Source organism: Castanea sativa, chromosome 1 (genome assembly GCF_040712315.1).
Source record: "Castanea sativa cultivar Marrone di Chiusa Pesio chromosome 1, ASM4071231v1".
NCBI classification, from domain to species: Eukaryota; Viridiplantae; Streptophyta; class Magnoliopsida; order Fagales; family Fagaceae; genus Castanea; species Castanea sativa.
The window spans coordinates 8,126,682-8,198,770 of record NC_134013.1 but is presented as its reverse complement, the minus strand read 5'-3'; the positions used below and the strand labels follow the sequence as shown (position 1 = coordinate 8,198,770).

At 34.6% G+C, this 72,089-nt stretch overlaps 5 protein-coding genes and 1 pseudogene across 10 annotated transcripts in view; 3 read left to right on the top strand and 3 right to left on the bottom strand.

The window, feature by feature from the left end:
• LOC142621463 (arabinosyltransferase RRA3-like) overlaps positions 1-895 on the top strand; it is a 3,228-nt gene extending 2,333 nt beyond the window's left edge. The window contains exon 2 of the mRNA XM_075794709.1: positions 1-895. This exon is cut by the window's left edge and continues 656 nt beyond it. Within this exon, the coding sequence (XP_075650824.1) occupies positions 1-460 (460 nt within the window). The 3' untranslated portion in view covers positions 461-895.
• Positions 896-2,321: 1,426 nt separating this feature from the next.
• On the top strand, positions 2,322-7,440 carry LOC142621673 (J domain-containing protein required for chloroplast accumulation response 1). 2 transcript variants are annotated; one of them, XM_075795015.1, is made up of 9 exons: positions 2,322-3,025; positions 3,480-4,303; positions 4,380-4,798; positions 4,888-4,999; positions 5,475-5,542; positions 5,957-6,022; positions 6,108-6,185; positions 6,438-6,614; positions 7,176-7,440. In XM_075795015.1, the coding sequence occupies exons 1-9, from the start codon at positions 2,559-2,561 to the stop codon at positions 7,206-7,208; spliced, it is 2,244 nt and encodes a 747-aa protein (XP_075651130.1). In that variant the 5' UTR covers positions 2,322-2,558; the 3' UTR covers positions 7,209-7,440. The 2 variants fall into 2 exon arrangements, with proteins under 2 accessions (XP_075651130.1, XP_075651121.1); XM_075795006.1 differs by lacking the exon at positions 7,176-7,440 and adding an exon at positions 6,697-6,871 and having other exon boundaries at positions 2,329-3,025.
• Positions 7,441-21,612: 14,172 nt separating this feature from the next.
• Positions 21,613-26,538, top strand: LOC142622581 (deSI-like protein At4g17486). 3 transcript variants are annotated; one of them, XM_075796095.1, is made up of 5 exons: positions 21,754-22,027; positions 22,162-22,243; positions 24,153-24,410; positions 25,238-25,525; positions 25,995-26,538. In XM_075796095.1, the coding sequence occupies exons 3-5, from the start codon at positions 24,200-24,202 to the stop codon at positions 26,234-26,236; spliced, it is 741 nt and encodes a 246-aa protein (XP_075652210.1). In that variant the 5' UTR covers positions 21,754-22,027; positions 22,162-22,243; positions 24,153-24,199; the 3' UTR covers positions 26,237-26,538. The 3 variants fall into 3 exon arrangements, with proteins under 3 accessions (XP_075652209.1, XP_075652210.1, XP_075652211.1); XM_075796094.1 differs by lacking the exon at positions 22,162-22,243 and having other exon boundaries at positions 21,613-22,027; XM_075796096.1 differs by lacking the exon at positions 22,162-22,243 and having other exon boundaries at positions 21,758-22,027; positions 26,001-26,538.
• A 1,471-nt stretch (positions 26,539-28,009) lies between these two features.
• On the bottom strand, positions 28,010-37,144 carry LOC142619473 (lysophospholipid acyltransferase LPEAT1). Of its 3 annotated transcripts, none has more exons than XM_075792583.1 (9): positions 36,161-37,144; positions 35,683-35,796; positions 35,507-35,544; positions 34,718-34,782; positions 33,302-33,370; positions 31,667-31,800; positions 30,276-30,416; positions 28,827-28,973; positions 28,010-28,558 (listed from the first exon to the last, which is right to left on the bottom strand). In XM_075792583.1, the coding sequence occupies exons 1-8, from the start codon at positions 36,689-36,691 to the stop codon at positions 28,866-28,868; spliced, it is 1,200 nt and encodes a 399-aa protein (XP_075648698.1). In that variant the 5' UTR covers positions 36,692-37,144; the 3' UTR covers positions 28,010-28,558; positions 28,827-28,865. The 3 variants fall into 3 exon arrangements, with proteins under 3 accessions (XP_075648698.1, XP_075648705.1, XP_075648692.1); XM_075792590.1 differs by having other exon boundaries at positions 28,910-28,973; XM_075792577.1 differs by lacking the exon at positions 28,010-28,558 and having other exon boundaries at positions 28,606-28,973.
• Positions 37,145-41,936: 4,792 nt separating this feature from the next.
• On the bottom strand, positions 41,937-43,197 carry LOC142642053 (peroxisomal membrane protein 11A). Its single transcript, XM_075816410.1, has one exon. It carries the CDS (start codon positions 42,984-42,986, stop codon positions 42,213-42,215), a length of 774 nt encoding a protein of 257 aa, XP_075672525.1. The 5' UTR covers positions 42,987-43,197; the 3' UTR covers positions 41,937-42,212.
• Positions 43,198-48,356: 5,159 nt separating this feature from the next.
• LOC142643353 (uncharacterized) lies at positions 48,357-57,520 on the bottom strand (annotated as a pseudogene).
• Positions 57,521-72,089: the final 14,569 nt, after the last annotated feature.

Here is a 72,089-nt window from a genome sequence, read left to right as displayed (position 1 = left end):
TATGACAGCTTATGGATATAATGATGTCTTCGATGAACCTGCCATGGGTTGGGCTCGATATGCTCATACTATGAGGATATGGGTTTATAACTCTGGTTTCTTTTACATAAGGCCTACACTTGCTTCAATCGAGTTGTTGGATCGTGTGGCTGGTCGGCTTTCTCGGGAGCCAAAATCATGGGACCAAGCAGTCTTTAATGAGGAGCTCTTTTACCCCTCACATCCTGGGTATGATGGGCTTCATGCTGCCAAGAGAACTTTGGATATCTATCTATTTATGAACAGCAAGGTTCTTTTTAAGACAGTTAGGAAAGACGCAAGACTTAAAAAGCTGAAGCCAGTTATTGTTCATGTAAATTACCACCCAGATAAACTTCCAAGGATGAAAGCAGTAGTAGAGTTCTATGTTAATGGCAAGCAAGATGCACTAGAACCTTTCCCAGAGGGTTCTGACTGGTAGAAATAGAACTACAGAATATCTTCATCTTGCGAGTGGATCGTGCAGCTGTTCAATTCTTGGTATAACTCACTGGATACAGATAGATTAGTTTCATTCCACCTTCCAAGAGAGATAGGAAGTATCCTTTGAAATGCTCCCCTTGAATTTTCATTGAAATTCTGTTGTTGAATTGTTATAAGAACTTTTGCTTTAATTTACTTGAGCACTCCCCAGATAGCCACTGTTTTATATCATGTATACCAACAAATCTAGTTGAAAAGTCTGTTGCACACTGTACCACTGCTAGGGGTTTTTTTGTTTTTGAAGATCTGATTATTGTACGCTGTACTGTTCCCAAATAATTGGTTTACCTGGTAAGGGTTTCTCATCTTTAATTGATGTGGAACTTGGAAGGTAAAATGAAGATTATGAAGAATAATTGTTGATGTTTTTTTTATTTTTTGTGGGCATCTTACCCCACCAGTAACAATATTAAACTAGACGCATCCGCTAACAAACATCACATTGAGCAGTAACTTCACATATTTTTAGTATTTCTTATTTTATTTTTCATGTTAGAATCTGATAGAGCCAAATCAAATAGTGTCTATGTTAGATCCGATGGTCGATTTTGTCATGACATATAATAGTACTTTTTTTTTCAATTGTTTTGTCATTTTCTCTTTCACTCATTGGCTTTTGATGGAAAAATACTTGTATGTTTGATCCTAACTAATTTATTGATGATCTATTGTTGACCCCAAAATATTTGTTTCTAAGAGTATGTTTGGGAAGCAATGAAAGTTAAAACTTATTAAAGTTTTTAGCTCATTTTTTTACTACTAATCATGAGTCTCATTATACTTTTTGGTACAATTTATGGGTCTCATTATACTATTAAGTTAGCTTTTAGTTTTTTTCTATAATACTTTTAGCAAAAAGTTTTCAATTTCAACTAAATAAGCTATTCTCAAATAAAGCTTAAGACTAGTTATTTTTGCTGTATGTGTTTTTTTGTGTTTTGGTCATTTTGGATAGACAATAAAAACTACAAAGAACAGTAATTGATTAAATTTGTTAATAACATCACATTATATAATGACTCCACCGAAGGTCTCTTGCTTGATGATGAGCTTAATATATGTATAAGACTATCTGCTTCCTTTAGTCTTACTTTTCAGATTATAGTGCCACCATAGTGTTCTCAATAAATTTGTCTTCCTTTATATATGCTTCATTTATCGCATTTCAGTCTATATTTTCTCACCCACAAACTTCAGGTATGGCCCATTTGCCTGATGGGAGCTGTCCTGAAAACAGAAGGTAATAGCATTTGGAAAATGCTTTCAAAACATGGATTGGAAACCATAGTACTGATCCATCCTTTTTCTTTTTTCAATTTATCCTGTCCAACGACCAGAAAGAAAGGGAACAAAACCAAACGAATGCTTGGGTTTTGTTATCATGATTTCACAAAATGACAGAGCTGTCACTGCTGAGTTTTATGGAGACAAAAAACCTCAAACTGTTTTCATGGCCCAAAAGGAAAGTCCATCCAAGTTGCATCACAAAAATTCCTTGCAATAGCAGTCGCCAAGAGAATTATATTTTAAAAACCTTAAAAAATATAAACTGAAAAAGAAAAGAGGGGAAAATATAGGGCCAAGAGAATTATATTTTAAAAACCTTAAAAAATATAAACTGAAAAAGAAAAGAGAGGAAAATATAGGTCCACCATGCCAGAGGCCATTGCCTAATAGGCTAATACGATATTACTTTGCCTTTGTAGTTTGGAATTTTCTTCTTATCCACAAATTCACAAAGATAGATTTTTCATTACACCTTGTGTGGCTTCAAATTCCACTAAGCTAAACCTAACTCTGTCTTCTTTTGCATTTTCCTTGTCAACATTTTCCTCCTCATATGGCTCATACTTTCAAGACCAAAAGCTTTGGAAACTTTATTAGACATGACAACCTCAAAATCTCTCTTGCAACATATTCAAGAACTCATTCACCTTGATTACCCTCTATAGTTCACAGCTCAACATAGCTGCACTAAGATTTCCCGCCAATTATATATTTGAATTTTCTGCTAATTACATTGCTAGCAACAAAAAATGGAGACATTTTCACAAAGAGGGAGTGTTCTTTTGGGGTATAGTCCTGAAAGAACATTCACAAACTCCAACTCTTCACCCAACAAAAACTCGGACTTAGACTTTAATGATGTATTTGGCGGGCCACCAAGGCGGTCATCAACACAAGAGAAGCGGTATAATTTCAATGAAGCTAAGGATACCTATGGACGTAGTGGGGAAGATGAATCATATTCATGTCGTATTTCATGGCCTTGTCATGGTGAGAAGCCGGTGTTTGGGGAGGAAAATTTGAACAGAAGGCGATACCCGAGTGAGGATTTCTTCAATGACATTTTTCGAGGTGATGAATCTTTGACTTCTACTCCAAGGAAGCGTGACAATGATGTTTTTTCTTCAGCCCCAGGTTCGCGGGTTTTGAGTCCTGCTCGACCCCTGCCACCCAAAGCTGAGCCCTTTGGGAGTTCATCACTCCCTACCGAATTCAGGTTTTGGTTTTACTACTAGGATTCTTTCAGTTATTTTTAGAAAATCTTAGGGATAAGATAGCAAAAAGGCATGAATTATTGTTAAAAATAGATTCTTCTTTTTATCAATTGTAGTTCTTTCAGTCATTCTTCCTAATGACCAAACAAAGGACTTATTAGTTTCATGAAATAGATATTTTGATTATCTGTAAGAGATCATGGAATGGGATCTTTATGTTCTCCCGAAATATTCTTTATTACAGTACTATGATCCACAGTTTGCACGACTTCAATTTCCTCCCACCCAGAATCTATGCTGGTTTTCAATTGATATGTGATATGTCCTTATGATTATGGCTATGTTGAGTTGAGTTTGTTTCTTCAAGTATTGTTATACATTGTATATTTTCATTAATATTCTGATTTTTGTGCATGTTTTCCTGTGTCTTACTACAAACTATTTTTTATTCCATAGCCTTCCTGCCAAATTGACCAAAGGGATGGACTTGCCGGTGTATGGTTCCGCTCCTCTTAGTCCATCTAAATGCAACGATGGTGCATCCAATGGAATTAGCTTTTCTTCTTTTTTTGGTTCGAATCTTTCTAGATTTTCAAGCCAATCAACCCAAAGCCAAGAAGAATTAAAAAATGGTATTCAATCATCTTATCGCCAAAGCCTTTTATCCCAGGAGATCATTCTTAACAGTGAGGAGTCATCAAATTTGATTAAATCTGATAAAAAAGACACACAAGGCGATATGAAAAAGGATTCAAAAATCTCTGAAGCTCCAACCGACAGCAGTCAATTCCATTTCTCAATATACAAATGGGCTTGCAAAGGAGTGCCATTGATGATTCCTTTTAGAGGAGGGAGTAGTTCAAGATTAAAAGAACCTGTGAAAATGAAAAGATCCCTAAGCTTGAATGGACGGATAGAAATTGAGAGTAGGGTGAGGGAATCACCTTTAAAGTCCTATAAGATGGAACGCAAAAAAGAGGAAAATGACTCAGTTCTTGATACAAGCGCTCAAGATGGAGTAGAGCCGTGCCAAAATGTTGCAGAACCAATTCTTCTTACATCTGAATTAGAAACCCTGAGCAGCCTTCATAGTGTTGCTGAAGATGTTAGTGGTGATACCATGATGCGTGATTTAAGAGAAGAAATAAAACATCAATCTCTGTCCAAGATAGAGTTGGGTGACAATGATGTGAAAGAAATTACTATGCTTACAAAAGAAGTTCACAAGCCTGAGTTGAAACCCCTACGTTCTCTACTCTTTGATAACGATTATGAACAAGGTAATTGTGTTCTAGATCGACTGCATTGGTGCAAGTATATTGTCTCTCATACCACGCCCATTTTCTTTTATTGCAGGCAATGAACGAATCACTCAAAGAGGAGAAGGTAAGGAAAGCACAATTAAAAGTGCAAAAAATCCCTTGGCACTTGTTGATAGAAGTAAAAATGTAAAGAAGCAAGATGGAAAAAGAACTACTCTGAATGATGTAGAAGTGGATAAAGCTAGTTTGCAAGATTCACCCGTTTACCCAGGTGGAAATCTTGGGAGGAATAGAGTTAAGGGAAAGGTCAAAGAATTTGTTAAAATGTTCAACCAAGAAGCTCCTTCAAAACCCAATGACAATATAGACTCTCGAAGTCAGAGCTCTAGATGGAAGAAGAAAGGCTCTTACGGTGCAAGGAATGAAGTAAGTGTTAGCAGTACCAAAACTGGATTAGAAGAGAAAATTCCCAGGGCCCATGTGAACAACACAGTCCCAGAAGCTTCTATCATGGTAATTTTAATTTTTACTTGGCCAGGGCATTACAGAAAATTTTGTTGAAAGTGAAACTGAAAATTTTAACATTCTTATCATCTTCTCAGGCAGATGAACATCTGAAAGAATCAAAGAGAGAACATTCTTCCATAAAAACCACCAATAATATATTTAGTGATGCTTCATCGGAACTAAAGTATAACTCATCAGCAAGTACCGGTTAGTTTTCATAATCTTTGTCAATGTAGTAGTGAGGCATAGCTAATACGTCAAACAGGTCCAAGTTGAGAAATTATGAGGTACAAGTATAAGCAATGCTTTCTCCTAACATGGTGAGATGTCAGAGCCACATGTATTATTTGCAATGTCTTTTATCAGTAATTTAAGGCCAAATGGTAAAATGAGTTGGTTTGATGCATTAATCCAATTCCTTTCAAATACGCTGTTTTTTGTGAAAGTCTACTATATCATGCTTCCACATAGGTGTATAGTAAACATGTAAGCAGAACTGGCAGAGCAATGTGCAACATGAACTTTCTGAATTGTTCTCTCCAATATGTATACACTTGGTGTCATTTGTGGTTTCTGTTTTTGAACAGATCCATATTATTGGACTTTTTTTGCATTGATTTAATTTGGGAACTAAGTACCTAATTCAAAAGATATATGTAACACATCCATATATTTTTGTCAGCATCAATTTCTAAAGGCTCAATGGCTACAGTTGAAGGCACAGACGATTCCTTCCCAGGGAACTTTCTCGTATGTGATTTTTCCATTCAAAAGTTTATTCATATCTTTTTAACTTTGTTTAATCTATAATGGTTTCCACATTAAGTATACATTGAATCTGTTCAATCTGTCTCCTTATCAAAAAATAGAGAGAGAGAGAGAGAGAGAGAGAGAGAGAGAGAGAGAGAGACAAAGGGAGAATCTCTTCAATCTATCTAACATAGTAGTTCAATGATACAAACAATTTGATTAAAATTATGTGAATTCCCATGTCGATAACAGTCCACATATGCATCTTACCAATTAATATGGTAAAAATTTAATATTCAAGCATGCATATCACAGGAAACAAGGAAAAAGCATAGCATATATTTTCTATTGGCACAAGCTAATTTTTTTTTATTACATTTGCTGAGGAGCTAGTTTACTTGGGCTTGTTGACAGGTAAAGGAATTAACCCAAGGCGAGAATGAACTGCCACAAAGTGACAATAATCACAAAGAAATCCAAGTAATGTAGAACAAGCACAGAAGAACCATATTGTTGCTTTCAAATTTTTAAGGTGGCCATAATTGTATAATTTCATGTTAAGCAGGTTATTGATGCTAAAATACGACAGTGGTCCAATGGAAAGAAAGGAAATATACGCTCATTACTATCAAATTTACAATATGTAAGTATAAATGGTTATCATTTAAGTGGCTTCTTGCTTTCTGTTTCTTCTGTGTCCTATCTGAAGTATCGAAAGAAAGCTCCTTTGCACTTTAGCCTTGACTGTGACCAGGGAAATTGTTTTTTTGTATGCTTCAAGTCATTTTTGTTCTGCCACTTTTTAGAATATTTCTTACCTGCAAGTTTAATTCTCTTGATGTCCATGCTATATAAAGCCTTAGCCTCTCAAACCTGATGTTGATCATACATGCAGGTTCTTTGGCCCGAAAGTGGGTGGAAGCCCGTACCTCTTGTTGATATAATTGAAGGAACTTCGGTCAAAAGAGCATATCAAAAAGCTTTACTCTGTCTACATCCAGATAAGCTACAGCAGAAGGGTGCTGCTTCGCATCAAAAATACATTGCAGAAAAAGTTTTCGAGATTTTGCAGGTAAGTTACAGTCTTGTGGTATTTTTTCTCTGACAAACTTCTTTTCCCCCATTCAAGGTCGGTATCTGATTATTTTTTACAGAACTGCCAATTGAAAATCTACTTCTGCCCATCTTACTCACCGGACCCTTAAAATATATTGAAGTGTGCTAGACCTCAATTCAGATTTTACAAGACAATCTGACCCCTCCTTTGATCATTGATCCATGACCATCCATCCTTCATGTCTTTATTCTAATTGCAATGTATGAGTTTCTTGGAATTAGATTCTTCATAGGAATTATCAAAATGTATCAATAATGAACATACACACTGAAGCCAATTACTAGATCAGTGTTGCACATTACACTGAGCAATGTGTTTCACTACACATTACTTAGCCACTGAAAGTTCTTTCATGTTCATCGCTTATACAAGTAATACAACAACTAAGCATTAGTTCCAATTTTTTTGGTTATGTGTCCCTTCTAAACATCTAAAATTGCAAGACAAAGTTTGTTTCTCTGTCATATCCATAGAATTGAGACAAATTACTGAGTGTATCTTCTTTTATCAATTCAGGAGGCATGGACTCATTTCAACTCACTTGGTTAATTATGAGTTCTCAGTCCTCTATGGCAATAAGTCTGTCAATATGGACAAAGATCAGGTGCTCAGAATCAGGATGTCTCCACGATTAAATCCAAACCGTAATATAAATACTGTTTTGACCATGGATAGGTTGTATAAAATTGATGCCATAAGACATTTGAAATGCCATACTTTTCTTATACTCTTGTTTAAAGCACATTGAAATTTCTATATTATGGAACCCAAGTTTATAATAGATGGTATGATGTTACATGAGAGAATTTTATTTGTGCTGAAGACATTTTTTCTTTTGACCAAGTAGTGTTGAGGACTTTAGTGACTGCTAGATTGGACCTTTTCTTTCTTTTAGCAAGTAGATACGAGATTGTATAGTTTGCTTTCTGATTTTGATTCTTTGGGCTGGCTATTAGTTTTGATGACTACTAGTTGACAGGCATGGCCTGAATGGGGTGGTACCCAAAATAATGTAATTTGCCAACTATGAGAATTTTTTTTTTAGAGTGTTTATCCAATTTTCCTTGTTAAAATTGGACAACTATTTTATGTATCCATTGCATGTACCCAATGTCATATGTTTGATGGAAATTGGGGAGAGTAAATTACACCGATCTCCTTGAGGTTTTCAGTTATTATACTTACCTACCATTAAATGCAAACTGTTTACACTGAAATCTCCTAGATAACTAAAAAAAGTGTTAAAATTTTTTGAATTTTCTATTTTACCGTTCACTTAACACTATTACTATTTTGAATTCAGTATTTACCAAAATCTTTTTCTTTTTAAGCCTTTTTTTCAATCATCAACGGAATGCCAGTGTAAATAGTTTGTATTTTAGGGGAGATGAGTGTTTTATTCCAAACTAGAGAAAATGCGAATATATAACTGAAAACATGGGAGGTCAGTGAAAGGGACTACAAACCTGTGTGGATCGAACATATACAAGATACTCTCCCATTATAACCATGGTACAACAGCGTGGCTTAGTAATTGCATTCCTGGGCTTGTATTCACCACTGGGTTGGTCAATTAGGATGAGAAATCAAAATCAATCTAAACCCAATCATGAGGCTCATAATTGGGCCAAAGGTAATGGCAATTTATTACTCAGTTAATGTGCAAAAGTAGCCTAACTGAAAATTAATAAACTTCCTTTATTTGACTTTCCAAATACTCCATTGTTGAGTAAATGGTGGAGTACTCTAAACTCTGAAGTGTCTACGACATTCAAATTTTCACTGGCCTAACATACCATGCAATTTGGTCTGGATTGACCAAGCAGGCAATTGATGCCCATTGGGCCCAAATTTGATTTGAATGTCGCCTAAAAAGGATAGACAAAAAGTGAGGTACGGTTTTCTTGTTTCTCATCATCGTTTATTATTAATTTATCATAGTATAATAGTAGCTCAGCTTATCTTTGGCAGCTGGCATGACCAAACAGAAACATAATAATGAAAAATTTGCAGAGTGTGTGGGACTTGGGGGCCTCTGTTTTCTTAAGGTACATCACCATATTATTGTAGGTGTAGTTGTCCTAAAGTATTACACATGCAGATCTAGTTTACAATGTGGTCCATTCAAGTCTCTTCTTAGTGTATTTTTTGGGCGCCAAGTTCTTTTGTTCAAATTCATAATCATAATTCCGCCAATTTAAGATTGAAAGTGAAGCTTCTACTATGTATTGTATCCATCCACTTTATTTTTCCTTATCGTTATTGAACATGAGGTTTTTGAAATTGCAAGCATACAACTAAACTAGCATCTAGAATCATGGTCCAAAGTGGTTAGGGTCTTGATACAAGATAGATCATGAGAATGACATATGAAATAGATTTGAGTTTGAATCTTCAGGATAAGCGTGACACTGATTCGACTTAAGGATTATTGCCTCCCATTGCCTAACACTATTGGTGCTTTAGGTGGGGTTGAGATTAGGTTATGATCAACTCACTTGAGGGAGTGCTTGCGACCCCCATTTTTGTTTAGACCCCACTGACATTGGTTTCTCAACTGCTAAGGAAATTATTATGATCACATACCTACAATTAGAAAAAATAGCCACGGCTACTTGCCTCACTGTTTTTATTGGACAAGGAAAAAAAAACATACTAGTACAAGTTAAACTAAAAAGGAAAATAAGCCACTAAATCAAAATCATTAATCATATGGATAGGATTTTGTAAGAGCTTGAGGGAAATTTAACTCAATAATCCAATGAGTATCAATGGTAAAGACAATAAAAAAAAGTTTCATATATTTTTTTTTTTTACAAAATGGAAAATTTTACTCTAGCCTAATCTAAGTATATATAGGTATAAAGTTCTTTCACGAAGATTTAAACCCTAACTCTTAAAACATACAAAAGACAACTAAAATACAAAAACTAAACTTAAAACATGAAGTAAGAAGCTACGGGAAAGTAGAAATGGTGAAGGAGAATAAAGACGAGCTATGATTATATATATATACCAATCACAACATATTATTTCAACAACTGTGAAATTTTTTGTATCATTGATTATAATCAAAGGGCAATCCTAGACGCACAACAAATCCACCCCACCTTAAAACATGCCCAAACTCACAATAAGGTCATAACATTTTCCTTTTTTCTTTCCCCCCTAACTTAGATTGCACCAAAAGAAACTGTACGTGCATGATACATCACCACTAAGAATTATTCACAAGGCTGACGTATACACAATCATACAAGAGCTGGACAACAGCTTTGACATGCATTAGTAGTGAACAATGAAAATTGCCTTTTCTTTCTTCTTCTTTTTTTCTTTTAATTTCTTGCCACAAGGCCCGTCCATAACTACAATACTCATTTATTACTCCCTCTGGCACCAAACTGGAATTGTACTAAAGGGACGCAAAATTATTGCGTAATTTAAAGTACAATCCCTCCCTTTCATACAGGGCACCTCTAAAAAGATATGCATAATACAACTCAACTTTTTTTTATGAGAAAATGATTAAGTTTATAGAAAAGAAAAATGACAATTTTTTTTTATTTGTTTACATTTGAGATTATAGTAGTAAACAAAAACTGATTTAGGTAATGAACTCAAATAAGAATGAATAATAACTTGTAAAAGTAACTATTGAAAAAAAATATTGTGAAATATTGTTTGTATGCAGTAAAAGTAAAAATAAATTAATGAGACGAACGATTTGATTTCACAGTCAATTCATAAATTCATAATTCAATTACGTCGGTCAAATACTACAATGAGTCCCATGGGGTCCCAATTACTGCGAAACGCAGTTGTCTCCATGTGATCATGGCCTATAAGACACAGCATGGGAAAAGTTCGGACTTTTTTTATGTGACATGCTTGTCATTTTCACTATACCATTTGGAAAAATTGTCGTTAGTTACGGTACCACCGAATTGTATTTACTGTTTTTTTACCCGTTAACATCGAAGATTGTCCAGGTCCTTCGTGGTCGTGTCTGGTTCCTAAAATCCTAATACTGGTGAAAGAGTAGACTGCTGAGTCTGAGAGCTATGGTAATAAACGTCTCTCTACTAATAGCTAGGCAGTAGTCTGTTTTTAATTATTGATTATATTCCAATTTATTAATTTGAGGTGAGATAAAAAAAATAAAATAAAATAAAAGACAAAGTTTAGTTATAAAATTGATCATAAACTACAACCTTATATCTTTCATATTTGAAGAAACAGTAATACTTATTAGAAGACACAAACACGAAAGTAATATATGGAGTTATAATACATTACATAACTAAAGTACCACTACTAGAGGAACGAACATTTGTAGTAATAGCCTAAGTTTATAAAGACTGAAACTCTAACACACACAACCTATGTGAGATAAATATCCATATATTTTGTAGTTTAAAATTATGTATAAAATATAAAGTTATAAATCATATAGTAAATAATATCCGATTGGCACAAAATTTAACATGTGTATTAAGAGCATAAAAAAAATATAATCTAACGGTTAGATTTTAAAAATATACAGTAAATTTTAATAATATTGAGTAAGGTTGTAATCGTAAGCTACAACAAATTTTGTAACTAAATTTTATCCTAAAAAAACATAGAGATTAACAACCAATTTAATTTCAAGTGGTGAGTTTTAGGTGACTCAACTAGTAAAGTTTCTGATAATTCAATAAAAGATTTGAAATTCAATCTCTATCTACACCAAAAACCTATTGACATATTGCTTTTTTTTTTTTCTTTTTTCTAAATAACTATAACGTAACTATCCAAGTAATTCTTTCTTTAGCATGCCATGAAATATATATATATATATATATATATATATATATATATATATATATATATATAAGTAAAACTGAGAGAAAATTCAATTAGGTTCTAAATTGGATTTCAATTGTTGTCTAATTTTGCGTCATGTATTCTATTTAAGTTTTAAAAATTTTGTTCTAGGTGAGTTAGTGAGTTAATGAGGTGCAAAAGACAAATGGTCTAATATAAATAAATCATCAAAAACCTAATAAAAAAAAAAAGTAAACTCATATGTATATCCAAAAGAAATTAAAATAAAAAAAAAATAAAAGAAAGAGAGTATAATTTGAATCCATATATGTGTATAATTGTAATTTTTTTAATTGTACCGTACATATACACGGGTTATACACTAGTTGAGTATAAAAATCGAAGAATTCAGTTTCAATTAGATTTCAATTGGAGTCCAATTTTGCACCATGTGTCCATCTAATTTTTTAATTTTTGTGGCAAGTGAATTATTGTGTACAAAAACCAAATAGTCTAAATCGAATTAAATTCTATTGTCACACCCAGGTGGAAAACACCAACTTTTTGTTCATAAAAAAAAAATCTAATTAAATTCTAAATCTTTTTTTTTTGGAACTGTGTAATTATGATTGTTTTTTAATTGTACCCGTGCATATACACAGGTTACACACTAGTATATATTTAAAACCAAAACTGAGAGAAAATCAAATTAGAATCTAAATTAGATTTCAATTGTGAGTTAATTTTGTGTCATTTGTTCACTTAATTTTTTTTCAATCTTTGTGCAAAGTGAGTTAATGAATACAAAATACTAAGAGTTTAATATTAATGAACTAAAAAAAAAATCAATCATATATCTACTCAGCAAAAATCACCACACAACAAAAATCATCACACAAAAAAACATCACACACGTTCTACCTTATTAAAAATTAGAATAAAAATAATCATAAGTAGTATTCAACTTAGGCATGATTTTTAACATGTATCAAATCTATATATATAGAAAATCTAATTAGGTTCCAAATTAGATTTGAATTGTGAGTTAATTTTGTTTTATATGTACACTTAAGTTTTTCTAATCTAAGTAAAAAAGTGAGTTAATGAATACAAAATGCTAAGAGTCAAATATTAAAGAACTATATAAAAAATAAAATAAAATAAGTCAATCATATATCTACTCAACAAAAATCACTACACAACAAAAACCATCACATGTTTTATCTTATTAAAAATTACAATAAAAATAATCATAAATAGTATTAAACTTAGGCATGATTTTTAACATGTATCAAATTACAATTATTTTTTCCTAATAATTTGATTAATTCCGTATATTCTTATGATTAAAAAAATTGTTTATGTTTAAATGCATCTATGCATATGCATTGAATACAAGCTAGTATGTTATTAAGAGAACGTTATCCTTATCTCTACTCTCAACATCCAAAATTTACAAATTAACTAGTATTTTTTTCATAATCATTTATAGATACCAATAATTTTGAATTTCCATATGTTGAAATTGTTCTTTCCATCAAACTTCTCAACCTCGTATATAACAATAAGATTAAAAATTATAGCCTTAATTGAGGAAATTGTGTAAGGGACTCGCGATACACCTTTCTTCCTAATAATCAAATCCACAAACCAATTAGCAAAATTTCAAAAAATAAATAAATCCAAATGCCTAGGTAGTAAATTTTGGTTTTGGTATTAGTTAATGTTGGGGAGAATGGGAGATAACACTTTGGGAAGACTCCACTTAAAAAGCATTTTATATCAAATGATACACCGTGCAAACATAAGTAAATAACTATCTATTAACACATGTTCTTAGTGTATTAATGGGATAGTTATTTTTTCACACATGTTTTTCATTTATTGGATTTTGATTAGCTAACATGGTATTGTTTGATACCAAATAATATCTTCTCTAATTTGAGGGTTAATATAACATATGACAACATTACTTAATCTAAAAACTTAATTCAATGGATTTGATTTGAGTACATTATATTAATTACCCATTCATAGGAGTGTGTTATATTAACCACTCATTCAAATTATTATTAGAACAAAGTTTGATTACAAAATTAGTTGTAGCATAAGCTTACAATCTTAATAAAGTAAGCATTACTATATTTTGAAAATTTAACCATTAGATTGCATTTTCTTTACGCTCTTAACACACATTAAATTTTATGTCAATAAGATATTATTTACTATATGATCTATAAGTTTATATGTTATACATAATTTTAAATCGCAAAAATTTTCAATTTAAACAATTTATTGATGACATAACTATTAATCTTTAATTTTTTAGAAATTTTGCAAGTATAGAGGATATAATAAGAAAATGTAATTTAATGATGGATTTGTCAAAATTCACCTCCAATAAAAAAAATATTGAGTAAAATTACAACCAATTTTGTAAATAAATTTTATTTTTATTATTATTCAATTTAGTACCACTTAGCTAACCATATCAATATTCCAATAATACCTCTTTTTTATTTTTTAAATGTACTTCTCAAGTTTTACAACAATATATGTATAAATACTTTTTATGCCCTGGTCAACACTGATCTCTTTATCGTCAACACTGATCTCTTTATCATCAACAATATTGAGTCTTGATTGCTCATGATACCAACACATATACTTAAGTCATTTTGTATGTGTGTGTGTGTGTGTATATATATATATATATATATAAAGAAATAAATATGTTTCTTTTATTTTTAAAATCTGTCAAATTTTAGAGAACTTTAATGTGGGTTGATAGTTGATACATTATAGTTGGGACAGGTGCATTGTTCAGAAAATGCACGTGGGACACAAATTCCTTCCACATCTACTGGACGAAACTTATACTGAATTTTCCTGAGAAATCTTCCTCTGTTTTTTGTCAATCTTCTTTTCTTGGTTGACACTTTGACCGATATCGATGTATGTACAGCCTCTGGATCATGATGGATGGAAGTCATGAATTCTATATATATACGAAACAAAGGTTGTATAATTTCTGTGATGGAATTGGAGGGACATATTAACCCAGCAGATCACAAAAGTTAATGAAAACAGAAAATTAATGATACATAAAACAAACTCATATCATTTTTAGAAGGATTTTGTTAGTGAATGTCCTATAAACATTTTGTTAGTGAACTATTTTAAGAAATTTTTTATGAAGAAAAAAAACTATTTTTTATGATTATTTATATTTATTATAAAAATGATATAAAAACTTTTCTAAAATAATTTATTAATAAATACTATAAAAATACCCATTAATCGGACCTTTATAAAATAAGGGATAGAAAACTCATTTGTGTCTTTTGAAGCCCGTGGACATGTATGATGGAACTGAGGGTTCATATGAATCTCTTTTCCATGCCATCAATGCTTGCTAGCACGAGAGTGTGATTTTGATTTGAGCTGGACCAGTGTGGCTTTTCCCAGCTCACTCTTTACACTGATGTACAGTAATTAATTTTAATGTGATTGTGTTATATTATTGCTTATACGGCCATTAAAGCTCAGAGCATGAGGAATTTTTACGACAAGCATTTTAGGAATTGATCCTCATTGATTTTTCACTTTCTCATAGCTTCAAGCCTTCAATGAGCATTATTACCCCTAAATATTTAGGAACTCTATTATATATACACAAGCAGCATACATAATGAGACACGTGCTAACTATTTAAAAAGAAAGAGATTATATCCTATGCAATGCATTCCTTAAAATTTAATTAGATTCATGGATTTATATCCAAACATAAAATCAACGTACATCTCACAGTCAAGATCCAAAAATGTTAAGATTAATCACTCTATGAATGATGGTGAATTTTTTACTTTATTGTATTTCTAATATTTCTTTTGGTTTAAAATATGTTGTGCAGATAGCACCTCAGGAATCAAATTAATAATAGTAAATAAATGGAATTAAATAACAAGCATACACAAAGAATACAAGAATTTACGTGGTTCGGCAAACTGCCTACCTCCACGGCGATGACGGAGAAATTTCACTATAATAAAAGGGAAATATAATAATTAATAAGAACACTCTAAAGAAACCCAAATCTCAATACACCTTAACTCTCTCTCACCCATAAGACAAAAAAAAACACTATTCTTCTTCTTATGCGGCTGCTGCTAGGTTTTTAGGAATTGTCTATTATAATTGCCGCACACTAGCACTTATATATTGCTATGCTTAAGTCGGCAATATAGGATTCCTTGTATCAATTGTATTCGGTCAACTATGATTGACTTAGATTTATGGTTTCCTATTACAAGTTGTATTTGGTTTACTTGTAATTGACTTGGGCTTATGGCAATTCAAGCCACACACACGGGCCCACTTCAACAAATCTCCACATTGGCTTGAATTGATCGAGCTATGCTAGCAAACTCCTCCATCACCTCCACCTTAGCCCTTGAGGGCTCACAAGCTGCAAACACCAATCAAGTCCAAGCAGTGCTTGAACTTGTCTATTGGAACTGGCTTTGTTAACATATCAGAGGCATTCTCACTAGTGAGAATCTTCGACAAAGAAATATCACCAAACAAAACTCATTCTCTAATCTTGTGATACCATACAACAATATGCTTTGTTCTTGCACAGTATACTTGATTCTTCACCAAATGAATTGCACTCTAACTATCACAATGTAGCACCATGCTATCCTCCTTAAAACCAATCTCATTAACTAGTCCACTAAGCCAAACGACTTATTTTCCTCCCTCTGTCATCGCCATATATTTTGCTTTTGTATTGGATAAAGCAACTACATCTTGCAATGTAAACTTCCAGCAAATTGGGTCACCTGCAAACCTAAAGACATAGTCTGTCATGGACTTTCTAGAATTAAGGTCCCCTGCATAGTCAGAATTCGCATAACCCACAGCTTTTGTACTAGCTCTCTAATCAAATAGGATACCGAAATCATGAGTGCCTGTAAGATATCTAAAGATCCACTTTACCGCATTCCAATGCTCTTTGCCTAGATCTGCCATATACCTACTAACCACACTGATTGCATGAGAAATATCAAGCCTAGTGCACACCATCAAATACATGAGACACCCAACTACATTCGCATATGACACTTTAGACATATACTCTGACTCCTCATTTGAAATTGGACACAACTGTGAAGACAATTTAAAATGGGCAGAAAGCAGTGTACTAACAAGTTTTGCATCAAGTATACTAAACCTCTCTAACACCTTTGTGTGCACCTAGCTACGACTATTGGGCCTAGGAGATATTTGGGCTGACAATCTATTTGTATGGTGGGCTTTCAGATTTCCTACAATGGGAGGTATTATGCTCGGCACGCCCGGATCCCAAGCTTCCCTTATTCTAATACCCTTTTTCTTTTTCCAGGATGACCACTCCCTTTCACTCTAATCTTTTCACTCTGAATTGCCAACCCCCCACCCCCCAACTGATTCCCCCTTGCCTATTTATAGCCAAAGATAGTGGAATGGTCATGATTACTCTTCTGGTGGGTGGAAGGGGAGGTCCAATACTGCCTCTTCTAAATGGATGTTCAATCGTGGGTGGGGGAAGGTAGTAGTGGCATTGGAACTAGCTCCACTGCTAGACTAAATGCTCGGCAGGGGCATTCCCTAGGCAACAGAAGGAATGTCCAATACCATTTCACTTAAGTGGACGTTTAGTTATGGGTGGGAGTAGGTGGCAAATGGCGTTGGAACTTGTTCTGCCAGTAGGTATTATGTTCAGCATCGGCATCCTCTAGTGATGCTATGCATTTCGAGTTCAACCTACTTGGATGAAATATTTATCGGGGGCAGCGAGGCCTCACACTCGCCGGCCATGCCGTGAATTTTTTTACACGTGACTAGTGTAAGGTTCTTACACGCGTTATCACCTCCATGGGTCTTTAAGTAAGTGGGCTTGAAGGAGGGGGATGCCCATACAACCTTCTTAAGTTATCTCTTCTGAGATAATCATAATTTACCAGCCCCTCAATCTCAATGAATTTCTATCTCAAGGATCTTCTTAGCAGCTCCAAGATCCTTCATGTCAAATTCACGACTCAACAAAGACTTCAACTTCACAATTTCTTGCTTACTCTTTGTAGCTACTAACATGTCATCAACATACAGAGCAAGAAATATATAAGAGCCATCAGCAAGTACTCTAAAATAAACACAACAATCATACTCACAGTGCATGTACCCATGTGTGACCATGAATGAATCAAACTATTTGTACCATTGCTTGGGAAACTGCTTCAAGCCATATAGTGATCTCTTCAAAAGACAAACATAACCCTCTTTGCCAGGTTCTTTGAAGTCTTCGGGTTGTTGCATGTAAATCTTTTCTTCTAAATCTCCATAGAGGAATGCGGTCTTCACATCTAGCTACTCTAACTCTATGTCATGCATTGTCACAAATCCTAGGATTACTCGAATTGAGGTGTGCTTCACAATTAGTGAAAAAATCTCATTATAATCAATTCCTTCTCTTTGTGAGTAACCCTTAGCCACTAACCGTGCCTTGAATTTTTCACCTTCCTTTTTTGACAATGCTTCTTTCTTGCAGAATATCCACTTGCAACCAATAGCCTTCTTTCCCTTGGAAAATTTCACTAATTCCCAAGTCTTATTCTTCTATAGTGACTTCATCTCTTCTAACATTGCTACAAGCCATTTATCATTGTCTTTCCTATTTGTAGCCTCCTTGAAATTGAATGGATCTCCATCGCTAGTTACGAAAGCAAAACCAACCATGTCTTCAAAACCATATCTCTGTGGTACTTTGTGAACCTATTTCTCTCTACCTTTAGCAATTGAATAAGGCTCTTCTTGTTGCTGCTGTGGATCAATCTTAACATCACACTTATCACTAGGTGAACTATTCTTGTCAAACTCCACCTCAACAGTTAATTTCTCCTGTGGACTATCATCACGTCTTTGCTTCATTCTGTTTCAACATAAAGGCTTCATCAAATATGACATCTTTTTGCTAGTCAACATTTTCTTTAAGATTGGATCTCAAAGCCTGTAGCCTTTAACAACTTTTTCAAAACCAAGAAATACGCATTTTCTTGACTTTGAATCCAATTTAAAACGCTTTCTACTCTGCACATGCACATAAGTTGGACAACCAATGATTTTTAGACTCGAATAATCAACTGATCTACTTGACCAAACCTTTTCTGGAATCTTGAAATCAATGGTTGATAATGGAGATCTATTAATAATAAAGCTTGCTCTTTTAACTGTCTGTGCTCAAAACACCTTAAGTAACCTTGCATTCAATCTTATACAATTGGCTCTTTTTGCTAAGGTTCTGTTCATTCTCTCTACAACCCCATTCTGCTGTGGAGTTCCTTCAACTATGAAGTGACAAGTAATACCTTCTAACTCACAAAATCTTACGAATTCTTTATCTCTATACTCTAGTCCATTATCTGTTCTAAGGTATTTTATTTTCTTGCCAATCTGATTCTTAAGCTGTGCTTTCCACTTTTTAAATATGCAAACACATCAGACTTATGCTTTATAAAATAAATCCATACCTTTCTAGAGTAGTCATCAATGAAACTGACGAAATACTGAGCACCACTATGAGAAGAAACTGATACTGGACCCCAAACATCTGAATAAATGTAGTTAAGAATACCCTTACTTGTATGAGAGCCTGTATTGAAACTGACTCTATGTTGCTTCCCATACACACAATACTTGCAGAAGTCTAGCTTGCATGTCTTCACCCCCTTCAATAAATTTATTTTGTGTAACTCTAACATACCACGTTCACCAATATGGCCAAGTCGCATATGCCATAATTTTGTGTCATCAGTATTGGACTTGGACTCCACAGGAGTGGTGGTTGCAACTCTTCCTATAACTGTGTTTCCAATCAATCTGTAAAGCGTGCTTACTTTTTGTCCCTTCATCACCATCAAAGCACCTTTGGTAATCTTCATGATTCCACCCTTTGATGAGTATGAATGGCCCAAATCATCCAATACTCCTAAAGAAATTAAATTCTTTCTAAGATCTGAAACATGTCTGACATTACTAAGAACTTTCACAACTCCATCAAACATCTTGATCTTCACAGTACCAATTCCAAAAACCGGGTATGTAGCATCATTACCCATTTGAACCATATCATCGTTGTAAGGCTTATACGTGTCAAACCAATCTTTTTTTGGAGTCATATGATATGAGCATGCTAAATCAAAAACCCAAGATTCCAATAGAACATTGTTACTTGACGAAACGAAAAGTAAATCTGCACCAACTTCACTGTCATCTGATTTTTTTCAACAACACTAGCTAATTCTAGGGGCTTCTTTCCATTCTTCTTCTCCTCTAAATGCTCTTTCAACTCTTTACACTAATTCTTGTAATGCCTTTTCTTGTGACAATAAAAGTACTCTACATCTTTCTCTGCATGTGATTTAGACTGTGATCTATTCTTGTTGGAGTTTCGTCCTCTTAACCTGCTTCTACCCCTATTGCTTGACTCAGACTTTACAATAAGACCATCAACCTAAGAACCATCACCATCTTGCTTCATCTTTATGTGTGACAAGAGAGTACTAGTCACCTCCTCGAGTACTAGTCTCTTTCCCGTACATCAACATAGTCACTAGATGATCAAAAGAAGTAGGAAGCAACGCTAATAAGAGAAACGCTTTATCTTTGTCCTCATAATTCACCCAAAAACTTGATAATTGGGTATTCAACATTTTAAACATGTTGAGATGCTCTAACAGATCTGAACCTTCTTTCATATGCAAACTATACAGTTAATTCTTTACGTACAACTTGTTCATCAGATTCTTTCTCATATAAAGACCTTCTAGTTTTTCCCAAACCTCCTTTGCAGTCTTTGCTTCTAGGATGTTGTGAATGACCTCATCACCTAAGTTGAGACGAATAGCGCTAGCCACTTTCTCATCCATCTCTACCCATTCTACATCCTTCATCGTTTCTGGTTTCTTCTCCTTACCAAGCAAAGCCTTATGAACTCCTTGTTGAATTAGGAGATCCTTCATCCACCTTTGCCAAAGAGAAAATTTTCCCTTACCACAAAACTTCTCTACATCATACTTTGTGCTTGACATCTTTACTGTGTTCAAAGGATTGGATCCTAACCTAGCTTTGATACCACTTGTTGTGCAGATAGCATCTTATGACTCAAATCAATAACAGTAAATAAGCGAAAATTAAATAACAAGCACACACACAAAGAACATAAGAATTTACGTGGTTCGGCAAATTGCCTACCTCCACGACGATGACGGAGAAATTTCACTATAAAAATAGGGAGATACAATAGTGCATAAGAATACTTTCAAGAAACCCGAAACCCGAATCCCAATATACCCTAACTCTTTCTCAGCCACAAGACAAGAAAATACTATTCTTCTTCTTATGCGGCTGTTACTAGGTTTTTAGGAATTGTCTATTATAATTGCCACACACTAGCACTTATATATTGCTATGCTTAAGTCGGTAATATATGATTCTTTGTATCAATTGTATTCGGTCAAGTGTGAGGACTTAGACTTATGGTTTCCTCTTACAAGTTGTATTTGGTTTACTTGTAATTTTGGGCTTGTGGCAATTTAAGCCACACACACGGGCCCACTTCAACAAAATACACATTACACCCTTAAATTTGAGCCACTTCTAGATCTAGAATTTCAAATTTTGCAATTTACAACCTCAACTTTCAAAAAAATGATGTTGTGTTTGAGTAAATTAATGATAATAAAATATTATAGTTGTGAATGTAAAAGTGTAAAAGTTCCATGTGTAAATTGTAAATATATATATATATATATATATATATATATATATATATATATATATATATATTTGTATTTGGGTGCTGCAGGTGCATTTCAAAAAGTGCAAGAACTTTGGATTCTAAAGTATATGATTCCAAACTTTCAATTGAAGTATTAAGTACACTATCAAAAAAAAAAAGCAAAAGAAAAAAAAAGAAGAAGAATATGATTCCACAATTCAATCAGGTGGCTAATTAAGTAATTAATTAAGACTTAAGACCAACATAGAAACGTGATGGGTGGGTTCAAAATAAATACAATGAGATTGTCTTACATGATAACAACAGACAATAACATTATGATTATACTACGACAGTACTTCCTTATATTTGAAACTAAAACTAAAAGAACCAAACTAAATTAACCAAAACTATCCCAAACTTTGTCTCTGAATATATAGAATAGCAGTGAAAACAATATAAGAGAGAGAGAGAGAGAGAGAGAGAGTTGGTCTTAACTTCCTAGTCTGGGCTAAGATAGCCTTTTTTTTTTCTTTTTTTTTTTACTTTTGTTCCTTCGTTTTCTGTTGAGTCAGAATTCAGGAATGAGTGTGTGTATTTTTTGAGGAAGACCAGACCAAAGGCCTTGCCTTTTGCAGATGGTAGTACTGCTCTGAAATATAGTGATTGCAAGCAAATTTTGAAATGCTAAAGAAGTCTCTTTTCTTGGGCTCCAAAGTGTAATGCACATCCTCTGAAATCTGTGAGTTCCTCTATAGTTGTCTCTTTGTTTCCTTCAATAATAAATGCTTTGTCTTTTTCTTTTCTTCAACTTCTTGTCTTCTGGTCTTACATACACATAGTTTGGACTTCTTTTGCTTCTTTGTTTATCAAAAGCTTCATATTGGGGCCTTTTGGTTGCTGAGAAAGTTTGGAGGAAAGATATGGGAACTGGGATTCTTGTAATGGTTTGGCATTAGTAAGTGGCTGTTGCAGTATGCCAAATTCTCTCATCTTTTCCTTTGTTTTCTCAGAAATTAAAATGAAAATTGCTGTTTCCTGTTATTGAGTTTCAACATCTACAATTATCATTCTTATATGTCTGATCTGAAACTTTGAAGGTCGGGTTGAACATTTTGCTTTTTCCTACTATATTTTTTGCTCTATTGTTTAATTTAGTCAACTAGATCTGGAATAATTCTTTCTCTGTTCTACAGCTAACCCTTTTTTCTAAATTACAAAATAAAAATGTTCCTTCTACTTTTTGAAATTAATGCTGCAATTCTGGTTCACTAGGATGAAATTGGTCATTTCAGCACTTACCGTGAAAATGCTGTAGCTGTGCTTGAAGTTGTAATTATGTTATAAATTGTTAGCGAACAAATCTTCTCTTTTCCATTGGGAAGAATTGGGTCTTTTAATGAAATTATCAGTGGTATGGATGTGGAGTTTTATTTTAGATATCTGCTATGACAGATCATGTAACATTATGCTTTGCCATGAGAGATCAGTTGCTTTCCTAGTCATGATGACATCTGTGTAAAACACATAAGCCAAGTTCCTGAACTGTTGGGGTTCATTTGAAGTACACGTTATTGAATTAATTTGTTGCCATATGTATTGTGGTTTAAACTTGTAAACAATTTATTTGCCAACTCCAAAGTTGAATAAGAAGTTGTTTAGGTCTTGAATTGACTTACCACTCTTTCTCCCTCAGGATGTTATGGTTTTCCTTGAGGAAACTGATCTGTAACTAATTCTTTAGAAGCAAAGTCAACTTCTTTGATGCTGATAGTTGCTATGTGTTGATAAGTCTACAGATTTTCTATTTTTTATTCCAATCTCCTGAAGAGAAGCTTAAACTACAATATTATTGCTTTTGAATGGTTCCATCTCTAAATATAAAATTAAAAAGAAACCCTTACTTGGAATTGTGTGCTAAACAACCACATTGAAAATAGAACCAAAGTTTGGACAGTCTGGACATGGCATTGTGTATTGTTATCCTTTAATTAATGTCAATTTGACAGTTAGAGATTGTAAATGACAAATTAAGCTGCAGTTGAAAAGGATGTCTTAAGATGTAGTAGGTCAGTTGAGAAAGATTCAGAATCCTGGGAACCAAGATGCTTTGATTTATGTTGCTCCAATTTGCTAGTTGATAACTTAACTTTAAGGGTAAACAATGATAAAAACTGGGCTTAAGAAAGATGTCCATCAAGCAACTATTGAAGAGGACTAACACCATAGTAAAACTTTTGAATTTTTTAAAATCCCAAATCTTGGAGTGTTGCTTTCCAAATCTAGCAAAATATTCAAAATCAACTGGTTTGTTGTCCTGATCAAGTTTTGAAGGCACAAAGATTCACTTCTAATTCAACTTTACACTCTAACTATTCTTCCTCATTATTTTAGTGGTTGGCACTCCTCTATTGATTTCTGGAATTAAGCATTGTTAGGTTCTTCTACTTCTTTTTACCTGTTGTTCCCTTCCTCTTTCTTTTTCATGTATATTTTTTAGTATTAGGTTTCTTCAAATAAGAAAAATGACCTTCAAGAATATTTTCATTATGTAGGATTTATTCCATAACACCTTTTTAAGATGACTTCGAACTGAAACATAACATGTAATGAAGAGTTGATTACCTTCATGAAACGTAATTTCCTTGAGCTACATTAATGGATGTAAATTATGAGAAAGAAGGTCATGATATCTTGAGTTGTATAAAGAAAACAATTTAGTTGTTTTAGAATTGTTGAAATGCAGAAGAGTAAATCATAGCTTGTATATCCAATAACTGTTCTCCTTTACCCCTTTCTTTAAATGTTTTCCTTTGTTATCTTTTTTCTTTGATTTTTGTTAATTGATGCTTTTGTATTTGCCACAGGTTGGAGAAAGGCATCAACTAATTTCTAATTATACCATTGAGGAAACATGAAGTTTAGATCAAAGAAAGGATGGAAATCCATTATGCCTATTCGTTTGAAAAGCAAATCAGCCACCCATTTTTGTGTGTTTCCTAAGATGAAGTCAACTAGCTACGGTCCAGGCAACACACCAGTCTATCTCAATGTATACGACTTGACTCCTATGAATGGCTATGTCTACTGGGCAGGCTTTGGTATCTTTCACTCTGGTGTGGAAGGTAAGCATAGTTATTTTTATGCATATTTTTAACACCTGCCAGACTTATAGTGTCTTCAATTAAAATGAATCATAGTTAGAATTTTTCCTGGATCAAGCACGATTTAATGCTTAGCTGTTTTTATTAACTTTTTTCTCCTAGCTATCTGTCTATGCTAGTTGTGGTCAAATCAGTGGTACTATTATCGGAGGGATAGATTGTCAGTCTACATGTGCTTCTTACATTAAAACATTATGAGACAGTATCTGTTTAGGGGGGGGAGGGAGTGAGAAGTTGACTCCTTGCTGTTTTAAATTAATCAAGCAATACATTCTCAATTCAGAAAATGGCAAAGTAAGATATTTTCATATTAACATGATAAAAAACACACATACTCAGACAGGTGATGTGAAAAAAAAAATGTAAGAAGAAGAAAGAAGAAATTAACTTTATTTTTTGGTCCATTTTGTTTTTCTTTGAACTAGAGATGTCAACGCAACAACTCGTTGGGAAAAAAAAAACTTTGGAAAACCAATAGGTAGAACCATTCTCTGTTTTTTATTATGAAAGTCAAACATTATAGGGAGTGGAGGAAAAAAAAAAGCTGAGGTATTATAATTGATAATAAACATGCATCTTGGGTTGTAGCTCTCACTCCCACAATGTGGTGGTTTCTGACTGCCCTTCACTTAATGCAATGAGATAGGGATCCAAATCCAACAGGGGCAGTACTTGTGATTGAACAGCAGAGTAGCAATTAGGCATTAAATGGCATATAATAGTTATACTTCACTTTTGGTTATCAAATGAAATCCAAATTTTCTGATATTCCCAATTACACTGTACAGTTCATGGTTTAGAATATGCATTTGGAGCTCATGACTACCCGTCAAGTGGTGTTTTTGAGGTTGAACCTCGGCAATGCCCAGGCTTCAAGTTCAGGAAGTCGGTTTTTATTGGGACTACAAGCTTGGACCCTATTCAGGTGAGAGAGTTCATGGAGCGCCAATCAGCGAGCTACAATGGTGATACATATCACTTAATTGCCAAGAATTGCAATCATTTCTGCAAGGATGTATGTTACAAGCTGACTGGCAAATCAATTCCAAAATGGGTAAATCGACTGGCAAAAATAGGTACTCTTCGCTTTTTCCATAACATACCACATTGATATAGCTATTGATTTTTCATATTGCTTGCACAGAAGTTCATAACAAATTTTATTTTTGACCCCTTGTAGATGTTTTGTCCCTAAGCAGTTCTGCCACAAACTAATTAAGAGGTTATAGACTGTCATAAAAGAACCTTTTATGTTTTATAATAATTAGAAGAAGCCTTAATGAAAGATTTTACCAGCTATCATAGCCTCCTATGACTTTGCTATTTTAGCCTTAAGAATTGTGGACATATTCCAAATCAATGTGACTTTTAACTGTTGTTGAATTTCCAACATGATGGTAACCTCTATATTAAAATTTACTCAATATTTTGCTGGGACAACTTCTTTAAGTTGCTAGTTACTTGAGATTGGCCTTTTCTTTTCCTAAGGTGATAACCCATGATGTTTTTGTAATTATTTAATCAGCTTCATTTACTTTGTGGTAGGTTCAGTATGCAACTGCATACTTCCTAAAGCCCTCAAGATCTCTGCTGTGAGGCATGACCCTAGTTACCAACTGTATGATGAGAAGAAGAGGCTAAGAAGTGCTTTCAGTTGCTTGTCTTCTATCTCAATGAGGCAAAAGCAATTGTCTACGTCTTCATTGTTTCTACAATCACCCTTGAAAGGCTGCTTACCACCATGGGAATTGAGAAGGTCTAACAATGGTTCCTTGAAAGAAAGATGAGAAATTGCTCGGAGGGTATGCTATCTAAGGATCTTTTTAGTGTAGTGACCGACTTCATTAGCTTGTTGAGGGAAAAAATAGTTTTGTGTGCCAGCACTTGAAGGCTTGCCATCCCTTAATTTCTTTCTTAAAGTTTGTGGAGTGATGCTTGTCATCGATGTAACACTACTCTGCTGTCAAAACTACTAAGAAGATACTAATCGATTCCTCCACGCAGAATATCAAAGCATTGCCCTTCTGTAGTTGTAAATTGCACTTCTCAACCTTTTTTAACATGTATTTGTCGTCCTTGGCCTGCTAAATTTTACTATTGGGTGTGTGAATTCTACTTAATTCAATTGGTAAAATCTCTTGTGATCAAATCAGAGACATGGGTCAAATCTCTTCTATACAAAAAAAAATCTCATTGGCATCTTGGTGCTTAATAATAAAAGAAAAACTTTATGGACTAGAAGTCGCCATGAGCTTTCAATTCTATCATATTTATCCATAAAACTAATCTTTTGCTATCCATTTTCAACAGAAAATGTCTTATCTGGTTTGTCAACTGTCATCTTTGATGCAGTGTGGCCATAATTACATAAAACCAAACACTAAATCCAGGCTACTAATTCCATCCTCAACTATTTGTCCACGGTTTAATCTGTTTGTCTATGGGTGCGTGAGTTAATGGCTATGCTAATGAGTGTTTTTAAAATGATGATTAACAATTTATTTTAAGAAAATTTTGACTCTATTTATATAAAAAATTGAGAAAACTATCAAATTATAAATTTTTTTTTTTCATAAATTTTTTTTTAAAAATAAATTATTAATTATTGTTCTAAAGGCATCTGTTAGTATTTTTATTCGAATTAAAGCCAAATTTTTTAGGACTAAGCTATTCTTTTACTCTTGAATTCATGCTTTAAAATATCAAGAAATCAATGATTGAGTTGAAACTTGAGAAGCCGTAGGTTCAATTAAATAGTAAAGTTAGGGAGATTTGGCAGTGGGTTTTGATGGGTACCGTACAGATAAGATAAGACTTAAAGAGGGCTTTGTTTAGACGCAGAAGGTGGCTTTTGCATTGGATTCTTTAATTCGATTTGACATTGAATAAAAGATAAACAAACAAAAGGTTAATTTATAGAATTTGCCGACAAGTCTTACCTTGTTCTTGAGTGTGATCCAGGTACACGAGTTTTGTTGAATTAAAGTAATCCATCCCATCATTTATTTATTCATTGCTAAGTATCCAACCCCTTTATTTATTGTGGAGTGATACCTAATGAGAATAAAATGGCCGCACACAAAAGCAAAGGCCAGCTTTAGTTGAGCACTACGATTCATGAAAATGCTTGAATCTTGCTGCTGATCAAATTCATTAAAACTGAAATCGTTCTCTTTGATTTATTTATAGAGCCGACTGGCAAAGTAGTAGGCTATACGAGCAATTCTTTACCTTTGACACAAATAAATAAATGCCACATCTCATAAAACATCAATAAATAATTAATACGCCACTCTTATAGAATAAAAATTAATTGGCCACTCAATTATTACCATACATAAACTTTTCTCTAACTTATTTTTATTTTAATTTTTACATCGTGTGTACAAGACACAAAATGTCACATTAATTTTTTTTAAAAACACGATATTAATCATAATTGTGAAATCAAATGAGAGCATGTACAACAGTGAGTGAGCGAGCGTGTAACAAGAATTAACCTTCGTTTTAGAGTCTTATCTTTTGAACCATGGAATTGGAAATTTATTTTAAAACAAACATGAGGTAAAATGATTTGAGTTATTATTTAGTTAAATTAGAACAACTACAAATGTGTTAAAGTTGATGTTATTGTATATATACTAATTACGCATACATGATATCATCAAACCAAAAAGAATATGTAGGCAGGAGCCTATGAATTACAACGAAAAAGTTAAAAAGAATCGATAAATTGCCATTTTGATATACGAAGAGAACTTTAATTGGGGCAAATTGTGAGACCAGCTCAGTCCCTTGAAAACAAACCCCGCTCATTTTTAACATAGAACAACATTCAGCAGCAGCAATAACCTTCCATGACCTCCCTATAAACCCCACAAAATGTTGAAACGTCCGAAAGGCCTGCCTTAGAATATGCCACTCTTGCTCCGAAGCAGCATTCAAAAATAGGATGAGTACATGTCAAACTGATAGTAGAATATTAATACTTGCTCGACACGTTGATTTTCTGTATAAATTTTCAATTCATATTTTGTTTCCCTATAAATAATAGAATCATACAACCATTATACAGATGGCGAATCCGAATTAGCATTGGGATAACAAACCTGCAGGCACACGAAAGAGATGATTCAGGACATTTTAACATATTGAGTTTGTGACCCCAACATAAACCCATGTAACTCTTTATAGATTGGATGCTTTGACAAAAAGAGATTCGGTGAGGACATTAAAACAATGTTTAATGGCCATATTTTTTCTGTAAGAATGTTACAAGGCGATAACGGCACACCAATGTCTGTGTGAACATTTGGGTGAGTGCACCCCTTGCTATGCCTGGGCCTTTATGTGCAAGTACCAACTAAGAAACTCAACTGGGACAAGATATCATTTGGGAGCGAAGCCATGAAATTATCAATCGTCTTTCTGATGCAAAACACTAGGCAGGCTATTATTACCGTTGAGGGCAGCATGATATACTCGCTTCTCAGGCAGCCCAATATCTGACATTATCAAATTACCCTGCACACAAAAAACAGTAGCAGCAACAAGACAGTTAATATCAATGGCCATATACAGGATACAGCTACAACGGCACTATGAATTGTACAGAGCCCCCCATTCAAATAAGATATTAAAAATAGGTGCCATCAGTTTTATGCTATAATAGTAGTCATTATATGATAGAGGTGCCTTAGGAGCCAGTTCATATTTAAGAACCAACATATGGCATAATCCATCAAAAGCTCTTCCACCCTGCCCATGGTAACTATCAAAAGCTATTTCTTTGTCTTATCTTAATTAGTGATAGGAAAGCTTGCAACATATGACTGAAACAGCACATTTAATTTACCCGCTATTCTCTATCTGCATTTGATGACTTATTTTTGCCATTTATATCCACATACTATTACTAATTCTTGATCTTGGCCTTCATATGTTTGTAATCAAAGAATTCAAATTCTAGGAAACAAGAGAAATTAGGAAGTCATTTTATTTGGAATCCTGAGAACTGGAAACCTATTCACGTCCACAAAGCAATAATCTAGTTTCCAGTCATATGCACTAACCACTTATTGAATTCTAATTATTCAATACTACATCAGTTTCCTTTTATTTGACCTTAGCATACATCAAAACAACATTGATGAGCCACATGGCTAAACTCAGAAGTATAGTTCCCCTCAAACCTTAAGACCATATGATTCTCAGTGGTCAAGATGCAGGTCCCAACCATACAGTGCTACTTTACATCAAACGAGTTTTCAAAGCATTTGAAAAGCTTGGAAACATTCTTACTTTCTACAATATGAGTTTGATACTGTATATAATTATTTCTTAACATAGTTAAAACTGCACACATTTCTCATGGTTCAAGCTTCATAAATTGAAGTCTGTAAGAATGTTTAGAGAATAAGCGCCACTTAATGTTTGGGCAAGATTCGAAGTAGATTGTGGACATATAAAGTACTTCCTGTATAGAGCATATAGAAAATCTTATCTATGACTATGTCACGTACTTTACTTTCACCATACAATGCTATACCCATACCATCTATCTCATGGGCATTTTAGGTCCTAACATTCCCTTTTTATTAGGGACTGGTAAATATCAAAAAGAGAGGATTCCCTGAAAAGAAAGGACCTTAAACATTTAAAATCAAGGATGAATTTAAAAATTTGGCCCTTTTTGCAGCTTGGGAGATGACTAGTTGGACTAACATAGTAGTGATTCCTTATCAAAATATATCTCCAACAATAGAGACTAACAGTCAATTCCCAAGCAAACACTCTAGATGTAACGTTTGATTTCGAAAAGCATACCTCACTTGCCATCAACCTTCTAACATTACTAGCATAAAGCTTTGGATCATCCTTTTCTTGCTGTGAGGGGCAGTAAATAGGTAATCGTACCACCTCTAAGTGATTTACAAATTGACAGAGAAGATAAATGACATGTCTCACCTGCAAATAAAAATCACATCAATATTAAGACTTCCAACATAAAAAGTTGCCACAAACATAACATTTTCTTCAGAAATTTTTAGCTCATAGAAACATTGCAAGTACATGCAGATATGAGTTATGTACTCTACTAGTACATAACAAACACAGAGTTAAACATCTATTGGAATTAATCACAGACAAAACATTCAAAAAATTTCTTGTGTTCTCCAATTGTGATTTTTTCACGACAAGTCGACAACTCACAATTTTTGAGCAACAAGCTTAGCTCTAAGTTATCTTGTATAAACCTAGAATTTAGTAAATTCTTGGCAGATAATTTTTCTAGCTGACAATTACATCAATGCCATTGACTTGACACTCCCAAGCCTAAACTGGAAATAAAATAATTCAGACACACAATCTACAATAAGCAAAACAACAAGCCCCCTTAGAACAATCATGAACGTTATTTTAGGCCTATGTTTACTACAAAATATATTGGGTGCTTCTATTTATAGCATTTACACTATTTGTAAAGGATCATTAACAACTGCTGGTACCACATAATTGGGGAACTTCGCAAGGGCCATTGTCTGGTTGAGGGAGGGGCTGGTATTTCTGCTATGCTATTTGTATTACAAAAAGAAGCATTAATCCCAAATTTTTGGGGTTGCTATGGATCCTCAATAGATTAATTAGAGTCAGTCACATGTATTTCTTTTTTCTTTTTTTGATAAATAAAATGTATTTCTTTTCTTCCATTCTATTATATCTGAAGCTACACTGTTTGTATTAAAAGTATTTATCTTCATACTAAACGGGGGGAAAAGGAGATGCTTAACATATACTCCTCCATCCCTAGATTAATTCGCACATTTATTTTTTTGGAGTGTCCCAAAATTACTGCCCGTGATCAAAAGTCAGAGTACCTTTTGCTCACATCACACATTACCATTTATTTATTATTATTAAAATGCTGAATGCTATCATTATACTCGCAAAAAAAAAAGAAAAAAAAAGAAAAAAGAAAGAATGATAAAAAATAGAATTTTATTAAAAATAAAAATGTATACTCTATTTCACGATGATGAGCCTTTTCAAGTGAACATAGAGCAAACGGTAAATTACATGCTGAATGCATTTCTTATACTCTCCTAAAACATTGAGCCTTTTCAAGTGAACTGAAATTTTGGGAAAGAGTATCAAACTAGCTTTCATTATCTAAATTTATTAAAAGGTTATACAACTTGAGCTTAAGAAGCACTTACCCCAGATATTGAATCCCAGGCAGGACTGAATCTTCTGTAAGGATACCTTAGAATCACCGGACGCACCGGCACTTTTGATAAAAATGCACCTGTCTTGAATGGCAGAAGGTAGTCTCCATTTGTAGTTGTGCCTTCTGCAAATAAATTGAAAAAGATGAATTAAAACACAGTAAACACTAAACAGTAATCAGGGCAAATATATGCATAATATATCCTAATGTTGTAGATCCAAACAGGCAGATTGTAAACCATCATCACTCTTAATGGACCGAAGAGACTTCGGTGTGACCCAAGAGACAGTTATTTGATCATATAGTATACTACACATAGTATTGGGACTTCCATTGTTTTTCTGGGATGCACGGACGCGGCACCGGAGGTGCCGCACCCGCGTCCGACACGGCGGGACTCGCCGACGCCCGAGGGACACCGCTGCTTGCGCGTCGGTGCAGCGTCCGGCCGCGTCGGCCACGTGGCATCTTATTTTTCCCGCCGACTCGCGCCGACGCGGCTTGAATCGCGCCGACTCGGCGCCGATTCGAGTAGATTCGGGCCAATTCGGCCAAAATCGGGCTGTTTCGGCCGTATCAGGCCATATCGGCTGGCGACCGAAACGGCCGAAACAGGCCTCGAATCATGCTGCAACAGCCGAAATCGGCTCTAAATGAGACCCAAAAACCCTAAATCTATCCTTCCTTAATTTTATTTTGAATATTTGTTGCTTCTTTTGTGTTTTCTTTTTGGTTTTGTGTTGTGTTTTGTGTTTCTTGCTTTTTTCTTTCTTTGTTTTGTGAATCAAGGCATAGTAAATTAGTAATATGTTTTTTAAGAATATTTTAATAGTAAAAATATATAGAAAATATAAATAAAAATATTTTTAATAATTTTTTAATTGCCGAGTCCCGCCGCACCCGCACCCACTTTTTTCAAAAATTGCCGAGTCCCGCACCCGTACCCGCACCCGTACCCGCACCTGCACCCGCACCCGCACCCGCACCCGCACCCGTGCTTCATAGTTGTTTTTCCCCCCCTTAAGTAAACAAATCTAATTAAATAAGTGCAAAGAGTGCAACCAATGAATACAGGAAGTACACAGGAACTACACACGGACTCACGAAAATGTGAAAATATCACACTTCCATTGTTTAAGCTAAAGGCTAAAGAATATGGTGGATTTTCAGTCCAGAGATTTGCTTCTGTTTACCAGCTAAAGAAGCTGTCACAGTGGGAGAATTACATGCCCCTATTATTAATATGTTCACAACAGAAATACATTTTTTCAAAGGTTCTATTTCGAAATTTCTTTTCTCTGAAGTACTTTTTTTAATTAATGGTAAGTTACACACTCACCAAGGGGATCTTGAACCCAAGTCCTCAACCTCCACCTCATTCTTACAGCCTATTGGGGGAAGCCTTTTGAGTTAGAAAATTCCCTTAAAGTACATTATTTGATAAAAGTATAACTCTATCTTGCAATTGAATGCAGCTTATTGATAACCTTGGTCTTCTCAAGAAATTATGAAGCTACATGCAATGAAACTTATGAAATCAAAGCAAAAATCAGGCAGAAATTTTCACCCAAAAAAAAAACAGGCAGAATCACATGTCTAACAATATACAGTATAAAATGATTACCTGGGAAAAGCATCATCATTGGAGCAGATTTATTTTGATAAGCTTCTATAACTCTTTCAGTCACAACTCCTGCAAGCACCAAGGAATTACAATCAGCAGAAGCATATATAAACCCAATACAGTAATAGAGAAGACATATTGCTCTAGGTGTACTAGCTTAGTGGATGTGTTTGCGTATTTTCTAAACCATTAAAAAAGATACTTCTGATGTTGAGCTTGGAGAGAGAGCAACCCAGATCTTGCCCCACACGCACTCACACAGGCTCCCCCAGGGGGGTGCAGGGTGTAATAGAATTATAAAAAAGTGAATTCTTATTTTTCCCTAATAGACAGCGTAGGCAACAAGATCCTATTCTTATGGGAAAAGTATAGCACAGACATACATAAAAGGGAGGTGGGAACTTGCTAGGATAACCCTGGGCAAGTGACACACACATCTAGGTTGCATTAAGAAGGTAAAAGGGAAATACATAAATGTATAAGCATGACTGATAAAGGGTTCAAATACTGAACTAATACCAATTAGTTAACCACGTAAGAACAGTTAAAAGGCCAAATATAATGGCATATTAATTTATTTTTTGTTCAAAGCTGGTCCCCAACCCTGGATAAAGGAAGGTTGCGGTAGGTTGATGTCTAGTGTAAAATTAATCACTTGTCATGAAAAAATCTTTTAAAAATACAAATTAGGGCATCCCCAGCTAGCAACGCATTGCATCAGAAAATACAAGTAAACCCCAATAAGTCTTTTGAGGACCGATAGTCAACCCCATAGTTTTGGTACTAAGGCTTTATTCTTATTGTTGTTATAAGTTTTTATAAGCAATTTTTGTAAAGTATTTGTATATCTCTCCTCTTGTCGTCACATATAGCCTTTTTTCACAAGTCACTTAACATGAAAATAAAAATAAGATTGCTTCAAAGTCAAATCCTTGCATTTCCCCTTTTTCCTGAAACAAACAAACCACCAAAGGAGAGGCAGGCTGCTGATTGAAACTGAGGGCATTCTGCACCTTCCCTTTTTTTTATTCTTCCTCCTCACCCTCACCCCCCTCCTCCCCCTCACATCCTGTGTTAAGCCTAGCCAAAAACTACAGTAACCCAAAAAATATCCTCTAAAATTTTTATGCAGATGTCTTTCAACAACAACCTGAAAACTTTTTCCAAGAGTGAGCTAATATCTGTGGCCTTGTAGCAATAATATGGTGAACATGTATATCAAAAGCAGCAAGTGATAAACTGGAGTTTTCAGCTTGATTCATATTGACGCAAATATTATCAAGATGTGTAGTTACCAAACTTTAAAAATGTGCCTGGAAATAAAATCAAACACTAAAAAAGTGGCAGGAGAGTTATGTAAGTATCAACCAATTTACAGAATAAGAGTAAAGAACATAGGCATCTATATTGTTGTACCTGAAACACCCTTGAAGTCCGATGACTTGGATTCCCGCTGAACATAAACACAACCGAGGCACTTGCTGCAAAAAACATGCCATTAGAATTCAAAACATAGTCTAACCCAAACATGTTATCCAAGCAATAACAAAAATATCAAAAACATCAAAATTAAAAAAAGTCAAGACTTGACAAAAGCAAAGCAACTAACAAAAAAATTTAGAGAAAGCTAGTAAGAAAAGACAGCACAAATCTTGAGCACATGCTCAATAAAATTAACCATTATATAAAAAGACAAAGACAAAGAAGCAAGGCCAAGCATGTTATCTTCCTTAAGAACACATGCTGCGCATATAATCAAGTGATTAATATTACAGTTTACATTAAAAGAATGTGACCAGCCGGGAAGAAATATAATATCATGCTTTTTTATGACAGTTTATGGGTTTGAAGATGAAAAGAAAATAATCACACGGAAGAATATCAAGCAACAGCTCTTGTGTTTGTTCTCTTCTCAAATCAATGAGAGACATTCCTAGAATTCATTAGACAAAAGGAATTCCTACTCTATATATCATAATAGAAAAACCAATTCAATTTAGCTTTAATTACTCAAAACATCAAAGAATTACAATCTAGTTCAAGATTGTTTGTCATAAGATACACAGAATTTAATGGTATTCTTTTTTTTAGTTGTAATTATAGTTAACTACATGCTATTTACACTAAACCATTCAACGGTAACATTATGTAACAATTACAAGACAGAAGACTTAGGAAAGCTATTTAACATGGAAGCAGACTAACCTTATGAGGCCTACTAGAGGAAGTTTACCCACTGATCGCTTTACAAATGAAATCGAGGATTACAATAAACAGATTCAGAAAAGAAATGTGTCAGTTCGACAAATCCAAATCAAAAGTAGAGGCATACACATTTAAGTAATCAGTGTTCCATGTAACATGTGAAATGAACAACAAACCTTAGCAACAAAGCTCGGGAACGAAGAATACATGTGGTACAATATATCAATATACGACACATGGTTTGATATAATTGCCCCAGGCCTTTCAGGCTCTTCATACTCCTCTTTCCCCTGCCCATTCAAAACAGAAAACAAAAAAATTTGCCCCAATCAAAACCCAAAAACACACACCCAATCTTACTAACACATTAATGTGAAAACTAGCATTAGCCCACAAAAACTACTACCAATTTTACTACGAAAAACTAAATAAACTTAACAATGAATATGATTAGTGCCGCTTTAATAACATAATAAATAAATATCTAAATCATTTTTCGCAATAAGTGTCATTCAAGTAATAGAAAAAATAAATAAATAAAAGGGCCCACAATAGAAGTCTAATTGATCTGTGCAGGATCCATAGACGATAAAAATAGCATAGCAAAAGAAAGTAACAAAATATGGTACTCTTGGGAATTAAGGATTTGGTTACCTGAGGTGTGGAGTGAGGAATTCGATAAGTCTCTTTGATCCAATAGAATCCAAAAACGAAAAGCATGACTCTAGAGAGTGACCTCCCACACTGAACAATCACGCTTCTTCTCCACCCACCCATGTGAGCGTAATCTTCTTGCCCGTTCTCTTCTTCTTCTTCTTCTCGATTCGGAGCCGAGAACAGCGTGCAAATCCGGCAAATCAAGTAATACAAGACCAACAGGGTCATCGCCAAGACCACGCGCACTGGAACGAGCGTGACCAGCGCGATGCCGAGGAGGAACTTCTCTCCCAATGGGAGCTCGCCACGTCCCATTGTGCCGTACACGTCATGCCGAACGTAGGCGGCGAATTTCTTCTCGAGTTCGTCCAGGTTGTTGTTGTCGCCGCTGTTGCTGTTGCTGCTGTCGTGGGTTTCGGAGTTTTTAAGGAGCGGAACGTCGTCGTTTGTCACTATGGGTTGTAGCGGCGGCTGCGGCGGTGGTTGTTGTGACGGTTGGGATTTTAGGTCTTTGAGTTCGGTTTCCATTTTTTTTTTTTTTTTTGGTTTTTTGGAAAAGAACAAAAAAAAAAACTCCTAATAAATTACTGGACGACAGCCATTTGGTTATATTGTAGATCTGGGAAAAGCATAAAAATAAGGATCATGATTCATGATGGGTTTGATTAAAATATGCGTTACCACATACTAGAGGTGGAATTTTATTTTATTTAAAAAAAAAAGGGTTTTATTTATTTTTTTGGTAGTTTTATAGGCTATGATGAATTTATTGAATGGATGAGGAAGAAAAACATTGGGTTTTGGTTTTGAATTGTGAATTAAGTTTTGTTTGGGATGGTCAGAAAAACATAGAAGGGTGCCAAGTATGCAAACCCAATCCTGGGGACCAAGTGAAAGTCACAACTCACAATCTTGAGAGCTATAGGGAATATTCTATCAAATTTCTATTCCCAATATATTCTTGTGAGTTGTGAGTTGCTTGCTTGCACATCACTCTTTATCGCATATGATGGGTACTGTACTATACTATACTATCATGAGTTCTATCATGATATGAAGATTTTTTTTATTTAAAGCAATTGATAAGCATCTTCTTGTATTTTTGGGTTAGTTTAAGAAATAAATTGGGTGAAAGTAACGTGCACTTTATAAAATTGTACCTAGTCAAATAAGCTAATAACAACAAAGTTTGATTTTGGACTTGGCTCAACAGATTAGTTAAAAATATTGTAGATGATCAATTTATTAGATAGTGATTTATGCTCGTGATTGGCTATCACAACCTTCCTACATTTCGTGAGTTTATGACTAATTGTAAACAAAATATATGGCACTAACATGGCGGCGCTACATTAAGGCCAGATAGTTCCAGGACCACCCTAATTAAAAAAAAATTATATATATAATAATTTAAATTTTTTTATTTGTCTACCATTCAAAAAAAAAATTTGAGAACACTCAATTTTTTTTTTATATCAATAAAATTAAATTTTGTTCCATAATTTGTTCTACATTCAATGGATGAATGATTGTGTACGTTAAAAGTGAGATAATTTGTAGCATTGATAATGTGATTATCATGCAACGATTTCAAAATATAAAAACTTGTAGAAGACAACTGTAAACTTTATGTATTTGCGTGTTTTTTTATTATTGTTGTTATCAATATATGAATTTTTCTTTTCATTAGATGATATAATTTATACTTTTTAAAGAACATCTGAAAAAATTCTTAGAGCCAACGCTGGACACTGAGCATAAAGATAAACAAAGTTCAAATAAGCTATGGACTAAAGTAATCAAATTATTTTGTGATGCTCAAACTTGTGAATCGTGATCGTAACCCTTTCCCTCACAATCTACCTACTTTTTACTATAAAAAAAAAATTGCCAAAAGTCTCTAATATCATCCATTAAAACAACTCAGAGTAGTTGTACAGTTCAAATCACTACAAACAAACAACTAATAAAAAGGATAAAACTCGGCTCACTTAAGTGGGCTTCGCTCAATCTTTGTTCGTGTATATCTTAGATAAGATTTAAGGATCATGATTGAAAGGGACACATCCACCTTATAGAATTGAGTGAGTCTTTTTTCACAATGGTGCATGTCAGGCTAGTATTTTGGCATCAAATGTTCTGACTACTTCTATTCTTCTCACTGTTACTGACTTATTTCCCGTCATAATTAACAAAATTGTCATGAGAGTTTTACTAACACATCTCTTAAGTCATATAAATAAATCATTCTAAGAACTTTTTTGTAAAAAGTTGAAAAAAAAATGATGTAATTTGGTTCCCCCAACAAGATAACAACTCATCCCAAGCTGTTACATTCCACGCTTGTACTATAATTTTGGCTTTTCATGTTATTGTGTTTGTCACTTTGACGTCTGGGAATTACAAAGGAATCAAATCTTTCTTTTATGTATTAAACTCTGCTTTTCAAATCATTCAATGGTGACTTGTTTTAATGGAGCGTTCACTAATGCAAATGTGGTGTATTGCTTCACACCTTCACCAACCTTGATCATAGGCGAGTGCTTGAATTGCAATTGTTATACTACAGAGCATAGAGTTAGAGTTATTCGGGTAAAGGAATAAATTCATAGCCGAAGTCTTAAAATCTTAATTAATCGTTAAATGAATAGTTCAAATTTTGTTACGTCATCAATACCTAAACCATTTAAATTTTCATAGTTAGAATTTTTAGAATTTCATGATAAAAAGATCTTGTTAATAGGTGTCTTTAAGATATTTGTTAATAGACCATTTTAATTTGGTAGGACTATCATAAGAAATTTTTTTAAAAAATATGTTAAAAAAGTTAATTGCTATTTGTTTCTCAAAAAAAAAAAATTTACTTGCTTTTTTATTTTTCCATAATTTTTTTAAAAAAATACTTCATAAACCAATGTCTTTAGAGCATTTATTAACTTTTCCCCTAAAGCATTCGTTCATTAACTTTTCCCTTAAACTATTGTATCTCCTTCCACGTCTAGCCGAGTTCTTGAACTAATTGTTTGGAGAAAAATTCATTTGCAATTTCGCATTAACTTTACTTTTCTAATTTCTACAAATTTTCACAAACAAGTAAACCGCTAAAAGAAGGTTTTGCATTTTAAGTGCCAATAGGCCCAATAGCGCCAAACTGGAGAAGGCTAACGCTTTTGACGAGTAAAAAGCCCATTGTGAAAAGGAACAGCTCAGAAAACTGAGAAACAACCCAATCTGAGAAAGGCTCAGAAAACTTGAAAAACGACCCGGACCCAGAAAATTGTCTTTCCCCAGTTCCCCCCGCTGCTCTTCAGGTACAATAATTTTGATCGGTTCAAAAGGATAAAGATTTCCTCCAAACCAGGTTGATACACCATCTATAAAATCACATAACTCATTAAATTATTTAAACAAATATGACTATTAAATAAAGATGCGACATGGTTTAAAGCATAAGTGATTATTGAGTGGCTCTAAAATGAAATGGCCAAAAGCAGGGGAGCATAACAGAGAAGAAAAGAAAAAAGCATGAATGCACATACGCTTGAATATTCAAGTTGGGACATGTGACTTATCAGTTACAGAAAAAGAAAGTTGGCCATCATAGAGCAGGCATTGATGGAAGAAACTATGGAAGCATATGATTTGTCCATTTTGAGAGATGAACATTGCCAGCACTGACAACATGGATGTATGCTTGCAAAGACAAGACAGTCATTGATGCACATGATAAATTATTAAATTCATTTTCAAATATTAGTACATTTAGAACCCAAAAAAAAACAGGATTGTATAGAAATTTTGCCACTTGAGCCACGGAAGAATCTCTGTCCACTTTTGTTCAATGGAGTGATGAAACAGCCTTACATCCATGACAAAAGTTTCCTTCAGTGAATCATTTTGTTTTTTGTTTTGGTCCAAGCTCCTAGAGTGTCTACATACACAGGAAACAGTTCTTTATCAAGTACTACAGGACGAGTGTATTACTTTACAATTCCTCACTTAAGTTACATGTATTGCATTCTCCCTAATCAGAATTTGGATTTTCACCTTAAGATTATAAAATATTTTTGTTTTCAATTAGCAAGATTCAAATCTAATCTCACCCCAGCCCACCTCTTTATCACCAGAGCCAAGGGAACAGTGACGAGTACTAGAATTGAAATGTTGAAAGACAGCTAATTGCGCTAAGGGAACAGAGCAAGCAAACAGATATACAGTTAGTCCAGTTTAAATAATCATTTTTCATTAGCAGCAGCAACTTCCAAAGGCAAGGCTCTAATGTAGCAACAACCATGGGAAGGTCAGGGAAACTAGTGTTAGAATCAACACGGCAGAAACTCTAGAAGTCTGCCTGTATTTATAGGAGAGGACCAACCTTAAATTTTACCTTTAATCAGTCAAGCTGAACAAGGATCCTAGGTTAAGCTAAGTTAGGTGCAGACTCAACTCAACCTATATAGGTTGAGAATTAAATACTACAAATGCAGTGTGACAGAGGCAAAGACACAAGTGTCCAGCAAAAGACATTATAGATGTGGATGCAGAATAAATGCCAACATCCAAACTCTGTGATCTCAATCTAAGATGCTTTCATTTCTTTGCAAAATTATTAGGTGAAGCAAATGTGCCTGCCAGGTTTTAATTAATCATTAGAGAGCAATAACAGCATTGAACCGAAAAGTTGAACTGAGCTCTTGTTTAGATCTGAGTGTCATGAATCCATATCTATGTAATGCAGTAGTCTGCAATCCTTAAACCCCCCCACCAAAAAAAAAAAAAAACATTTGTGCAACATTTGGATAGGAGAGAATGATCCCGTTGAAAAAGCCTTCATTTCTTTTTTCAGATTATCAACAAAAAAAAAAGCCTTCATTTCTAGATAAGGTATTTAACATAAAACAAATGCTTTGCAAATTGCAACTCATTAACAGAATAAAAAAGTTAGAAGCCTTCATTTCTAAATAGGGTATTCAACATAAAACAGATACTTTGAACTCATCAACAGAATAAAGATCTTAAAAAAATTGGAGAGGAATCCACTGAATAGTGAGTGCAGGAACCTCCTAAGGCAACCACCCAATTGGAATTGGAAACCATCTAGTTTTTTTTTTTTTTTTTGGGGGGGGGGGGGTGGGGTTGTTCACCATCTAGTTGCTTAAAAAGCCTTCCATGGTTCCACCTTCTACAATTTTCTGAATCACAAATTATCTTAAATAATCAAATAACCATACTATAATTTATTTGCAACTGCAGATTTATAAAGAAAATGAAAGACACCCATTTAAAGTATCTTTCACCTTTTTCATGGGACCAAAAGCTGGAAGAGAAAGATATTGGAGTGAAAAATATTTTGAAGAATATAGCATTATAATATGAGAAGACCTTGAGAGATCAGGTCTCGATGCGATTGCAAGTGCCTTCTACCTGAAGCAGCATGCCGCAAGTTTGAGTTCAGGAATCAACATCTCCCAAGCGATGTCAAGTGCCTTCCACCCAATGCAGCACATGCATGTTCAAGTCCGAGAATCAACCTCTCCAAAAATATGGTGGCAAGGCAGTCTACCAGCCAGCTTCCCTAGACTCCACAGAATTTGGAGTTTTGTGCATTGGGCACAATCTTTTTTTTAATACGAGAAGAACTTGGAGGGAGAAAGAGAGACAGTGTGAGAATTGTTTACCTTACTATTCTACTCTTGTAACTATAACTAAAACATGTTTCTCCAATTTCCCAAAAAAAAACAAAACAAAACAAAACAATGGAAATAATATGACATTTTCCATTTCAAATTCTTTTCTTCCATCCAATTTCAGCTGATCTAACTTGATTCTAAAAATTCTGCACCATCTCAGGCTACAAATTTTAATTTATTGAACAAAACAAATTATAACGATCCACTATCTGTATACAGTTTTATTCATCAGTAAATAAATTATGGGCATTGCATTAACGATCCTGGAATTCAAAATCCACATAACAAGATAAGAAAAAACCCAAATGCCCAGCAATCATACCTCATTGAAAAAAAAAACAAATTCAAGGCCACCAAACTCAGCAAGAAATCCAATTCTTGTGAGTACTAATCAGAGCCGATAAAAGACCAGCACACGAAAGCACAAACGGAGCCGAAAGCCGGCCTTTGCCGTCACGAATATCGGCCAAAGCCATTAACCCATCAGCGAAATCTTGAACAATTGAGAGCTTCTTCATTACCTTCTTCTCCCTTATCTTCTTCAATTTCTGTTCCTCTTCATTGCACCCAATTCCACTCACAACCGAAATCTCAATACTCGTTTCCAAACACGCCTCGTCCTCGATAAGTCCCTTCAAATCCCTGAATTTCAACGAGATGCTGCCTATGTACCCAATGAACTCAGCCCAAGCACTGACCTTTTGCAATCTCCGCGAGTGTTTGGCATCGATCAAACCCGATTTCGATAGCCAAACAAACTGCTCGACGAAATAGTACAAGCCCTCGCCTCCATAGGCAATGAGAGAGAGCAAGAGATCTTGTTTCGAATAGAAATGGGAGTTTCTCAAAGCGTTCACGTCCTGAACGAACTTGCCGAGTCGGAAGGCCTTGCGACTCAGTCCCACGCTGGACTCGAAGCTCCTGAGTCGGCCAGTTAGGGTTAGGGTTTCGGGGAGAGCCGAAGAGGACAGAATTATCTTCGTGGCGTAACGAGAAATCTTGAGGAGCTTGTCCACGCCATCGCGCTTTGCGAGATAGGCTTCGAGGTGGTTCAAGAAATCTCTGTCTTTGATTGGCTGTGGAATTTGGGGTTTAGGGTTTTGAGAATTTGAAGCTTTTGAATTCGAATCCATGGAGTTTCAATTTCAGAGAGAAACTGAGACCGAAGACTACTGTGTGTGTCTGTGTCTGAAAAGCTACAAAATTAAAGCGCGTGTGCATCGCCTGGAACGACATCGTTTTACAGTTATTATGAGATTAATGAAACATGACGCATTTTGGATAGTTCCATTATTGTTGGCGAAGGCAACGGTGCCGTTTCTGTGGGGATATGGTTACAGACTTACAGATAGGGATGGCGAGGACACCCTTTCTAAATAATAATAATATTCTAACAATTTCGTTAGTTGCTTGTGTTTGAAAGTATGTATGAAACTGACATTTCGAATTTTAAAAACTTGAGATTTAATTAGAATTTGAGTTTCAAAAGCTCAAGTTCAGTTGTTTTTGCTCCCTTAGCTGGACAAAATTGCCACGTGGAGTCACATAGAAATCGAGTTTACAAGACTCGAAATCTGCAGCGTCAAAACACTTCCACAGTACTTTCAAACGGCTTATTAGAAAATCCTCAAAAGTTCAAAATCCTCAAACAAATCCACAGCACTTTCGCTCTGCCCGCAAACTCACTCACTCACTCATTCACTCTCAAGCAATCGTTGCCCAGTGCTGAAGCAAAATCGTAGCCCATTGTCATTCACTTATTCACTCTCGAGCAACCATATTCTCACTGCCGTTCGTAGCCCACCGTGCCGAAGGTACTCTCTCTTTCTTCTCAATACTTTGTCGTTTTTGCTTCTTAGATTCCTCTCTCTCTCTCTCTCTCTCTCTCTCTCTCTCCAATTTTAGATTTCGGAATTTCATGATGTGACCTAGGTTTTACGTTTTTCAATTTTGGATCTTTTCGGTTTTTTTTTTGGTGTTCTGAGAATATGGTTATGTTTTGGCAATGAGAATATGGTTATGTTTTGGCAATGACATTAGTTTTTATGTGATTGTTAGAATTGAAAAATATTGGAACTTTGATTTGATTCGGATTTGATTAGTTTTTATGGTTAGTTTAATTGAAACTTTAATTGGAACTTTAATTGAATATGGTTAGTTTTTATGTTTCGGATTTGATTCAAAGATGGCATTTTAGAACTTTGATTCACTTTTGGGGCAAATACTTTGCTGAAAATATTGTTTACTAAGCTTATTGGGTGTGGATTAATTCAAACTGTGCAGAGCTTGGGAATTGATCTTACACAATTTTGACCAAAACTATTAGGCTATTGGATGATTGGCTGACAATATTTGGTTAAAACCTTTTTTACATTTCATTGGAAACTCTTTCCTTTTCTTAACTTTTCATTGGAAATGCTTGTTTGGGTTTATTTATTTATTTATTTTTTATACTTGTTCATTTCTAATTATTATATTGTTCAGCGTTTTTTTTTTAAAGACTAATTCATCTTGCTTGCGATCGATTATTCAAGTTTTTATCTATAAGATTTAGGACTTTTCTATTTATTTTATAGTTATCATAGGATTTGAAACCATGACACCTGCTTACCACCGGACCAATACGTCAATGGGTTTTTAAGTATTGGTGGGATTCAAACAAGGTCCTTTGGTCGATTGCAAGAGACTTTACTAATTGAAATCTCTGGAATCTACAACTTTCCAGTGCTTTTGATTAATTAAAATGAATGGTTGGTTGAAGAGTACATATATTTACTTTTTTTAATTGCTTGGACATTGCAGGTTCTTGGAGTTTCTCTCTCTCTCTTTTTTTTTTGGACTGAAATTTTGTATTAAGTTTATAAGGCAATGTGCCTTTTATCCATCTGGAACCTAGTTGATTAGTTGGTGTTTTCCCCCTTTTGTTTGTAGTTTTGCTGTTATCATTTGGTTCTCCCTGGTTTGTTTCCAATTTGGTTGTTTTTTCTTGGAATCCAATTTTTCTGACTCTGTTCTTAAATTCCTTTTGATATGCGTTGATAGTTTCCTCAAACAAACTGCTGGGTTTTAATTTGCAGATTTGAGACTATTTTTTCTCTTTGATTAGAGGACTTATTGGTTAGTTAGCATGTTTACTCGAGATGTACTTCTTCTTACTTTCCATTCTTTTAGCATCCTTTTGTTAAATAATACTAATAAGCTGCTCTTCAATATAGATTTTCCTTACATGTAGAATAGCATTCCTTTGCCCCCACACTATTAATGATCTCACAGTAGCACTCTAATCTTTGCAGTATGGAGCCTCGGATCGATGACGAGCCACAGATCTTGCACCCTGGTCCTATTGATGAGTCATTGTTGACGCGACAACGATATCATCGATCAGAGGACATTTGGAATGGCGAGGTGAAATATCTAGTTCTAACAACTGCTTTAATTTTTACATTGTCTTTGACTTTTAGTTAGCAAGTTCTTTCAAAGTTGTATTTGTAGTTGTAACAACCACTATAATTTGTATGGATTTTGCAGGACCCGGGCCCATTTACGTGCCGTGGTCGCACTAAAGAGATGGCAACCATTCAAATGGGAGATAATCGGGTGATTAACATTATCAAGTTGCTAAGGCTGGAAGGATTGTTTAGGGCCCCTTCTAGAGAGATAGATCATTGCCTAATATCGGCCCTCGTTGAGCGATGGCGGCCGGAGACTCATACGTTCCATCTTCCACATGGTGAGATGTCAATCACCCTACAAGATGTGGAGGTCATTTTCGGCCTTCCTATAGACGGTGAGGTCTTGGTTGGGCCGACTGCTGTGGTGGATGGGGATTGGCAAGATTTGTGCATGGAGTTGCTTGGTTTTACTCCAACAAATGACAACAAAAATTTGGTGGGGCAAAGAATTCTCATCAGCCGCCTTGTTGACGCCATTGCGACGCCATTGCAACGCCACTGCCTCATGACGCAATGGAGATGCAGATACACTAGTATGCCCGATGCTATATTTTAGCGCTGCTAGGGGATAAGCTTTTCATGGACAAGTCGAGAGATATGGTGCATCTGATGTTCTTGGTGTTCCTGCGTGACCTTCGTGATCCACCACAGTATAGTTGGGGTAGTGGTTGCTTGGCGTGGTTGTACAGAGAGTTGTGTCGAGCGAGCGAGAAAGGGGCATCGTAGATTGGTGGGGTGTGCACATTAGTCCAGTATTGGGCATAGGCAAGGTTGCCCTTCTTGTGCCCAAGGATAGAGCCCCCACCTAGATGTGATTATGGCCCATGGCCATATGCTCCACTTGCATTTAAGTAAGTATTTTCCTGATATTTAGTGTGTTATGCAATATACACTTCTTAGTAACTATAACATGGGTATTATCTTATCTTATGTTATTCGGTCGTAACTGTAGGTGGGTGCGGGTGCCAAGCTTGAAGAGTAGGCCATCCGTCATGGCCTTGATCCACTATCGCAAGCAATTAGTTAGAATGCAGCCGGACCAAGTAATAGTATACAAAAATTCTGTTTGGTTATGTTAATTTTCCTTAAGAATATGATTGCTTCATCCTTTAACATATCTTCTGTTTTAATTTTTGTTTTTCCCTTTATTTATGTATTCTCCCTTGTTTCACATTCCTTGATGTTATGATAATTGTTTTTTGTTTCTATTGTAGATTGTGTGGCAGCCATACGAGGCAGACTTCAGCCACCTTCCTCACTTTTGCGTTGCAGGAAGGGATACGTGGACGACAAGGGTGCCAATTTTGTGTTTTTGCATAGTAGAGATACACCACTCAGATCATGTCCTTTGTCAGTTTGGGTTGGCGCAAGAGCGGCCCGACCATGTTGTGTACGATGAAAGACTGCATAGAATAGACTTGTGTGAGAAGGTGGAAAAGAATTGGAGGGAGGAGCATGGACCGTATATCCTTACATGGGATATGAGACAACAACGACTTTGCCATGCACCTCCTCAGACTGGTGAGATGCCTCGCAATCATGACTATTACCGCTGATATCGTCCGGTCACTCAAAAGTATGTCGACCGCAACATCGCAAAATTAGATATATCGGTAATGTGTTCTAATTAGATATATCTTAGTTGAGTATTTGGGTAGATTAATAAGTATTATATTATCCATTCTACAATTGATACGTAAATGTCTCAAATTTGATTGTACTGGTTCTTTCTCAGTTTCAAATTGAAAGTCATTTAGCGCTGTTGGAGATGCTTCCTGTAGGCAGCCGAGCATACAACCATGTCCGACGCATCCTAAATGATTTGGCTGGGCTTGGTGGTGGTCCTGTAGCAAATGGGGAGGCAAACAATGGGCATGAGACGTAGAGAATTACAAGTACATTCAATAAAAACCAAAAAGTTCACATAGCGCCAATACAACGTAGTCACTTTTCCTAAGATCGGTGGTCCGCATGACAAAAATGTCGTCCATGGAAGCATGCCTGAAAAACGTAGAGTACTTACGTCAGAAGACAAGATAGTAAACATTAGGTAAATATCAAATGAACAACAATTATTTAACCGATGCATAACTTTTTGCCATCTACCTACCTAGTGTGGAACATGGCCGCTTGTGGAAGCGCCACGGGACTGCAGACATTTTCTGCGGTTATCCTCGGAAGCATGACGCAGTCCACATGTTTGCTTGGGTTGACTCTCTATCAAATCTGCGTCCTCCCTCCGCCATCCTAGTTCTCGATCCTTATTCCTCACTCCATCCATCTCATTCCTTATTCTTGACTTCACCGGTCGACCTTTGGCCCGCAACAATGCCGGATTAGGCAACCACTTTGGCCCCATGGGATCCCTCCACAATGACTGTGAATTAGGAACCACAAATGCATGCCCATAAGTGTTAAGGGCATGGTTCAAACCATAACATGGGTGAATATATGTGGTCGAATCAATATGTAAATAGTCACATACTCTAATTGCATGTGAATATAGGATCCCTATGTTTTTCCATTTCCCACAACTGCATGTTTTTTCCCATAACCGAACTTTGTAACTGTGGTTTCCCCTTCCTGCGCTACACGTGTTGAGTTGGGTAACTACTTGAAATATCAGCTCTTCATTGCTAAATGGCTTGAGATAGTGTTTCTCAGATCTACGCTTATTTCCATCCCACGTAGATAAGGCATATTCACTTCATTTCCTACCCTCTGACAACTCATAATGGTATTCTTTGTGCCGATCGTGAAAATATTGAACAAATTTGTTCCAAGTGAACTCAACCAACGCAGCAATAGGAAGGCCCCGTGCACCTTTCAGTACACCATTGAAACACTCCGATATATTGGTTGTCATTGCCCCAAAACGTCTCCCACCTTCGTGTGACTGGGTCCACATATCCACAGACTCGCTCATTAGATATGTGTATGGAAGATAATCTTGATTCTTTTCCTTACCATCCCTTCCCGTCACCTTCTTCTTCTTCCTAATGGCCTCAATTTCCACCTACTTAATGGACTCCATTATGGTAGCAAATTTAACTACTTGACTAGCATATCCTGCTTTCAACGCCATTAACTTTAGAGTCAAGTTCTGAAAATGGGTGTTGAAGTTGCTAGCAACATGTCGAAGGAAATATCTATGAAATACCCATGTTTTTCCATCATCTCTTCTAGGCCAGTTTACAATGGCGTTTTTGATACCGAGATGTCGGTCAGAAATTATGCAAATGCCTTCGTCAGGTATCAGGTGGCCAATCGTTTCTCCGAGGCACCGTAAAAACCACCTCTAAGTGGACCTTGACTCACAATCCACAACAGCAAAGGCGAGAGGGAATACCTTGTTGTTAGCATTGGTTGCCATTGCAACTAACAACTTTCCCTGATATTTACCATACAGATGAGTCCCATTAATACTGATAACCGGCTTGCAGTATTTGAATCCTGATATGCATGGACTGAAAGACCAAAACACATAATGCAACAATACGGTGTGATCTTCGTCGGTGGGTGTGACACGATAGCAAAATTGGGTAGTCGGGTCCTGATCAATATATGCCATTAGCAACTTTTGCAGTCTTTGGTAAGACTCTTCCCAATCTTCAAACATAAACGCAATCGCCTTTTGTTTCGCATCCCATACCTTGTAGTAAGAAGGCTTATGGCCATTATATTTCAACTCTATTAGAGATCTGAGATGCTTAATTTGAGTAGTGTGATCCTCACATAACTTGTTCTGAATTTCTGCTGCAATAAAATTACAACTCATCATTCTACTATCATTTTGCACCCCAGTCGATATACATGTGTGAGGACCCACATACACGGTGACCATCCATAGTCCGTGGAGATCGGGCTTCATAACTGCGTAGACATACCACTTGCATGACTCATGCACGCATTTCGCACAAAGATTTTTCGTCGTCGACCTAGTGATCTTAAAATGTTTGTTTTCCTTGATAGCACAAATTGTTAATATGCGCTTCACCTCCACTTTATTGGCAAAAGTTAACCCTTTGCACAAATTCATCTCCTCTCTCCAAGTAGACACAAATGGCATCTCAATATGTGAAGGATCAACCATATTTTCCCAAGTATTTGCAGAAAATGACAACGCAGGAGGTGCGTAAGCAGGGATTGTGTTCGTAATGTTTTGGACACTAATAACATTGTTTGCATCAAGTTCACTATCGTCCAATGTCTCATCGTCATCAATGTCCCTTTTAAAGTCCTCAAAGTCCCGAAATTCCCCTCTATCAATCATGTCTTCATACTCATCTTTATCGGTAAAATCTTCACCGTTAATGGCAAGATTCTCATCAACATAGTCGTCATCATCATCGTCATTATCATTGTTAACGGCAGTAGTCTCATCAACATAGTCGTCGTCGTCGTCATCATCATCATCATCATCGTCATCATCATTGTTAACGGTAGTAGTCTCATCAACATAATCGTCGTCGTCGTCGTCATTATCATCATCATCATCATCATCATCGTCGTCATCATCATTGTTAACGGCAGTAGTCTTATCAACATAGTCGTCGTCATCGTCGTCGTCATCATCATCATCATCATCATCATTACCACCACCATCGGCATGAACATCATCATCCTCTACATGTGTAGAATACTCATATTGAGCATCCGGAATCGTAACCTGTAAGCTTGTGGTTGTTTGTTGGATATCCTCTTGCCATACTGCACGCGGCTCCAACTATATGTACAACTCAATGTTAGTTACTTCAGCTATACTCTCCAACTTGTCAAACATGATCTTTACATGTTTGTCTGTTTCTATCACTATATACTTGTAATTAATCCGGTACTTCAGGATTTCATTTGGCACACGATAAGTAATTTGTATGTTGTGCACATCAGGATTCTTACACAACTCTTCCATGACAAACATCTCCAATTCGTCAAGGGTCTTCAACCTACGATCAATTTGGGTATAATAGGTCTTTATACCCGGCTCCTCAAATGGCAATCCCTTGTTTGCATTGACATTCTTAAGCGGACCACCGTGGTATATGATTATAACAATTTCAAACATTGTGAACCTGCTCAAGTCAAGTACTATGTTAGTTAAATCACATAGTCGTAAAGTGGGGGAAAAAAGTAATGCGATCTTAATGCTAAACATATTCAAGCTAGATTATAGAGTGCCCTATTGCCCATTAATATATAAAGGCCAAGACGTAAGCCTTCTAATCCTAGTGGATGAAGAGACGGAATTATCTATTACTCTATTGTGTGGTGACCTATAATGCCTAAAAGGGTTCTGAAAGAACTAGGTGGGTAGAGGAGCATGATTACATACCCATTCATTACATTCATTCACTACCCATTTCATACCCAAACCAATGATAAATAAAGTCAAAAAAACTTGTAAGATCATGATAAAAATAAAAGCCTAGAAATGATTAATAAAATTTTGATAACAAAAACTATGCAAATAAATACTAAAAAAATTAACACTAACAAAACAAAGCTCTATAATTCACAATATTGGTAAATTAACTAAGTTATGTTAACTATCTACAAAATAAATGGTCAAACCCTTTAACCCACACCCATAGACAACATACCCAACTACAATGACAATCAAATTATGCAAACCCTTACTTGAGATATGAATTTGCTGAGAGGGAAGAGCAGTGAGAGTGGACAATGTGGTTTTGTGAGAGTGAGAGGCAATGTGGTGTGAGAGTGGGTGAGTGAGAGTTAGTGAGACTGAGAGGAGGATGCTCTGTTTTTGAGTTTTCTCTGTGAGAGTTAATACGGGGTGAGTGTTGTGTTATTAATATTTTGTCCAGTAGAACTCGAGTCTATAAGACTCGAGTTCTATGTGGAGATAAGCCTATGAAAATCGAGTCTTAAAGATTCGATTTATATTTCGCACGCAAAACGAGTTTTTAAGACTCGAGATCCAAGTGGCATTTTTGTCCACCTCAGTGAGCGCAAAGCGAGCACAAAGCGAGCACAAAGCGAGTCTTTGAGACTTGAGTTTTAATGTGTATCTCGAGTTTCAAAAACTCGAGATGTTAGTTTTCTTTATTCTTTCAAACGTTGCCTAACTTACTACATTGATGCCCCCACATCGCTAATCTTCACATTCGCCCGGGATGGCAATGGGGCCAAAGGATGGGACCTTCGCCTCCGCCCCGTATAGATTTTTTTTGCCCCATCCCCGCCTCGCTCCGCATGACGGAAAAAATTTCTTGCCCCATCCCCGCCTCTTAAGGCCTCGCGAAGACCCACGAAGCCCCGCCCTACACCGTAAAACTTTATTTCTTGTTAATTTTCCCTATAACTATTACCATTTTTTCAAATAAAATGACATGTTTCAATATTAAAAATATACTTAAAATTATAAATAAATTTATCCTATCAAATCAAACAATTTTTTAGCAAAAACTAAATAATATTATCTAAATGTTTAACAAGACAATGTCACAACAAAAATCTCATAGTATGACACAAAAATCTCATATTATGTTAATGATGAAAAGTAAATTGAGAAAGACATATGAATCATGAATGAAAATACAAAAAAAGAGAGTTAAAATTGGTACCTTATTTCCAATTTTGCTTGAGAGAAAAGAGAGATAGAACCACATTAGGTAGAATAAAATAAGTTGATGATATTTTTGTTTAAATAGTAGGATTTTAGAGTATGAAAAAATTACAACTTAATCCTTATTAACGCTAGGTGGGGCGAGGATAGGGCAGGACGGGGCGGGGTGGGTCTAAAAAGTGTAAACCCATTCCCACCCCATCACCTTTGCGAGGCGGGAAAAACCCGCACGGGGCGAAACGAGGAGGGACGGGAAAAAATTGCCATCCCTACTTACAGATTGTTGGACTATTCTGTAAACCTTTCGTATTTCTTTTCTTAGTTCGTTATTGATATGCGTGCCCACGGATAAGGTAGCTCTACATGCACAAACTGCTAAGTTAACCATATATTGTAATTATCTAAAAGTAATAATTTTGATTGGTGTTAAAAATGTATTCAAATTTTTTTGTGTGTATATAGCATTGTTTGGCAATTCCCTAGTCACCAAGAGTTTTTAGTTAAACTTTGTTATATTTTGACACTTCCTGGTAATTAGTATTCAAATTCTTTCTATTCTCAGCCATCTCAATATAAAAGAAAAGGACTTAAATTATGCCTAGTGCATCAATTGCACTGAATACATTAGGATAAGAATGCGGCCATGTATCCATATCTCATGTCTAAACAAACTGTGCCCTAAAGAAAAAAATTCCTCGTGTTATTTTCCTTTATTTCTTTTTTTATTTTTTTAACTTGACTGCAAAAGACTTGTCAGGCCCAAACCATCTGTATTAAGTGGAGGGAAAAAAAACCCACTCATCAAAGAGATGGGTTCGGACCTGTTCGAGGGCCCAAGCAGAAAGATTATGAGTAGGAAAATGAAGGGAGTGTGACACATTTTCACATATTTTAAACAATATTAGCCTTATCACATGCGTTTCGCGTGTGAGATGGGCTTTCTTTCTTTTTTAGTAGTAGTAGAAAAAAAAATCTATGTTTTTTATTTTATATACTAGCCTCTGAGCACGCGCTCACGTGTGTGTTCGAAGGCTCTTCTATTTTTTGAGTAAGGATTAATTTAAAGTATTTATTATAATTTGAGATTACTACATTTTTCAATCACAAAAAAAAAATCTAGAAGTGTGATGAGTATTATGTGTGGTAAAATAATTTTTCATTACGCCCCTAGGTTTTTTTTTTTTATTGAAAAATGTAGTAATCCTAAATTATAATAAATGCTCTAAATTAACCCTTACCCAAAAAATAGAAGAGCATCCGAGCACCGCTGCCGTGCTCAGAGGCTAGTATTTTATAAGGTACATAACATTTTCTATGGAATAGTAAATTAATAAGATTTTTGTTAAAGAAAATGCTTCTAGAAAGATCCTAAAATTTAGTAACTACACATCCACGTTTGTTTTTTTTCCCCTCTTTGGAGTTGTTGATGTTTTTTTTTCCCCTTTTTGGTTTTGTTGATGTTTTTTTTTTCAACTTTTATGTATGGCAGTTATAATTTTTTGTCTAATCCTAAAATGTAGTTTTTTAATCCTAAAATTTCGCCATTTACTAAACATCCATAACATAGGTTTAAATTTCAAATTTTATGGCAGGAGATACACGTTTCTTTTGGTGTTGTTTTTCTTTTTAAAAAAATTTAATAATATTTATCAATTTTTGTTTAATCCAAAAATTTAGTTTTTTAGTTCTAAAAGTTAGCCACTTACTACACATCCATAAAAAAAGTTAAAAATAGTTTAAATTTCAAATATATCAACAACATTAATAACCTTTAAAACTGAGAAAAAGGTATGTAACATTTTTTATGAAGTAGTAAATTAATACTTATGGAAAAAAATTTAAATTGAATTTGACATAGAATTATAGAGATGATAAATATAGTTTCTATTACAAAAAAAAAAAAAAATTTACAACAATTTCTTAGTTAACAACCATTTTATGTGAGGTTTAATACATATAATAATTCTTGTAAAGCCTCTCACCTGAACTTATCTAATATTCCATTCCAATGACTCCTCAATGCAATCCAAAAAATTTGTGCGTACATGTACCTGAGAGAGATAAAAGAATTAGGGTTAAATCAAGTATTTTTAAAAAAAAATTTAATCAACAAACCAAAGTTAGAATTTAACTCTATCATGAACTCTTTAAAATCTAATCACCACATCATCAAATATTTAAATAAATAACTAAATAAATATAATTTAACACCAAAAACATATACAATGATGGTTAAAAAAAAAAACTAAAAAACTTTAATGCCAAAATCAATCAAACTAAAACACAATGTGATTAAAACAATTCCAGTATGACAACAATAGTTCTGAAGCTAAAAATTAATAAAAGAGAAACTGTGACTAAGCATAAACTAATTAAAAATAACATGTATTAAGCACAAAATTCAAGTATTTATTAGAGAGAGAGACCTATAACATCACAGGAAGACCTCGGTATCACAATTCCAGTATTGGGTCTCACACAGTACTTCTTTGGATTTGTAGTCTTCACCTATATATCAAACAAACCCATATCCAAATTTTCACACAAATCAATATCACAAAAACCCAGAACACAAATAACCAAAAAAAACCCACTTCAAAAACCACGAAAGGTGTTCAAAAAATTGGAAATTTGAAAGTGAATTATGAAGTAGTATTAGTGTAGTACCTTGAAAGCCACATAGTTATCGGTCTTATTGAACAATTGCAAAGAGCATGAGATTTGCTTCCTCAGCTCAACTCTTTAATAACAATTTTTTTTTTCATGAAACAAAAACAAAAGGAAATAATTAGAAGCATAGAAAACAAAAGCACAGACCTGAAAGCAGAAAAAAATATAAAATAAAAAATTTCTATTGTGTAAAAGCAAAAATAAAGAGGGGGGAAAATTGAAAATTTGAATTGTTTGCCGTCATCGCAAAATTTTTTGAGTGACCAAACATAGCATCATTGAAATATAAAATAAAATTAAAAACAAAATACACATTGTCACATTAACCTTGAGTTTAGTGTACTTATCTTAGAGCTTCTAATAAAAAGCTTCCATTTGCAAAAAAAATTAATAAAGCAAAATAAGAATTACAGAATTTAGGTTAAAATAATATAAAATAAAAAGCAATCTTTAATTTTTGAACGTGTAGGAAGCAAACAACAAAATTTTCATACACATTTGCAATTTAAGCGAATTCTCAAAATGGGAAGAAAGAAAACCCTAGAAAGGGGACCAATGTGAAGATAGAACCTAAAAATTTGTTAGAGCTTCTGATAATAAATGTCTTTAAACTGAAGAAAAAGAAAGGAGGATGTCGAGCTAAACTAAATGTCTTCAATCTGAAGAAGAATGAGAGATAGAAACTGCAAAGCGTACGTGAGTTTGTAAGTTTTACGTGAGTTTGTGGGTTTTACGTGAGTTTGTGGGTTTTAAAGTGTAGGAGTTTTAATTTACATATTTATCTTCGTTAGTTGAAAATTTGTAAGTGGATATGATGAGGGTACTTTAGGCACCCAAAATATGGAATCCAAATAAGGAAAACCTCTTAAATAGTAGTATTTGAAAACTTGGGCCAAAATGGGAATTTAACATTAATTTTTAAACATTATAATTAGTAGGCACTGTTTATAAACTATATATTTTACTAACATCTCGGTCTAAGAGAGTCGATTTTGGGCTATAAATCGAGTCTCAAAGACTCGATTTTCATGGTCCGATCAAGTTTGATGTGGCATTTTTTCCACGTGGACTCTACCTGAAAATTAAGTATTTGACAGTTGATTTATAACTTTCACTTGTTTTTTCTTATTTTCCTTCTCCTTTTTTCTGAGTTTCATTTCCTCGTTGCATCTGTTCTGCTTCCGGCACAAACTCAGCTACCATAGGCTCATCACCGCCGACCAGCAGCACGACCCAGGCGGCGCGACCCAGGCGCACGACCCAAGTCGCGACCCAGGGCACGACCCAAGTCACGACCCAGGTGTGCAGGTCGCGACCCGGGCGCGACCCAGGCAGCGATTTCTGGGATTTTTTTTTTTTGGGAGGGTCTTGAAATTTTTTTGGTTTGTAAATCGAGTCTCTAAGACTCGATTTCTAGGTGGTCACCACGTGGATAAAATGCCACATCAGACGTAATAGACCATGGAAATCGAGTCCTAGAGAGTCGATTTTGACCCCCAAAATCAACTCTCTTAGACTCGAGATGTTAAAATTATATTTTCTTTCAAACCAATGCCTACTAACTATAATCTTCAGCAACTATGGCTAATTGCCCATTTTGGCCGAAAACTTGTAAGTGGATATGATGAGGGTAATTTAGGCATCCAAAATGTGAAATCCAAACAGGGGAAGCCTCTTAAATAGTAGTATAGATCATTTTTATTTTGAGAATCTTTTTTATTTTTATAAGTGGATAAATAAATTTGAAAATCAATAAGAAAATGACCCTATTTTTTAGGCAATGTTTTAGTGAAAGTTAGGGTTGTATTTTTACTGGATTGTCCTTTAGTTTTGTTTCTGCTTAAATATAAGAATGTAAGGGTATTTTAGAACAAAAAAAAATCTGTATTGTCCTTTAGTTTATATATATATATTTAGATTTGTTTTTGGATAAACGTGGGGTGTTTAACTTTTTTTTTTTTTTTTTTTTATAAACAATAAACGTATAGTTCCTTTAAAGAAGTGTGTTAGTGGAAGAATGTTCCTATTTTGTAAGCAATATTTTAATGCAAATTAGACATATATTTTTACCAAATTATCCTTTAGTTCTGTCCCTACTTAAACCTAGGGGTGTAGGGGTATTTTGGATAAGGGGTAATTTAAAGCATTTATTATAATTTCGGATTACTACATTTTTCAATCACAAAAAAACCTAGAGGTGTGATGAAAGATTATTTCACCACACACAAAAAAAAAAAAACAAAAAAAAAAACCTAATGCTGAAAAAGAAGTAGTGCCATTTAGCAAAAAGAAAAAAAGCCGTAGTGCCAAAGAAAAAGAAAAAGTTAATAATTTACGTGCCTTATAATTTAAAATTACAGCAGTTTTCAATTTTAAAATAAATAAAAAAATCCAGTGATGAAAACTTATTTCACCTACATTCCTAATACTCACCACCTATAACCTGGACGCATAATACTCACCACCTATGGGAAACCATTGACACGGGCAAGTTGAACCCATCAACCAAACTCACATCATACTAATGTAAGTTTGATTTAGAGGTTCCAAATGTCATTTTGTCATTTGTGGCTGGAGGGACTCCACCAATGCGTTGGCAATGCAAAGGGCCAGCACAGTCACTAGTTTGGCATGAACCTTTGCCAATTTCTTCATCAATGCAACAACCTTGTTTGTCCCATACTCTTCCAGACCGTCTTTTCGGAACTTCAAACACTACTTCTTCTCCACTATAGAGATGAAAGCCACCATCTTTTGGGGTTAAATGGCCTGCAGTGGTAAGAAGTCCAAGCCATATATGTCCCATTTGCAAAACAAATTAACAGAAAACGATGTAAGTTTTTCAACTATACTATACATAGTTGAAGGGTTTTAAAGACTGCCATCTTAATAGCGTACCTATGAAGGAAAGGGAGTAGAGAATGTAGAAGAAGAATTTAACCAAGGAAGTTGGCATTTTGTTCTTAATTTGTTTTAAATAGGAACTGATTGCTTGCACAAAAGTTTTGAGAAAGTGATCGTACAGGGAGAGTGAGAGTGTTGAAGTGGGTTCCTTCTTTTTTTGCCACCATGAAACAATACATCCGTAGAAAAAGCAAACTGCATGATGTTTTAAAAAATTAATTACATTTCTAACTGGGAGTAGGTTTTTATTATTATTATTTTTTTACATATTCAGATAAGGGGAGCAGTTTTTTTTTTTTTTTTTTTAAATAAAAAGTATAGACTTATTAAAGGTTAAAAAAAGAGTGATTTTTTTCTTTTTTGAAAACGTGAGATTAGGTGTTGGAGCATTTCAAATACCTTGAACAGAGAATGTTCTTATTTTGTAAGCAACGTTTTAGTACAAGTTATACATATATTTTTACCTGTTTATCCTTAAGTTTTGTCTTTACTTAAATTTAAGAGTGTTATGGGTATTTTGGAACAAAAAAAATCCAGTCCAAACAGGAAAAACCCCTTAAATAATAGTATAGACTTAAATTTAGGAGTATTGAAGTATTTTGGAACAAAACAAATCCAATCCAAATAGAGAAGCCCCTTAAATAATAGTATAGATAAAATACACACATTTTTATATATATTTTTACTTACACATATATCAAAAACATCCTAATAACATTATTCAAACTCTTCCTTCAAAGTCCAAATACCCTAAAAATCTGGAGGTATTCAAAGATTCCATAAATGTGTCGTGAAACTGACATGTACTTTTAATACTTATTAGAGCATCCACATCAGTTCTTTCATTTTACACATCTACTTTTACACTAAAAACCCACTTTTTCTATTTTACACATCCAATTTTACAAAACACCCACATCAGTTCATCTATCCTACCACCTTTTTTAATTAAATAATCAATTTTCTTCAATTTTTTATTATTTTCCCAATTACCCTGATATAATTAGCGCGCTCTCTCTCTCCCTACTCATTTCTGATTTTTGCTCTCTTTCTCTATACCCATCTCTCCAACTCTCCCTCTCCCTCTCGATCAACTCCCTCTCCGATCACGAGCTCAGATCAACTCTCCCTCTCCGATCACAAGCTCAAATCAACTCTCCCTCTTCGATCCATGATTCACGAGCTCCGATCCGCGATCCGTGAGCTCCAATCACGATTCGCGAGCTCCGATCCACGGCAAGACCCACAAGCTTCGATTAAGTTAAGCACTGATATGTGTTGGTGTATGCCTATGGTTTTTTTTTTTTTTTTGGAGCAAAGTGTATCTCTGTGTATCTTTTGTGTTGAGAAAAAGATGAGCGATCTGTGTTTGTGTATGTCTGTGTTTTTTTTTTTTTAGCAAAGTGTATCTCTGTGTATCTTCTGTGTTGAGAAAAAGATGAGAGAATTGAGTTTGTTGAGCACAGATTAGAGAGAAAAAAAAAAGGAGCGAACGAGAAAATGATAAAATATTGTATAAACGAGATACGGTAGCTGTGTGTATTTACAAGGTTATTGTAGTTCGTGGATAGTTTTGCAAGATTTTATACAATTTTAGCTCCATTGATGTAGGTGATTTTTTTGACCAAAATGTGTAAAATAAAGAATTTTTTATATTATAAAAAATTATACAAGAACTGATATGAATGCTCTTACCTTTTACGCTGCTCCTTTTTGCCCATTGGCCCCTTTCTTGTAAAGATATGGGGCCAATTCCCAGGTCCCATCCATTCGTCCCATTCCTCGCCTCTGCGTTGGAATATGGGGAAAGAGATGGGCTTGAGCTTGGCCCTCCAAAGTCCATTTGGTAAAAGTGTTTTGAAATCACGTTTTAAAAAATACAACTTTTTAAAACTTTTTATTTTATATTTATTGGTTAATTAATAGTTTTTAGTATTTAAATATCACAATATATATTTTTATAATATTTTTTCATTCACATATATTTTCACAACACTTAAACAATAATACTAAAAATCTTTTACCAAACAGCCCCTAAGTAGAGTTTTCTATTTTTCAAAGGATTCAATTTTCAAATAACTGAAAATAAACTATAATAAATGGTCATTCAATCTCCGTTGGGTAATAAAGTTTCTTATTAATTCAGGGGAAAAAACACACAAATTTTAGTCTAATTGATTATTTTATTCGCTTAGGTGATTTTGGTTGGCTTAAAATAACTATTTTATGACTATAAGTTAATGTTTGAATCTTGAATTCTTTTATAATGATATTGTTATCGTTTTCTTATTATCACATATAATGAAAACTATTTTGATTGTGAATAAAGGATATTAATCTTTTCATGAGCATGTTATAAAGCATTCAATGTGTATGTGTTTAGTATCATATATTTTGTTCATAGTTGATCACATGGCAAAAAAAAAGAGGGACATGGTTTTAAAAGGTTCACAGTTACAGAAATGTAGCCATCTTATTATAAATGGATTTACTATAGATACACATAGGAGTAGCTCCTACCAATAGAGTGCTACATTGATCCTCAAATGCTGTGGAAGTAGGCAAGAGTTAAGTTAGAGTGTTTATTGTAAGCAATACGCATGGACATTCGGGTATAGCGAAGAGTGGCCGCAATGCCGCATGCACCTTGATGGAAGAATGTGGGTAAGGACGCTAGTCTAGGAGATAAGATTCGCATAGATACTTGGAATTTAGAGTCTTTAACATGGAAGCTATTGTAAATAGTAGGTGCAAAGACTAGCAGAAAGAATGAACATAAATGTGCGTTCCTAGGACAAAGTGTATAGGTGAGAAATTGAACGTACAAAACAAAATTATTTTTATATGGGAAAAGATAAGAATAAAACTAGGATAATCATAGACAAAATTCATTAAAGTTAATTAAACATGTTTTAGCAGAAAAATACAATTAACATCGTTAGTATTTATGCTCCTCAAGTAGGATTGAAAGAATCCATTAAGCAAAAAATTTGGGAGGATATGGATGAATTTGATTCAAATTAAACTGTACAAATTACCATATTATCAAACTTATGAGTCACACAAACAAAAAAAAAAACCATTGAGGAAGCAGTTTTATTTTATGTAGGACAATCTAACATGTAATCAATAATTTTTTTTTTTCATCCAAGAAATATAAATTCTTAGCCTTATAAAATTGTCACCAATGGTGGGTTTGAAAGTTGAAACATCCTCTCTCTCTCTCTCTCTCTCTCTTCTTTTCTTTTTTTATTTTTATTTATTTATACAATTCAAAAGTTATAACAATGGTAGAGATAAAATTTAATCATAGACATTTTTGTTACAAATATCATGGACTACTAGTTAAGCTTCAAAACTCTTAGCCATCACCACTTTAATTTAAGAAAAAAAATAATACTAATTTCCCCACAATGATATTCGGGGGAATAATGTCTTAGATATTTCATTATCCCTTGGCCAAAAGACCTCCTACACAACCCTGCATGCCTCTTTCACCTCGATAAATCAATACTACCCACATCAAGTCATTTTCAGGTAAATACGGTCTCCAAAAGAGCACAAGATAGAAGAAGAAGAAGAATTTATGTACAACTTTTTTTGAGGAGTTACGTACAAATTCATTAAACATATACATAGTTACAAAATGTTATGACAATACACGACACAATCACAATGAAAGAAATGCACGTGATGTAATCACTAAGAGCACTGGGTGTAAATGTCCTCCCGTTGCTATTTTGTAAGAGCACTCACAGCAGTGGTTCTATATTAGTATATTGGTATTTTTTAGCTCCTCAAATACCAAAAAGCATACTCCAGCAGTGGAGCTAAATCTTTTTTTTTTTGCTCCATTGCTACAGTACACATCTATAGATAGATGTGCACTATTCATGAGAGCTAAACAAAAAAAATATTATTTTACTCCCAACTCCGATTAAAATAATAAAAATGGTTTTCTCTCTCTCAATCACTCTCACCTCTTTGTCTCAAAGTCTCCGACCCGCGCCTCTGCCGGCCTCAACATCACCGGCCCAAGCCGACGATCCATTACTTTGGTTTTCCACAGATTAGACCCACGCCTCCGCCCAGTCCTCCATCTCAACGCTCACCCAAAGCCGATCAAACCATTGCTTTGGTTTTTTGGCGATCAGACCCATCCACTTCAAACCCACTTCTCTTCCGCCAATCAAACCCACGTCAACACTGTCCTCCTCAGCGAAACCCAGCTCTGTGATTAGTGATTTTTTATTTTGTTTGTGATTGGTGATTTTGTTTGGTCTGGGTTGAGGAAAAAGATTGGAGATTTCGGTTGATGGTTTTCTTTTTTTCCTACTGTGGACTAGTGGCGGTGGTGGTGGTTGTGGCTGTGGCGGATGGTTGAGGTGGTTGTGGTTGGTGCTGTGAATGTTTTTTTGGTAGTGGAATATATTATTTTATTGTAGGGGATATATTATTTTATTATGATTTTATATTATTTTATTGTGTTGAAAGCTAAAATAAATCCACTGCTGTAGTATATGTGTAGGTAAAATAGATAAATTAACTTTTGGTGGAGCTAAAAAGCTAAATTTTTAGTTTTATTGCTGTGGATGCTCTAACCCAACTTTTAGAGCACTAGCATTGGAGTGTAAACACCACCAGTTGCTATTTTGTAACCCAACTTCTTAAAAGCTTGCAACATCCCAATTGTTGTTCTTAAAATTTAAAACCAACCGGCTACAGTAATATTGTACATTCACAACCTCACTATAGCAAGTTTTTAAAACTAAATATAATATTTTTATTATATGCATTCATTTTCTCTCCCCTCTTTAATAAAAAAAACATTAAATGGGTGTTTGGCAAGTTTGTTTAAACACATTTCCACACATTTTAAACAATATTACATACATTTTCACATACTTTTTCACCCACATGTATATCAAAAACACCCAAACAATATAACTTAAATTACTCTCCCAAACACCCCCTAACTCTCCCTCTCTTTCTCTCTCTTTTCTCTGCCTCTTTCTTGCCCAAGGTTTATGTTGCTCGAGAAATGATATGTCTACAACATTTTTACAACAAATCCTAAGTGGTAAGTTGTTACTGGTTGTTATTGTTGGGGCGAAAAAGTAATCTTCGTATTAGGTTCAATTTTGAACCAATAATAACTAACCACCTGTGATTTGTTGTGAAAATGCTGTAAAAATGTTGTGGACGTAACATCTCTCATGTTGCTCTCCCCTTTCCCATCTCAACAGCTCAGTTAAGTCTCTCTCGATGGCGATGGTAACAGCGAAGGTAATGGTAAAGGCTTGAAGACTGAAGGCGGCGGCAATGGCTTGAAGATTGATGGTCATTTCTAAGTCGTGTGGGTCTCTACTCGACGATGGCTTTGATCTCTAGTTTAATCGATTGTTCGTGTGGGTCTCTGCTTTGATCAATGGTCATTTCTAGGCCTCATTTCTAGGCTGCTGCCACTCAACCCAACCTTTAAACCTTCTACTTATTTTTCCCTTTGCACACACACTCTCTCTCACGAGTCATGAACCCAAATTTGCTCTCTCATTTTCAACCGAACCCAGCCAAGCACACTAACCTTGTTAGGATTAGTGCCTTTAAATCCTATTGTATGATGCTACGTATGATATTATGTATGACATTATGTATGATATGATGTATGACTTAATATTGTGATTGATAAAGTTATTTTATTATTATCTAAAATAATGGTGACATGAATATGAGACATTATCATATAGTCCATGAGATGCATTATATGTGATTTATGTGAAAAGTTACAGAAGATGTAAATCACAAGTTCTTTGTAAACTCAGAATTTATAGTTCCTAGTCAGTGATGAAATTGGGCATTTCATCTGCGAAGACTATAACGTATCAACTAAGATGATTTGTCTTGATCATGGAAGTGGAGACTTCTAGTTGATATGTTTTAAGAGTTAAGACATATTGAACAGGACCGCTGTGAGATTTATTATTCTCCTAACGACTGTCAAATGAATAATAAATCTCACGACTTCTATTTGCATGAACTCTTAATCCTGAGAGAATAATGGACCTGATCATGAGGTGTAGGTTACTTTGATATATTAAGAGTGAGATCTAAAGTAACGGTCAAAACTTCAGTATGTTGGGCAGCCACATTTAGTGTTGATGGAACATATATTCTCAAGATGGAATTCATAGTCTCTTGATGGAGATATAAAATATTCCCTTAAGATAAGTTTAATGGGTTCAGTTATTCAGAGAGTTAGGCCTAACCACTTTAGTAAGAAATTACTAAAATATATATATTTATGAAATTGGATTTCGTAAATATATAATGAATAACTTTATAGGATTAAACCAGGTACTTAAGGATAAGATGTAGTAATTTATAAAGTGGCAGTCTACATTTATGACTTTGTGGTACTACGAATATTTTATGAAGGGGTTGCATGTATAATAAAGTCTTGGGATATAATTTATTAATAAGGCCTAGAGTGCAATTATATTTATATAGTGGTATTAAATATAATTAATGGTAACTTTGGACTTGTCAAGAGTTGACGGAAAAGCCCAAGGCCCATTGGAGCTAGTGTCTTATTGGTCCCTTTTGGTCCCACTCCAAGCCACACACTAAAGCCCAATTGGAAATGTCTAATAGGCCAGCCCAATTAGATAATCAGTTAGTTATAAAGGGAGAAACATACAAAATTTTTATTTGTGAAAAAAAAGAAAAAGAAACCGTGTGTGAGAGAGTGTGAGACACACTTTCATTCTCCCTTTGAAAACTGATTGAGAAACCACACATTTTGGGCGTAAAGTGGAATTGGAGTGAAGATTAAAAGTGTTCCCAAGTGCTTCTAATCTTTGTTTTAAATTTCTCCACACCAAGGTACGCTATCTTGTTCTTAAATTCTGAAATTTACATAGCGTATGTTATCAATCATGAATGAAATAGATCATTGTTCGTTGCTTCCACTATGTGTTTTGTATGAGATACAAAACCAGAATTTTTCTTTCAAACCTATTTCCCTCCTCTTTGTTCTTATCTCAGAACTAAAGGGAATGTTGGGTGTTTAGTGGGTATTTGCTATTTGGTGATGGTGGTGTTTGATTGGTGGTGGTGGCTGGTGATTTGACAATGGGTTTGGCAGTGGGTATGGATCTTGGTGGTTGTTTGTGGCTTATGGGTATGGAAAATTTGTTGAAATTTTTGGGTTTGTGCTGTGTCAATGTTGTGGTGGCTGCTAATTTATGGGTTGTTTTGGTTCACTGGTGGTAATGTTGGTGATGGTTGGTGCTGTGATTTTTTTCCCCTTGATTCTATTGTGTTTCAGTGGTGGTGATGGCTAGCTGCGCATTTGATGAAGAGAGAGAAGTGTGAATGGTTGTTTATATTATATTATTATCTAATTGGTTAGTTTATTTTATTTTAATGAGTTGGGTGTAAAAATAGACCGAAATGTAAGGTAAATTATAAAATAAATTAGTAAAATAGATAAAATGGTATTCGAGGTTGAAAATAGAACTTTTTTTTTATTTTTTAAGCATCTGGATGCTAATGCACAATCATTGTATTATAACATTCATAATAAAAAAATAAAAAAATAAAAAACATTATAACATGACATTCAACAAACAAAAAATTATTAAAAAAATCATTATTACATGACAGTTTGTACGTTTAGCTAAGCGACAATATGTTCATAAAAAAAAAAAGCTAAGCGACAATATATACATCATTATTTTTATTGTTTCAAAATGAACAACTCAATCACTCATATTCTAGTATGGGCCAAAATAGAGTTTTGACTTGAAATGCTTGTAAGACTGTTCAATGGCCCAACGGACCTCATCCTTCGTCGCATATGAGGTATGTTAACGTCATTATTGGCCTATTTAAATACCGTTTATTTTGATAAAATTAAAAATTTATTATTGAAAGTACTATAAATAAAGGTAAAGGTTAGTTGAAATTGTACAGTGAGATCCATGAATAGTAACAAAAGTGTAATAAGACACATAAATAGTAGAAAAAATAATCTGAATAGTAAAATAATTTTAATTTTTCATCCCTATCCGAACAGAGGCTATGTGGTTTATCTCAGAACAGAATCCTTTCCATTCTACAGTTAAAATTTTATTTTCCTAAATCGAATTATATATATATATATATATATATATATTTTGGATCTAGCTCTCATTTGCATCATAATATTGCTACGACATTTCACTTTTTTATGTCAAAAACCTCAATGCCATGCAAACAAGTTATGGTAACGTCTATTTAAGAACAATTTATACAATTTTTTATTGAAAATATATTAAAATATAATTATATTTTGAAAAAGTGAAAAAAATTTATTTAAAAAAGAAGGTTTTAAAGAGTTTTACATAAAAACTATAAAGAAAAAAAAAACTATAGCTTAGTGTCTCTTTGGCATGATTAATTTTGCCAATTTATTTTATTATTCAGCTTATTTTGCTACTATTCATGGGTCCCATTTCACTTTTTTGTACTATTCGTGGATCCTACCATACAATTTCAACTAAATATTATATATATATATATATATACACTTTCAACAAAAAATTTTCAATTTCAACAAAATAAGCTGATTCTAAAAAAACTCTTAGCGTGCGTTTACCCAGCAATTAAGTTGCGTTTTGCATTTTTTTTGGGTCCCACGACACTATTCATGGACCACCAAACCCATGAAAAACGCAGCAATCACTTATTGCTACGGTGTTTTGTGTTTTAAAAATTATTTTGCTACAATGTTTTCAGCAATAAGTTTTCAGTTTTCAGCAAAATAAGCAGTATCCAAACAGATCCTTAGTATTTGTTTGGTTGACTTATTTTTTGTCAACTTATTTTATTATTCAACTTATTTTTGCTACTATTTATAGGTCCCACTGCACTTTTTGATAATATTCATGGATTCCACTAGACTATTTCAACGAACATTTACCTTTATCTATAATACTTTCAGCAAAAAGTTTTCAGTATTATAATTTGTTTGTGATTCGATTATTTTGCTAAAACTAAAAACTTTTTACTAAAAGTACTATAGATAAATATAAAAGTTAGCTAAAATAGTACAGTAAGAACTATAAATAGTATCAAAAAGTGCAGTGAGACTAATGAATAGTAGCAAAAATAAGTAGAATAATAAAATAAGTTGGTAAAAATAATTTTTACCAAACACACCCTTACTAAAATAAATGAATCCTAAAAAAACCCTTAGTCTAGTTTATACTTCGTGATTGCTTTTGCCATCATAGAATGCATGGCAACCAAGAATCCTCTTAGAACAAACATGAATGTTTTAACCCTTGAGACGGCAATGTGCCAATGGTATCAAGGTTCCTCCGGATCTACATGGCTTGTTAGTCACCCACGACATCATCTACCACAAATAAAAGGCAATTAATTGAGGGTGTTTTTGGATCATATCACTCAGTTTCCATAACAGATTTCTCAAAACACGTGAGTCCCACAAGTTTTTTTTGTTTGGCTTGGTTTTCAACCCTTGTTTCCATAAGTCAATTCTCTTATTTTTGAGTGATGAGTTATGGAAACTGAAAACACATTTTAGGTGTTTTTAATTTCCAATGGCATTTTTGTAATTAAACCCAAGTTTCAGCTGCAATGTTTGACTTTTGGGTTTTTTATTATTATTTTTTTTTTGAAACAAAGTAACGGCAGAATTGAGTGATGAGTGCCAAATGGTGGGGTTTGAAAAATTGGGGTATTTTAAGTGATGAGTGATGAAAATTGAGTGATGACAAATTACAAACCAAACGGACCCTTAATGATTCACTCAGTTTTGTTGAAGATTGTGTTTGAAACGTGATCTAATTACGGATTAGACTAGATTACTAGTACTGTCTGTCATATAGAAGAATCACAATATCGTATGGGACATATCATGACCCCACTGTTGAGATATTATACAAAAAAATAATGGAAGAACAAGTTTAACACAAAAGACAAATAGAAAATAGATAACTTGGAGGCGCAATATCGTTTTTCTTAGACAATATTCCCCCCCCCCCCCCACACTATTATTTCTAAAGAGTTATCGCAAATATGTCCACAGTATACAACCAAGATGTTGGGTTTTACAGATAGCAATTTTGAAGAATGACCATAAGATTTCTTGTGTTTCTCTCTAACTTATTATTTTGTGAACATAAGCCTCTATATATACCCATAGGGTTATATTTCATCAAAAGGCACGTATGGAGAGTAAATATGTTTAATAAAACCATTCGCAAGACTTAAAATCTCTTCAAACACATTGAACAGTCACTAGAAAATTCTGCAGAAAAATCCAGATTTTCGATTTTTGATCAATCGAAAATTCCTTTCGATTGATCGAATGATCTTTTTGATCGGTCAAACAGGAATTGAGCATCAATCGAGTCAACTAGAAACTCCAAGATTTTTTTTTTACCATTTCTATCGATCGAGCCAAAGCTTCGATCAATCGAAAATGCTTAAACTTAAATTTTCACTTAGAAAATTCTGGAACTTGAATTTTCACTTTAACAACTTTATGAAACAATACTTTCCAAACTCAAACTCAAACTCAAACTTCATCATTATTACAACCTATCCTTGTATATACCTATATATACAACACCCACAATCTTTTTATTTATGAGTTATACTAGGAACATAAAAAATAATGCAATTTTGTGCCACAACTTGCCATATGATGAGTTGTGATTGGTGAAGATGTATTTGTAGAACCCACGTGTGGAGCCCACCCCCATATGAGAGGAGGGAGCATTACTCCCAGAACACCTAAGTTTTTTCCATATTCGTGGCAAGTTGTGGGGACACACTTTCATCAATTACAATTTGCCATGTGGCGAGTTATAATATAAAATTGTGCTATTTTCGATGATCCTAGCATTTCCTTTATTCATACATGACATACAACCTTTAAAGAACATTCACATCTAAAATTTTTGTACTATTTTATTTTACCATCTCAAAAGTTACTTTATCAATTATATCATTCCATTTTGCAACACACCTAATATCCCAACTTTTATTTTCCCATTCAACTCCTTAAAATAATATATAGGCAAAAATGCAAAACTGACCCTTTAATTTTCAGTCTTTCTTGTTTCAGTCCTTTAACTTTTAGTTTTATCATTTCAGTTCTCTAACTTTCAATTGTTATCAATTTGGTATTCTATTAAATTCTAGTTATATTCTGGCGTTAATTGAGCCAAAATAACGGTGTTTTGGATCTTTTTTTTTATAATAAATTTCTGAATTTAAAGAAAATTAAAAAAAGAAGAAGAAGAAAGAGGGTCAGTAGTCTCCGAGACGACGTCACGGAAGCAATAGTCTCCGAGACTCACCTGGTATGTACTTTATACGAGATTGCTATGAATTTATGTACGTATTTGTGTGTATGTATGTGAATTTTGTTTCTTTTTGTTGCAGAGGAAGGTCAGGTGGAGTTGCAAGAGGCGGTGAAGTTACGGAGCAAGAGAGATCGAGAATCGTTGATGAACAATTGAAGCAAGAGGAAGAGAACCGGTTATAAACGAGAAGAAGGAGAGGAAAGCACGAAAGAGAGCGTCGGAGACGAAGAATACTCCACCGTTGTCGTTGACGACAACAACCACCGACGGCCGGCAAGATCCTCAAGGCACTGGAAAGTCGCCGATGAAATGATTGGCATCTCTATCTTGAGAAAAGCTCGCTCTTGTAAAAAGCTAAATCTCCCTAAAACCACATCGTTTTCAGTTCATAATTTTGTATTTGAGAATAAAAAATGAAAATTTTGATATTATTTTTTTTATGTAAAAAAAAAAAAACCAGCTTCAGCGAAAAAAGCACACAAGAATTTGGTTAGCGCAAATGGCGGTAAAGAAGAGCTGGTAAAGCTGTGTTTTTGCTTTGCTTCTATTATTATTAATTTTTGAAAATATTTCTATGAATTTTGATAAAAATCTGATATTGGTGTAGAAGGCTCAGCCATAAAATTCTTAGGAAGATATTAAGATTGAAATTGCAGAGGTTTTGTACGGACTAATGACAATGATAATGGAGGAGGAGGATTTGAAACCGTCGGATAAAAAAGCCAGAATTAGAGACTGTGTCGCCAAGAAAGGAATCAGCTACTCCTTGTGGTGGTGATGAATTGAATGCTATTGAGGATATTCAAGATTCCACAAAAGGGTAAGCCATCAAAGAATAAAAGAACATTTTGCTTTCTGTTTTTTTTTTTTTTTAAATTTATTTATTGTATATGGGTTCTATTTTTTCAGGGTTCTGACTATTCCGGTGGTTGAGAAGAAGCGAGCGGAGAGGTTGGATGGTAAATTTCGGAATTGACCCTTAGTTTTTTTTTTCCTTAAATTCTGAAATTTATTATTAAAAAAAGGGGCCAAAACGATGTAAATTTCGGAATTGACCCTTAGTTTTTTTTTCCTTAAATTCTGAAATTTATTATTAAAAAAAAGGGCCAAAATGATGTCGTTTTGACTCAATTAACAGCAGGACATAAATGAAGTTTAACAAAGTACTAAATTGACAACAATAGAAAGCTAGAAGACTGAAATGACAAAACTGAAAATAGATGACTGAAATGAAAAATACTGAAAATTAGACGATCAGTTTTGCATTTTTGCCTAATATATACTACCCAATAAAATAATATAGTCAAATCTCTCTTGATAAAATAATATATACTACCCAATAAAATAATATAGTCACAATGAACATCTTTATTATTTTTTGAAAGAGGTACATTATTATTTCTTATCAAAGCCAAGTTGGCATTTGACAGATGCCCCAACCTGAGATGCCAAATATTTGGCTGAACAACAAGAGTATCTACAAAGTTATGTACAGAACCAGCTGCAGAAAAACAAGTTCTTGAGGTTGATAAACTTTCTTCCAACAAGTAAAGGCCTTTGAATTCTCTACCCAGACCAATTGTGCTCCGATGAGCAAGGTCCTGGATGAAGCACATAGTCCCAAAGAAAATGAGACAACAAAGAGTGGTCTTAGCTAGTTGACTAACGGAAAGAAGTTTAAAACTAAAAGAGGCAACACATAGGACATTGGTAAGAATAAGAGTCTAGGACATTGGTAAGAATAAGAGTCTTGGACACTTTAACAGTCCCTACATGTGTTACCAATGCTATTTCACCGTTTCGAAGATTAACAAAGGTGTTTAGAGTGGTAGTAATAGAAGTGAAACATGATATAGAATGGACCATATGATCAGTGGCCCCTGTGTCTATAATCCAATCTGTTTTCCTAAAGGCTTGCCTATCAATAGTTTTAGCAGAAAAAATAGAATGCTCTAAATTGGGAACAAAAGGCATAATAGAATTAGTACCTGACATTAGAGCTGAATTGAAGTTGAGATTCTTTTGAGAAGAAGTTCCAACCATCTCAGAGGCTGCACTAGAAGTTCCTTCACCACCAGTGACCCCACAAGAAGTGCTTACACTTGTAGCATGGTGTCCTTCATTAGCAACAACACCTAATTTGAGAAAGGTCAGCAACTGCTCGCATTGTGCCTTAGAGATAGGACACTGATTGGATGGCACTAAGGCATGCTCTGCACCATTGACAGAATTGCAAGAAACTTGATTTAAATTAGCCTTCCCTCTAGGTTTATAACCTGGAGGATATCCATGCAATTTGTCGCACTTCTCAATCGTGTGCCCTTGCATGTTGCAATGAGTGCAATAAGGCTTATCTTTCTTAGCATTTCCTTTATTCCAATTGGAATTTCCTTTGGAATTGGTGAACATAGCCGTTGAATCGGATTGTGAAGCAGTTGAACCTCCATGCCCAATGTTCTCGTGTGATTCTTCTTGAAGTACCAAAGAATAAACTTTGCTCATTGAGGGAAAAAGATCATACATGAGAATCTGACTTCGTAAAGTCTCAAAATTCTCATTCAGCCCCATGAGAAATTTCATTACATATGCCTTCTCATGTGAAGCATTCAAGACCTTCATCGCACCACAAGAACATTTTGGCAAAGGCTCAAAATGCAACAATTGATCCCACAATCGCTTGAATTTAGTGTAGTATTCACTAACTGTCATTTGATTCTATGTAATGTGATAGATTTCCCTCTGCAAATTGTAAATTTTAGGCCCATTTCCTTGTGAGAACAGGCGCTTCAATTCCAGCCACATCTCCCTTGCTATCTCGCAGTACATGATACTACTAGAGACATCAACATGCATAGAATTAATCAACCATGAAAGTACCATGGTGTTACAGCTCTCCCAATCCTCATACAAAGGTGAATCTTCCTCTGGTTTCGAGATCTTGCCATTCACGAAGCCAATTTTCTTCTTGGCAGTGAGAGCAAGTACCATTGCTCATGACCAAGAGTGATAATTTCGCATACCAAGCAGAGGTTGAGTGACTAGAATATAACCTGGATTCTCATTGGAATTAAGGAAAAATGGATTAGGAACGTTGGATTCACTAGCAGACTGTGTATTTATGTGTGGAGATTGGATGTTGTGAGTTGCAGAAGGAGCTTCAGTTTCTGAGGAAGCCATTGAAGGACTTCGAAGATGAGAGAAAGAACAAAGTAGAAAATTCTAGAAGATGAGCTCTGATACCAT

Bases quoted from the DNA above. Each gene is read 5' to 3' on its own strand.
- LOC142621673 (XM_075795006.1), top strand. From the start codon at position 2,559: ATGGAGACATTTTCACAAAGAGGGAGTGTTCTTTTGGGGTATAGTCCT. The intron at 3,026-3,479 runs GTTTTGGTTTTA...TTTATTCCATAG, and splicing joins TCACTCCCTACCGAATTCAG to CCTTCCTGCCAAATTGACCA. The intron at 4,799-4,887 runs GTAATTTTAATT...TCATCTTCTCAG, and splicing joins TCCCAGAAGCTTCTATCATG to GCAGATGAACATCTGAAAGA.
- LOC142622581 (XM_075796094.1), top strand. From the start codon at position 24,200: ATGAAGTTTAGATCAAAGAAAGGATGGAAATCCATTATGCCTATTCGT. The intron at 24,411-25,237 runs GTAAGCATAGTT...TACACTGTACAG, and splicing joins CTTTCACTCTGGTGTGGAAG to TTCATGGTTTAGAATATGCA. The intron at 25,526-25,994 runs GTACTCTTCGCT...ACTTTGTGGTAG, and splicing joins AAATCGACTGGCAAAAATAG to GTTCAGTATGCAACTGCATA.
- LOC142619473 (XM_075792583.1), bottom strand. From the start codon at position 36,691: ATGGAAACCGAACTCAAAGACCTAAAATCCCAACCGTCACAACAACCA. The intron at 33,371-34,717 runs GTACAACAATAT...TGGTGCTTGCAG, and splicing joins GGACTTCAAGGGTGTTTCAG to GAGTTGTGACTGAAAGAGTT. The intron at 30,417-31,666 runs GTAAGTGCTTCT...TTTTATTTGCAG, and splicing joins CCTGGGATTCAATATCTGGG to GTGAGACATGTCATTTATCT.
- LOC142642053 (XM_075816410.1), bottom strand. From the start codon at position 42,986: ATGGATTCGAATTCAAAAGCTTCAAATTCTCAAAACCCTAAACCCCAA.